The sequence below is a fragment of the Gymnoscopelus braueri genome (assembly GCF_963280865.1).
Source record: "Gymnoscopelus braueri genome assembly, chromosome: 16".
NCBI lineage: Eukaryota > Metazoa > Chordata > Actinopteri > Myctophiformes > Myctophidae > Gymnoscopelus > Gymnoscopelus braueri.
In genome coordinates, this window is record NC_137616.1 from 4733273 (window position 1) to 4790798 (window position 57526).

The following is a 57526-nucleotide window of genomic DNA, read 5'->3' on the forward strand; positions in this document are numbered from 1 at the left end:
AAAAGAACAGCACAATATGGTAACAGCGATGTGTTAAAGGGGAAATCCACCCATTTTCAATATTTAACTATGTCATTAATATAGCATAAAGGAGTTGTGTGGAAATAAGAAAAAAATTTAAAAAAAATTAACATTGCAAAAAAAATTAACATTGCAAAAAAATTAACATTGCAAATTACACCATGATGAGTCATCACAGTGTAATTTGCAATGTTAATTTTTTTGCAATGTTAAATTTTTTTGCAATGTTAATTTTTTTTTTAATTTTTTCTTATTTCCACACAACTCCTTTATGCTATATTAATGACATAGTTAAATATTGAAAATGGGTGGATTTCCCCTTTAAGATACTTGAAGGGAACTGCAGACCAGGAGTTGTGTTACAAGAGAAGTGATTCAAAACTAAAACTTGTTGCATATTGTGAGTAAAGCTGATTGGGCAGCAGATCAAAATGACAGACGAAGCACAACTGGGTACTGTTTTAGTCAGGCACCTGTCTATGTCAGACAGGACCTGTTATTTCCTGGAAGTCTAAGAAACAGCCTACAGTTGCTTTATCCACATGTGAAGCAGAATATATGGCATTGGCAGCTGCTACACAGGAAAGTTTTTATCTTGTGCAGTTTTTAAAAGGAATGGACAGTGGAAATGACTATGCACCAGTAACAATCTTTGAGGACAACCAAGGGGCAATTGAATCCTGTGTGTCGTCAAAGGTGTAAACATGTTGACATCAAATATTATTTTGTTCGATCTGCAGTTAGTGATGGAAACATTATTATTGAATACTGTCCAACAACAGAAATGGTGGCTGATATTTTAACCAAACCTGTAACAAAAGTCATAATTGAAAAGTTTGTGTATTTTATTTTTGATGTTGAAGGTTAAATTTAAATGAAATCCATAGGCTATCTAGACCTTTGTTGGTATGGCTGCTGCGCCAACAGTATACTTATTATTTTTCGTTGACAGATGTTTCCTCATAGAACAGGTTTTCAACCCTTTTCATGTCAAGGACCCCCAAAATGATGTGTATTTGGCTGCGGACCCCCCATATCAAAAATATTTTGTGCCAGGGATTTAAAAAAAATAAGAGATCTACAAGCTCATAGCGCGGCCCTCGGTGAACGCTGTATGAGCTTGTAGATCTGCTATTTTTGAACAGCCAAAGTATAAAATGATTGCACACTATATTAACTAATTTTGCTGGGGACCCCCTGGTACCCCTTCAAGGACCTGTCATATGATGCAGTGTGCATATCACGTCAGTTTATTTTGATTTAGGCTACTGTTCTCGACTGCCATTAGTGCAAACTGCCGTTATACTTTATACTTTTTTCTAATCACTTCTAAACAAAATAATTTGAATAGCCATTGATCAATAATATACAATATCTATTATTATCTATATATTATTGATCAATAACTATTCAAATTATTTTAGTCCAATAATTGGAGATCAGTTGTGCAACTTACAGTAGTTTTTGTAATCAATATTTATGGGGTTGGCGAAAGGGCCTACTCTGTATGGAGTTTGCATGTTCTCCCCGTGTCTCTCAGGGTAGTTAATACCCTCACAAAAACATGTAGTAATCCTGGTCGCTATACCGCCTCCCCCATGACAACCGGGGCGCCTGATGGAGGGGAAGGGAACTGGTTGGAATAACGTGTTCCTTCCACGCGCTACGTCCAACCAGGGAAACTCCTCCCTGTCAGGTGACAAGAAGGTCAGTTGGCTCTCATGCATTGAAGGAAGCATGAGCTCGGCCCTGGCCTCCCTAGGCTGGTGAGGGGAGTGTAGCGCCCAGGATCACAAAAATAAGGGTTACAAAATCGTGGGATAAAAATTATTAAAAAAAGAATAATAATTATGGAATAATGGATACGTTCAATCGGCTAGATTCGGTCTACAATATAGACAGATTCTAGCCCGGTGAAATTAGGTCCAAACAAAAACCAGCTGCTAATATCCGACTATGGCTCACTGGGTGTTTTGCGATGTGTGTTGTTTAATTGCATTGTGTTGATCTGTGTGTTGTGTTGCATTTGTCGTCATCTTGTGTTGTGTGGTGTACATGTGATACGTAACGTTAACATCGTGTTATTGTGTTTGGATATGTTGCTTTTGTTTACATTCTATTTTATTTTTATAGGTTCAAAATAATTCTGATGATGGTACAGTTACTTACGCCACTGTAAAGGTCCCCACTGCTCTTGCTGGACACTAGCAGTACTAGTATCGACAACCTCTTCAACATTGACCACAGCAGTTAATACCTGCTCTGTTGGGATTCACAAGCACAGACCACCATGCAGGGTGGATAGAAAAATAAATGTCAGGACAAAATTATTGTGTAAACCCCTTTTATATAATTTTTTTGTAACAAAAGAGTATCTTGGTTAACAGATGTTCCTTGTTTTCCAGAAGTTGTAAACAAGGATTTTTAATTTCCAAAATATACCAACCAACTTCACTTTTCTTTTTTTACTATTGTATTTTTTGTGACAAGTAAACTCCACCACCCTGGATCAATACTCATCCTCTTAGTAACCATAGGTTGTTTGGTGTGATATTGTGTAAAGGTTTTATCAGTGTAAAAAGCTTTTTGTCCACCAGGGTACGTAGTAAACCAACTAAGGGATTGAACGACTGATGTCCCATCAATCATAGATGATGTCATGGCATTACATAGCATAACATGATTGATTGTAAATATTTCTCCTTGTGTTTTAGTAGAATAGGCAAATGAATTGTCTCCACAAAGTTAAGCCCATTCCTTCACTAAACCTCCATGTTGCTGAAGCAAACATCTCAGTATCCTTCTAATGCAGCTGATTCAGTAGCATTCTAATGTAGCTTATATATTTATATTCAGTAGCATTCTAATGTAGCTTATATATTTAGCTCACGTCCATCATTTTCCTCAAAGGAAAGGGATTGTATTATCTACACAATAGATTTGACTTGAACCTATCATTGTCCCTTATTAATATTATGGTGATCGTCCTAATGTATTTACACAGTATGTGTTGCTGTTTCATACGTGTTGCTTTGAATGTCCTGTGAAACTATTTCTATTTCCTCATCCTCCAGTATGTGTTTCCATCAAGGTTCATGTGGTTCCTGTGGATGTGTCCTTGAGCAAGGCAGTTTTCACTCACATTGTTTATCTCTGAGATCTTATTGATGAAATCTATAGAATCTCTGATGTAAGATGGTACTACTGATTTGCACGTACGGCTTTATAAAATAATCTACACATTTGGAAAGTGCTTACTAAACAAATTCCAGCAATCATCTCAATCAATCTCTGACAACAAACTATCATTACACCTGGGTAAAACCGAATCCATTCTCTTTGGGTTTAGTGTTAACCTTAACAAGGCTGAGAGCTTCACAATCAAAGCGGGTGACGATGTTATCACAAGAAAGGAGGAAATGACCTACCTGGGTTCCATCTTGGAGGCAAACCTCTCTGGTGATAAGATGGCAGAAAGAGTCATCAAAAAGGTCAATCAAAGAATACGTTTTCTGTACAGGATCAACTTTCTAGTCAGTAAAGATACCCTGAAGATTCTCGCAGGGGCCCTCATCCAAGGTCATTTCGACTATGCATGCTTCTCATGGTATCACAACACCACTAAGGCCTTAAAAACAAGGCTCCAGACATCCCAAAACAAACTGGTAAGGCTACTTCTTGGCCTCAATCATACAACCCATCTAACCCCTGCTCTTTGCTAGGGTTGGATGGCTCAGGGTTGAGGACAGAGTACGGCAACTTGCTTTGGGCCTGGTCTACAAGATTCGACACAACATTGGGATCCCCCTGTATTTGTCAAAATACTTCCAAAACGTAAATGAAGTCCACGATCATAACACCAGAGGCAGCTCCACTGATCATGTTCAACCCAGATTTGGCACAAACAAGGGAATGAACTCTTTCTCATGCTATACAACAAAAATCTGGAATGCCCTACCCAAAGGAGTAAAGGAGTGTAAAACCCTACTAACTTTCAAAACTGCCCTAAAGAATCACCTTCAGGAGGCTGCAATTCCAAACTGGCCCCGGTCAAAGTCTCTTAACCTACCAAAAAGATCTCCTTCTGAAAAGATTATGATAGGATCTAAAACCAATCTTTAATTTGACCAATCTGGAAAATAAATGCTTACCAATAGCTTTCTTCACAAATGTGTTCAAAGGTGTCTACTAACACCTCTCTCAATTAATTAGTTCCAACCCAACTCCTCGAGGAAACTTTGTGGGAGGCAATCAAAGTTGGGGTATCCAGAGGGCCTGGGAAAATAAGAATATGAGCTTTTGGGATGTTTAATTATGAGTTTTGGGGGTTGCTGGCCAACCAATAGTTTTTGTAAAAATGACTCCCTGGCCATGAAATTGGCCACACCTACTTTTCAGGGGGCCCATATCAATCAAATTGTGATGGCCATAATTTTCACTTATTTTTTTTTGTTGAATGGTATATTTTGACTATTGGGGTTCCAAAAAAGTCAAATAAAGATGTCTCAATTTTTTTCCTGTTGGGGTTAGTTTACGTAATTTGCATGATTAGTTAATTATTGGCCAAAAACTGGAAATGGCTATAATTTTGCTTCTAGTTAACTTAGAAAGGTGATAGGGTCAAAGTCCATGTTTGTGGTGTCCAGAAATGCATCTAGGTGCAGTCATGCAACCTTTCCTCATGAGCATAATTTGCATACATTTTATAAAATTATAATAGAAATCAGGAAATAACTGCATTTTTTTCACCCTTTCAATTTAGAGATTATCTTAGACTCTCATAGACTATAAGTCTATGTTTACATGTCCAGACATTATTATCTTGCCAAGTTGCCATATGCAACCTTTGTCATTAGCATAATTAGTTTAAATGGTGTAATAAATACTTGAAACCAGGAAATAGCCAGATTTATGCTTTTAATTGAGAAAGGTTTAAATATGTTTGGATTTCCATAATGTATTCTCTTCCTATAACTAAGTCATGCAACCTGAGTGAACTGGCACTGTGTAACAGAAACTCAGTGTATAACTTGTGTATAACTCTGTGTAACTCAGATAACAATATCGTTTAGCGTAACAATACTGTTAGCTGAGTTGTTTTGAATGGAATGATAAACTTATAACTATTTTTTATTTACTAATGTTTTACACAGAATTAGGCTATATAAGGCCCATCAGTTTTCAGAACTGTTGCTCTAACTTTGTGTTTAAATATTATATTATGAATAAACAACGCTGTCTTTCTATTTTAGGTTATTTACACAATTATTCTATTTTTCATTTCATATCTATCTTTAATAGGCTACTATAACGGATGTGCAGCAACAATAGATAGCCTACATAATTCCAACAGGGGGCAAAAAAAAAGAAAAGAAGATGCTATTTGTTGCAGATCTTCACTTGTTGACGCCTCCGTCCATCCAAAGCGACCAATGGCACGGCAGCACCGCTTCCATATACGGCGTGAACGCTTCCGTGCCCGCCCTTCTTTGTTGCCTCGACCAATCATCGGCGGCCGCCCAACGTCGGTGGGTGGTGGCTGGCTGGCTGCCGGGGCGAGGAGGGGATCACATTCTCATCACACACACACTAACACACATACACACAGAATAACATTGTAGTGACTGAAGGGGGGGATCGATTTCATCCTGACCTGAGCAGCAACAACAATCAACATGGATTAATAATCACTTTGTTTTTTTTAATCAACATGATGAGACCGTCGATACGGAGGCACCATCATGTAGGCTGAAGAAGAGACACTGGAATGCTTTGTAGCTCGGCTGATCTTCAGGGCTGTGTTTGGTGGTCGCTGGTGGGAGGAGGAGGAGGAGGAGGGAGGCAGCGGCGGCCCCCGCAGTGTGAGGAGGACAGGAGGGTGAACTTAGTGTCTAGTGGTAGTGGCATTAAACCCTCGCTAACACTAACGGTAACAACGGGAACGAACGACACTCCCGTGGTATGAACGGGGACGGTCTGCGTGAACAACATCACTGTTTTTTTAAATCCTCGTCCAGTTGCCTTTGAGTCTTCTACTACAGCACAGTCTCCTCTCGCTTTCTATTCTCTTCTATTGTAACGTTTCGTGCACCGAGCCTGGCAGACCCGGCAGGTAACAAGCAACGCAAAGAGAGCTAGAAGATCCTTTCGAGGAGCAAGTTACGGTAGCTACACTATTCTAAACCCCCGGGGAGAGGACTGGAGGAGGAGGGCTGCTGCTGGATAGCTTCTGTTTCTCCTTCTTCCACGGCTGGAATCATTCTGCTGCTGCATTGGTGCCAGCTTTTTTTTTGTTTAAATATAACCTCCTTCCTATTAAAGCATGAAGCTTTTGATGATGCAAAACAGAATGTGTTCCCGTGCTATTTCCAAGTGTTGATTCATTCTCCCGTATCGAGGCAACGTCTGGTGGTCTGGTCTCCCCCCCTGAGCCCCTCTCTCTCTGTGAAGACCAGAGGACCGTTCCGTTTCAGACCAACATGTTCTGATCCACCGTGACAACACAAGGACTATCTGAAGCCGGGCTTCTTCTCCTAGCTCTGGTGGTCGTACCCCCCTCCCCGGGCCGGGCCGTTGTTGGACCGGTGGTCAGCTCAACAACAATGACCGGACCCAACTCCCCGAGTCGCACCACCACCACCACCGGCACCGGAGGGACTTCGTCGGCGAAGCTGAGCAGGCACGGCCGGTCCAAGAGCACCAGCTCCCACTGCCTGCTCCGCTGCAGCACGCCCGGGAGGACCGGGGAGCATCATCATCATCATCATCATCATGAGCTCCGGTCCCCGGTGTCTCCTCCTCCTCAGCAGCCCAACAACGGCCCCAGGTCGCCGGGGGACGAGGAGGAGAAGGACGGCGGGGTTCTGTTCTACGTCAACCGGACGGGGTTCCCCATCGAGGGGCCCACCTGGGAGAGGATGTGGACCCATGTGGAGGTGGTGCACCCCGAGGGACCCGAGATGGTGGACAGGATCAGGAACGCCGCCTACCTTCCAAAAGTAAGTTAGTTTGGGGTCATCATCCCTATGTTCCCCGGGTTCTATGTTCCCCCACTAAGGTTAGGGTTAGTTTTAGAGGACCAACAACAGACTAAATCAGGGGTCTTCAACGTTTTTCAGGCTAAGGACCCCCTAGCTGAGAGATAGAGAGATATGTAGCAAGGACTTATACTTATAATTGTATACAATTGCATTGCAGGTTAAACCTTTTCTTGTATTGGATTCATGTTAATGTGTATTTTCAGACATTTAGCCACTTCAATCCTCAATACTAGTAAACTTGACCTTTGGCTCTGGACTTCGTCTGTGCTTTCCCCCCCTACACCAAACCTCTTTGCCAAAAATAGCCGATCTACAAGCTGTGAGGTGTTGTGACTGTGCGCTTGTAGATCTGTGTGACTGTGAGCTTGTAGATCTGCTATTTTTGGCTAATGTTTCCCTCAGAATATGGGGATGCTAGGGTTCAAGAGGTTAATGTAAAAATAAAATAAAAAATCCTATCACACAAAGATTTGGTGGCCCCCCTGTAGTAACACTGAGGACCCCCTAGAGGTCCCGGACCCCCTGTTGAAGACCCCTGGACTAGATGAATGCATTAGTTAACAACACAAGCCTGGTTGGTTTTCATTGTTACTTACAACTGACCAGAACAACCAGTCGTTAAGGCCAAAATACTCAGAGACTCATAATCATCTCCCTTGCTGTAACTTAAATGCTGAATTGTCAGTGACACTGAGTTGATGACTCTGAGTTTGTTCATTATGCTTTTTGAGAAAAGATGAGCACAGATGGTTGTATTACTGTGTGTACAGGTACAACAGGACCAAACAGAGAAGGCTTGAAGAGAATAACATGTATGGTCAATGCCATTGCTATTATTGTTGTTAACTTTGACAGAACAGGGGCAGAATGGATGGGTGCAAGTCAAGGTGGTTTCCTCTTACTGAGAGGCTGCCTAAAGGGGACTTGTTTGGGAGAGTGTGTGTGTGTGTGTGCGCGCGCGTATGTGTGCGCACGCACGCGCGCGCGTGTGTGTCACTGGTATGCACTATGCAGACACACTGCTGCTCAACTTCTCTTCTCGCAAATTGCCATATACAGTGACACACACACACACACACACACACACACACACACACACACACACACACACACACACACACACACACACACACACACACACATACACATACACACACACAGAGAGGGGAAAATAACGGGATCCAAGCTGACTTCAGTTACAGTTTGTCTCTAATTTGGAGTTGAAAACACATATAATTCAGTTTGTTTGTGTTTACTGAACTCAGTGTCCAGCCAGTTGTAATGGTGTATGTTGGTGATTACCATTACAGTGCCGTTGACCAAGGCACTACAAGGAATGTCATTAGTAAATTGCGGTTTGGCATGTTTAGCCCAACTGACTAAAACTCAGTCACAGGGTACTTGACATTACTGCCAACAATTTTCCAAAACATACCATGGCTCGTTTGATTTTCAGGAAGCCATTGAGAGAGGTAATCCAATGCAATGAACTTTATGGTGCCTTTCAGAGTTACATCGTTGCATTTTAATGCATTTAGAAAGTGCTGATTTAATAAAGTACCACTGAGGTTTGGCCAACATTGACTTAATTATTCAGTCGTTAAGGCCAAACAAAGCCAAACTCGGGTGTGCAAATTAATAAAATGCAAGGGAAAGGATAGCAGGCTATAGAATAAACAGCAGAGAGTGAAAGAAGAGAATTTTAGAGAGACAGCAGCACAGAGCGTGTATTTAAGTTAGTTAGTGGCTAAAGGCTACTGTAAAACCAGTATAACAAAGATTTACCTTAGCATATCAGCAAAATAAGTTTGCACCACGAGTGAGAAAGCTGTCTGGCGTGAGGCACTTATATCAGCTCCACTATAACAAACATTTACCTTTAGCACAGCAGCAAAAGAAGTTTGCACCACCAACGTAATGCAAAGTAATGAATAGAAAATGGTTTATGTTTATGTATGATGTATATGGCCAAAGAAGCTGTGAATAGACAATGACAAGACTTGATGGTGGTATCGGTATTTCCCTTTAGCAGTAAGCACCCAGTTGCTGAAATGCAGTTGGTGGAAACAGTAGAAAGAACAGTAGAAAGGGTGTTGCACTGAACAAAGTGTGAATGTTTATGTTATTGTATGGATGAGTAGCAGACTGGTCCAGGTGTGAATGTTATTGTATGGATGAATAGAATACTGGTCCAGGTATGAATGTTATTGTATGGATGAATAGAATGAATACTGGTCCAAGTGTGAATGTTATTGTATGGATGAATAGAATACTGGTCCAGGTGTGAATGCTATTGTATGAATGATTAGAATACTGGTCCAGGTGTGAATGGTATTGTGTATGGATGATTACAGGTCCAGGTCACTGGTACATTGAAAATGAATCGAAATTGACGTTACAAGCCGTATCGCAATTCTCGTGCTACTATTATGTTATTACCGCACATGCGCACGTCCAATGGAAGCCACAAGGCGCTGTTGTTTCTTCCGACAGGGAATGGAGCCACAGACGAGTTGACAGAGAGAGAAACCGCTGGTAGTGTTGCGTTGTAGAGTCCAGTCTGCATTACCTTTCATTTCCCCATCTGTCCAGTAAAAAGTCCAAACTCCCGCATAATTCAACCCGCGGGTCGTGCTCAAGAAATAATGAACGCAGTCGGGGTGACATGCAAGCCTTTTCAGTGCTGGAATTCCCATTTGTTATTTATAATTGTTATTATTCAAATAAAAGTTATTCATTGAGAAACAAGTGTTTTTATTTACAAATCAAAAGTCGATTTAAATTAAATAAAAATCTTATCGAGTCGAATCGTGACTTTAAAATCGAAAATCGAATCGTGGATTAGGCGTATTGTGACACCCCTAATGGATGAGTAACAGGCGGTTCCTGAAAAAGAGCCTAGCATTGATGCTTTTGTATTAGAGATAAATGGCTGGATGTGCGCAGTGCAGTGTAGTGCGGTGCGGTGTCCATTAAAGTATTGTTGATATGTAACTTGACTCGGGGTTACAGTGGCCTAGATATTAGTTAGGCTAACTGTGCCATTTTCAGAGGGAGAGGGGGGGGGGGGGTGATCATGGACAGGTGCAAGCGCTGTTAGCAGGGTCTTTCCTGGGTTGAACTGTGTTTGTGGGGACTGGTTGGTTGGTGTACACATGTCTCAGCCAAGTGTCACAGTGCGATTGAGAAGGGAAGATTGAACACGTATGTGTGCGTTTGTGTAAACTGTATGTCAATATGTGTGTGTCGTATATGTGTGTGCAAGGCACAAAAAGAGCAAGAGATGTGTTGTTGAACAGAAGGCCTCAAAATGGGACTTTAATTATTCAACCTCTTCACAGTAATTCACTTGCCATATATCTAGAGAAAATCCCCGGCAATGTTAGGCGTGTGCCACAGCATCGTTATTGGACTGAAGTCGCTCAACCAAGCAGCCATGTTGCCAGCCCTCCAGGCCACTATTAATTCACAATAGAAGGGTTGGGTTCGGCACAGCACAGCAGTACCGAATAATCCGTCCTCTACAATCTGGGAATAGTGGATAATTTCTGGAGAAATAACTGGTGTTACTCTGGATATCTAACAGCCAAATAAAACAGGATAAAACAGTTTGACCAAAAGGCTAGTTTTTTTATACCCTCAAACTCAATACCCAAAACAGTGTCTCCATCTCCATTCCTGCAGATGATTCCTTGAGAAAGGCATCATCAACCTCCACCTGTCCCCCAAATTGATATGTATTTGGCCGCAGACCCCTACATCTGAATTTTTTTTGTGCCAGGGACCCCCAGGACATGGTCTCTTTGCCCCGCTCCCCTCAGGCAGGAGGTTGCGGTCACCAAAGACTGTGAAGGCACGACACTCACACAGCTTTTTCCCCACGGCCATACGGCTACTGAATGCTGCTGGTCCCCCCCCCCCTGACCTGACCTGACCTCAGAGAACTATATGGACTGTCCTAACTGAACACTTGATATTTTTGGCACTTTTTGGCACTTCTCATATTTATCTTTATGTATTACTTGTTGTTGCACTATGATGTGGTTTGCACTGTCTTGTCCTGTCTTGCACCAGTCCTGTTGTAAACTGCGCTCCACTGCATCAAACCAAATTCCTAACATGTCTACATGTCATGGCAATAAAGTCTTCTGATTCTGATTCTGATTCAGAAGAGAAGATTTGTGTAAACAAAATAATATATATATTCAAAAATTTCATTTAAAAAAAAAAAATATTAGATATACAAGCTCACAGCTCGGCACGAATTGACACACTGTGACCTTGTAGATCTGCTATTTTTGAATAGCCAACATATAAATGGATAAAGTGGTTAAAATGATTGTGATGCTGTATTAACAATTTGGGACCACTGTGGAACCTTTCAAAGGACCCCTCGGGGTCCCCGGACCCCACTTTGACAACCAATGCTGTACATCACCAGATGAGAGGTTCAGCTAAATGCTCGAATTGTGTAAATGCTACCTTTAGACAGCAGTCAGCAGAAAACAATAGCAGCCTTTCACTTCCCAAATCCTTCAAGTCCCTTTCTTGTTTAACACAAAATGGTGCACTTGCAAACTGTCTTATTATTATTTTGTCTTGCCAGGCAGGTATTAATACATACTAGATAGAATTCACTCTAAGTAATTGACAAACTTCTCCATTAGAGTTGCATTACAGTCAAGTCAAAGTTTATTTTTGTTTTTTAAAAAAAATGTATTTTTAAAGGATTTAAAGATGTTTCTTCATAGGTTACACCAGCGTGATCTATCATTATTCAAACGCAGTTAATATAAAACAAGAGACAACAGTATAATGACGGTGTCTCTGTCCATCTTGAATTATTAATATGAAGTCACTATGTGTGCAGTTTTTGATGTGTGGTGATGGTCTATGCCTCCATTTGGCTAAATTAAAATAGCAATCTTTATAAATACCTAGCTTGACCAATAACATACTGTAATAAGAGACATCATCTCTTCTAAAGTTTCACATCTACTTTTACTTACATCCACTTTTTACTTACTTTTAATTCAGGCTTTTTATGGCTGTAGGTAGGTGTTGCCTGCTTCTGTTTTGTGAGGTCATGCACATAGCAGCAGGAGCCGAGTGCCGCTATGAGCTTGTAGATCTGCTATTTTTTTTAAATAGTGAAACATTTGTGCAAATCTTTGAATATATATTTGTAACTCAAATCTTTGCTTCTGGGGGGTCCCTGGAACAAAATGATTTTGAGATGGGGGTCCGTGGCCAAATACATATCATTTTGGGGGTCCTTGATGTGAAAAAGTTTGAGCACCACTGACATTAGCAACAGGATTTTAGAAGACATGTGTAGAATCGGCCTCAGGTCTAAATGGGTTGGGGGGGGGGGGGGAACAGAGAGAGAGAGAGAGAGAGAGAGAGGAAGAGAGAGAGAGAGAGAGAGGAGAGAGAGAGAGAGAGAGGAGAGAGAGACGGGCAAGCCCTGGGATATCCTGCTCTAAAGATATCAGCAGGAAATATGACACCCAGCTCTCTCCTTCCGTTGGTCTCTCTCTCCTTCCCTCCCCCATTCCCTCTCTCTCATCTGTTTCTTTCTCCTGTCATGTAAAGAATATTTCCACTATATAAGACTTTTCTTCTCTACTCTGAAGTTATAAGTCCATGAGCCAGAGCCCCAAAATTGAGCAATGATTATCGAAAGAGTGGGCAAAACCAAACCTATATTAAATTGTTCATAGGGTCAATACGAGTAAATAATTATATGATAACCTTTCCACAGGAGCAGCTTTTTCATGGTTATCACACATTTTGTTATTTTCCCCATACGTACATGACAGGTGAAAAAATTACAACATTTAAAAAAGAGTTATCATAATGAAACTTCCTGAGTTGATTACTTACATGAAGACAATGATTTATCGTATTACAAGTTTTCTGAAATTGTATATTTAAATATGCAAATTAGGCATAGGAAAATATGCCCAAATTTGCATAACTTTCCAGAATCAACATTGGACAAAGCCAGAGTCAACATACTTATTTCATTTTGTTAAGATGTTGGATTCAAAGGTTTTTAACGAGGGAATATTCAATATCTGGCTCAATTTTGGGGCTCTGGCTCATGGACTAAATGCCTAATTTGCATATTTAAATATACAATTTCAGAAAACTTGTAATACGATAAATCATTGTCTTCATGTAAGTAATCAACTCAGGAAGTTTCATTATGATAACTCTTTTTTAAATGTTGTCATTTTTTCACCTGTCATGTACGTATGGGGAAAATAACAAAATGTGTGATAACCATGAAAAAGCTGCTCCTGTGGAGAGGTTATCATATATTTATTTACTCGTATTGACCCTATGAACAATTTAATATAGGTTTGGTTTTGCCCACTCTTTCGATAATGAAATCTTGTCTGGCTCATGGACTATTACTTGTTGATATTTTTTCCATTTTAAGTAAATGCTGACCCTTTCACAATGATGCAAAAGATTGCTTTCAGACAAAAGGCTTTAACCCATTGAAACCGGGAAAGAATCATTTTGTGTCATTTTTCATTTTAACGTTGGCTATTCAAAAATAGCAGATATACAGTGAGCTTTTACAGCTGCTACTTTAGATTTATTTTTTGAATCTTGAAAGTGTTGGAACATCTTTGAATAATTTAGATTTTTTTTTAAACACAAATCTTCTGTTCTGGGGGGTCCCTGGCACAAAACATTTTCAGATGGGGGTCCGCGGCCAAATACATATCAATTTGGTGGTCCTATTTCTCTTTTAAAAATTTGTATCAATAAATGTATTGAGTTGTTTATACAAACACAATACAACAAGACTATACGACAACACTAAACCAGAAAATACAGTCACTCAAATATGACAAAAACAACCAAAATAAGAGTCTTATACATACACAATATACATACATAAAATAAGGCCACTGGTGGTCCTATTTCAGTTACTTTCCTCAAATGCCCCCCCCCCCCTCCCTCTCTCCCTCTCCCTCCCTCCCTCTCCCTCTCGCCCTCTCCTTCCCTCCCTCCCTCCCTCTCTCCCTCTCTCTGTCTAATAAGTTTTCTAGTTAATGTACCCAGGGAGCTGCTGTCTTAAATGGAGTAGAATGGACCCAGAGCTCCAGCAGAGCAAAGTGAGGAGGGGATCACACACACAGACACACACGTCAGGCCTTTTTACCCCCAGCTGACCCCACTGTAGTGTATATGTCTTATTATTATGGTGTTCATTTCCTGCGGGCCCCTTGGGCCCCAACAGTGGTTGATGGGCTGATTGTTGACACATCTGTGCCTTCCATCAGCCTCTGTACCACTGGTTACCTCAAATAGGCATTGCTGTCTACTTATAGCCAGTGGTGTAAAGTAGCTAAGTACATTTACTCAAGTACTGTACTTAAGTGCAGATTAGCTGCACCTTTTATTGCGGATCATATTGCTTTTATATTTAATTTATCAATTTCATCTGGAATAGTGCCCAGTGTCTGGAAAACAGCTTACATGTAGTCTTACCTTTATGTCTTACTAAATAAAGTACATCAATCAATCAATCAGTCCCACTCCACAAAGGTGGTGACTGTAATGATCCCAATAACTATCGGCCAATCTCAAAACTGCCCTGTCTCTCATAAATTCTGGAATCCATAGTAAATAACCAGCTAAAACCATTCCTCTCACAACAGTCAATTTTAAGTCCACATCAATCTGGCTTTAGAGCTAATCTTAGCACTACATCAGCTGTTACCCTAGTTCTGGATCATTTAATTACTGGTTTAGACAAAAACAAACATGCTGCAGCTATTTTTATTGACCGTGCCAAAGCATTTGACACTGTACACCACTCCCTACTACTAGATAGACTACTCATCTCAGGCTTTGATGAGGACACCTGCAGTTGGTTTAAAAATCATCTGTGTGGCAGACGTCAATGTGTGAAGATGGGAGGTGGGCAGTCTGGTTTCCTGCCGGTTAAATCCGGCGTACCACAGGGATCCATTCTAGGCCCTGTCCTGTTCACTATCTATATTAATGAAATTGTTTCCTCACTATGTGGCTGTCAAATCCATCTTTATGCTGACGACACACAATTTTATACTGTACCGCTGACTCCCCTGTATTGGCCATCGAAAAATTACAACTCTCCTTTAACTCGCTACAACACTCCTTTACCAGTCTTAAATTAACACTTAACGACAATAAAACAAAATTCATGGTCTTCTCCAAATCCAAACACATAGGCAACTCCAATCTCTTTATCACCACCACCAATGGATCATCAATAGAAAAAGTCACAGAATATAAATATCTTGGTATATGGCTGGACGATAAACTTAATTTCAAAGAGAAATACATTTCAAAAGGAGATATAATCTACCGTCATGCAGCCGCCTCCACACTCAAGCCTCTGGACTCAATTTACCACTCAGCCCTGAGATGTATTACTGGTGATAGCTACAACACCCTTCACTGTGCCTTGTATGATAAGGTGGGCTGGTCTTCTCTGACTGAGAGACGCAATAGTCATTGGCATCTTTTTATTTATAAAGCCCTGGTTGGAAAATTACCACCTTATATCTCATCCATGCTACGTCCGAAACCTAATCACATTCTAACTCACTCCAGCGATTGGCTAATCCTTCTGGTTCCTTTTGCCAATTCGGAACAGGGAAAGGCTGCTTTCAGCTTTGGTGCACCTGAGTCTTGGAACCTCTTGCAACAAGAGCTTAAATTGAATACCTTAGTATCTATTGGCCATTTTAGGAATCTATAATAACCATGTATTACCTGTATGCAACTCGTGTATTACCTGTATGCAACTGTTTTAACTGATTGATGTTAACATGCAATTGTTTTAACTGTTTGTGTCAACTTTATTGTTTTTTCTTGTTGCTCTTATGTATTTATATGTGTGTAATCTCGGCATCATGACCATCATGATGAGCAATGACCGATATCACCCTCCCCGCCCGGCTTCCGTCCCCCGAACACGGGCCAATTATGTTCGTATAGACGCCCGGCAAAGCCGGATGCACCACGGTGGATTCGAACCCAACAACCTCTGTGGTTGGTGGTGGGCAGGGACTTTATCACTGCGCCACCCAAGCGCTCCAACAACTACTGTTATCACATCTCAGTGTTGGCCTGGACGCTGTCCGGAGACCAAGTGGAATACAGCGAAATCTTTATCAAGTGCCAGCCATATTGTTTTGTTAAAAATGATTTGTGGAGCGCTTCCAGACAGCAGAGTGGACGCTCATACTCCTCATTATACAGAGAAAACCACTCTCGCTGGATATTATTGATCACCACATTAAAGTCACGGATATAAGCTCCGCATAATCACAGGACCCGGGCCCAAAAAAGATTGTTGGTTCACAAAGTCCTGGGGGGGGGGGGGGGGGGGTTTCCAGGGGGTCCCCAGCAAAAGTAGTTAACAGAGCATCACAATCATTTTAACCACTTTATCCATTTATATCGTGTCGGCCAGGCACGCCGATTTATGTGCGCGGCCGTGGGGGCTCAACTCAACCCCCACAGGCCCCGCCCCCCCAGCCGCGACCGGAAATTGTTCTAGGTGTTAACGGTGCGTTGGCGGCTCTCTCGCGGGCACGCATTTGCACCTTCAGAGCTGCGCCCCGCGATATTAATATCCGCTGATCATTTCGGGTGGGGGGCTTAAGCCTTAAGCCCCGAGGCCCCCGCGGTATCGGCGTCTGTTGGCTATTCAAAGATTAGCAGATCTATACAAGCTCACGGTGTGTCACTTCGTGCCGTGCTGCGAGCTTGTACATCTGTTATGTAAATATTCGCTTCTGGGGGTCCCTGGCACAAAATATTATCAGATGGGGGGGGTCTGCGGCCAAATATTTGGGGGTCCTTGACATTCAAAAGTTTGAGAACCAGAACCGGTTTAGGAAACTTTAATCCATGTGAGTGAGGCGGGTCAGTGAGTGAGAGTCCAGGGAGGATACAGCACAGCAGGAGCAGTGAGACCGATCAGGAGTGAAGTAAGAGAAGTGGATGTGTGGGAGTCCAGGGAGGAAGCAGTGAGACGGTTTAATCATCAGTCTGTAGCCAGAGTGAAGAAGTGATACTGTGTTCAGCTCCTCTAATGGAGGAGGAGGAGGGCTCACACAGTCACAGCTCTCTCATTATCCTGATGTGTGTGTGTGTGTGTGTGTGTGTGTGTGTGTGTGTGTGTGTGTGTGTGTGTGTGTGTGTGTGTGTGTGTGTGTGTGTGTGTGTGTGTGTGTGTGTGTGTGTGTGTGTGTGTGTGTGTGTGTGTGTGTGTGTGTGTGTGTGTGTGTGTGTGTGTGTGTGTGTGTGTGTGTGGTTCTTATAGCTGAGAAAACCCATCAGCACACTGCCACTGCGGCTGCCTCATTGCCTTGTAGAACCGTTTGCTTTTGTTGTACATTTGCAAACAACCTGCGGGGTTTTTTTTGCATCAATGTTTTGCTGTTGTACAAGTTGAGAGAGTGATATCAGCTGATTGGTTGAAAGACATCTTTTCCAACCTATCCATAATCACTCAAATTGGGTCTCTGTTGGGTGGAAACCTCCAAAACTTTTCAGGATTCAAATTCAAAAGTAGCGGTTCAAAACGCATTGTTTCGCGCCGCGTTTCAAGCTTGCAGATCTGCTACTTTTGATGTTTTTGTGCGACGCTGTAGTATGATCAAGTAGGGCGATAATGTACGGAAAAAAAACACCAACGGTTAAATTATGGAGATGAGAGGTTTCTGCCCGACAGCGACGAAATAAAAGCTCTTTTGGGAATAATTCTTGTCATACAGCAGCATGGGCTAGTCATCAGAGCGAGAGAGGATGATGATGATGATGATGAAAGCGAGGGATCACCTCTCATCTCTTTGCCTGACCCAGCAGAAATCAGCTTTAGAAGGTGTGTGTGTGTGTGTGCGTGGTTACATAAGCGCATGTGTTTTGCTTGTGTGTGTGTGTGTGTGTGTGTGTGTGTGTGTGTGTTATGCCTTGTCAGGATTTGACTACAGGCTGGATTATTTTCGAATAACTAAGACCTACCGCTTACTGCCTGTTTGACTGACTGGTGAAAAGGCTTTTACTTTACCCTTTTTTTTTGGTTGAGACATGCCGGTTTTGATTCTCTCGGCTCTCGCAGGGAATTAAAATGCAACGCAACGTGACTCTGAAGCTTATACTGTATGAGTACATGGACATGTGTGGATATACATTTTAATATGCTGTGTGTGTGAGTGCTTGCACACGTGTTGCCTTAACCCATTAAGACCTGAGGCGATTCTTAAAAATGTTTTCTAAATTCTAACAGTTTTTTGAAAAAAAAAAAAAAAAAAAATCAAGATTTTTCAAAAATAGCAGATCTACAAGCTCATAGCGCAGAGTGCCGCGCTATGAGCTTGTAGATCTGCTATTTTTGAATAGCCAAAGAAATCTAAAGTGACACAGATGCGTTCCAGGTCTTAATGGGCTAAGTGCTGGCATAAGTGTTGTGTGTTGGCATAATAGCCTATTTTGCCTAGTAGGCGATAGTGAATGTTCATAATGTGAATGATTAATTACTTAAGTATTAACGTGTTTATAAGTGTGTGCAGGCAGATGTGTATGGAGGCAGATTTCTACCACTGAATACAATTAAACCGAAATTGTGTTTTTGTCTCGCAGTTCTGACTTTACATTTCAGAATAGCAGGTTGTTGTTTTTTTCTTGCAATTGGGACTTATATCTCAGTTTAGTTTTTTTTTGCAATTGCATATCTCACTTTTGTGAGAAGACATGACTAAGACCTGCTAGCAACTCATAGTTTATAATATATCTTGCGCGAACATATTTTTTATTTTGGGTCACCCAAATCGGTAGGGAGGGAGGGAGCAATCCTCCGGGGAGCATGTGCTGTATGTACTCAGAGAGTTTCATGGCAATGTGCCTGTTAGATTTTAAAATGACATTTTGGCTTCCATAGCGCGTTGTAAGCTTACACACTTAGTATTTCAATAAAAGGAAGGATCAAGTTGTTGCAACAAAAGTTTTATTGAACATTTAGGCTATTAGACTCTGTTAACAGTTAATGTATAATATTAGCTTTTAATAGGGAGAACCCCCCCCCCCCCTCGACGCTGGTGGTGGCAGTGCAGATGAACCTCCTTCCTTCTCAACTCGACTAGACTATTGAGACACGGTGGAGTTGGGGATGGAGGTGGCGTCCAATAGACTGATTGGCTGACTGCAGGTTGGCTAGAAGTGCTCACACTTCAAGCTGTGAATGACATCATCATCATAACCTTTATTTCAGCTCGGAGTACAGTTCATTTTCAATGTAGCCGAGATACAGAAGCAGAACACAGTAATCAACAGGAATAGACATTCACATACAGCAACATCAAAATACATGTATCTGAAGACAGAAAACACAAAAAAAACTAAAATACTCAAAGAACTAAAACAGATAAACCAAAATGATGAAATAAAGCAGTTACAATCCGGAACGAAAATGTTGGAAATGCTGTTGCCCTGAAATGACCTAAAGGACAGGATGTTTGTGAAGCGTCCTCAGCAATGAAGATGAAAGTGTGAGAGAGAGACCTTCCTTATTGAACTTACGCTTAGAGCTACATATACGGTAATTGATTTTGTCTTGTCTTGTTAAGTAAACTGTAGTGATGTTACAGTTAAGACTCTGTGGCTGAATCTCCTGTCTTGTCCTGCTTTTCTTTCTTAAAAAAAATATTTTTTATCCTACGATTTTGTAACGCCTTTTTTCACCCAGTGTCAATTGCCTATGTAATCCTGGGCGCTACTCTCCCTCTGCCAGCCTAGGGAGAGCCCAGAACTGAGCTCATGCCTCCTTCAATGCATGAGGGGCGAGCAAGCCGCTTCTTATCACCTGACAGGGGAGAGTTTCCCCGGTAGGCCGTAGCACGTGGAAGGAACACGTTATTCCAACCAGTTCCTTTCCCCTCCATTAGGCGCCCCGGCTGACCAGGGGGAGGCAGTATAGAGACCAGGATTACTGCATGTTTTTTGTGAGGCTACCTACCATAGGAGACACAGGGAGAACATGCAAACTCCACACAGAAAGGCCCTTTCACCAACCGGGTATGGGCACTGTTGTCCTGCTTTTCTACACTCTCCGGGCTAGCGTACATGTACACGCAGACCAGCACACAAGGCCTCAGGAAATGATAGGGAGGGCTGTTATTGTGGTGCACTTTCCTTCCTGTGTACACTGTACACACATTCTGCTCCTCACACACACAAACACGGACATGACATCCACCCACACTGTGTTAATAACACACACATATACTGTGTAAGCACACATCTCTCTCTCTTTCAGCCTTTCTGTCTAACACACATAAATATATGCCTTTTATAAATACACACACAGCTGCACATAGCCTGTGTGTGTGTCAGAGGAAGTGTTGGTCTGTGTCTCACTCTGACTCACTGGTCCTCCAAAGGTTTGTTCAAGGCTGAACGACAAAAACACACACATTTGAATCACATTCCTAGGTGGTTTAACTTTAAGTTACAATTTGAATCACATTCCTAGGTGGTTTAAGATACAATTTGAATCACATTTCTAAAGATGTGTCTCAGCCTGGATTCTATAGGACAGTGATGCCTGACTTATACTTCGTCGTATGATGGTGTTGCTCACCAGAAATAGCCGATCTACAACCGTATTATCCAAAGATTCTTTTATACATTTTGAACTTGTGAAATGGGACATTATGCACAATGAGTACTTTAAGTATATTTTGATGCAGATACTTTGGTACTCTTACTGAAGTACATTTTGAATACTATTTTGAATATTTCTACATTGCAGTATTGATGCTTCATTGCTTTTACTTAAGTAAAACATTCTTGCAATCACTGCAGATTTGTACGAGAGCTCAACCAGCTCGTGGTGGAGACGAGACAGGCTCATCAGCTGTTATGTCAGTGTGTCACATCACCTCATCATGTGTATTATATCTGCTTGCTTTGCTCGTAGCATTCCTGTTTTACTGTCCTGTCTAATAAAGTAGAAGTACATGACAAATGAAAGAGTGGCAGAAGTTCCTCCAGGCCAATGGTTCACCCAGTCAGAGCTGAAGCTGACTAATGTGGCCATGCAGGGAAAGGGAAGGGAAGAAGTTGAAATGCGCTCGGGTGGCGCAGTGGTAAAGTACCTGCCCGGTTCGAATCCGCCGTGGATTGCCCTGCCTCGCCCCCTACATTGGCGGCTTCTCAGCTTTCCCACTGTCTGTCTTAATAAAGAAGACGTACTAAAAGCACTGTCTGTGCCTTCATTTTTAAGAGAGAGAGAGGCAGGATGACCTAGTCCAGTCTATTCAGTTGTAGCACAAATAAATGACCTGGAAAACATTATTGTGCTGAAGTGGAGAGAGAGAGAAAGAGAGAGAGAGTCACGTGGGAAAAAAGTTAGAAACTCAAAAGAAATGTTCCAACCGACTCACACAATGCTGAATGTTACCACATGTTGTAGACTTATAATGGTGTCATGATGATGTGAAGGAAATGCTAACTCTCTCTCTCTTTCTCTCTCTCTTTCTCTCTGTCTGTCTCTCTCTCTCTCTCTCTCTCTCTCTCTCTCTCTGTCTGTCTATGTCTCTCTCTCTCTCTCCACCTGCAGCATCCTGTGCCGTCTGTGCCCAATTTCAAGCCATCCATGTCTGTACCAGATTGGCTGCTGGCCATCCAGAACTACATGAAGACTTTACAGTATCCTTTACACACACACACTCTCTCTCTCTCTCTCTCTCTCTCTCACGCACACACATGCACACGCACACACGGGCACCATGGCAACAGATGTGCTAAGCCGAGATGACACCTGTCAGGTGAATTCAATTGAGTTTTTTTTTCTCGCCACAGACGACAGTTCTTCAGACAGCGCGGTGTGACGGGTGTCAACATTCACAAAGTAGAAACAACACCATGCGTCACAGTCTCTGCTGCTCACACTCACTGTCTATATCTGTGGCCAGGCCGCACGTCTGTTCACTGTTGTCTGTACCTACAGACAGACAGACAGACAGACAGACAGACACTGCATCACAGATACATCACAGATAATAGATGCATAGACAGATATATAATTAGTTACATACATACATACTTTCCTTTTTGATGTTTTCTTTTGTTTGTCTTTTTTGTTTTAGTTTTGTTTGTTCTTTTCTTACTTGGATTAGTAAACGTATTTATCAATTGTTTTTCAGTTTTGCTGAATCAAATTACTAAACTCTGTTCATTGATCTGTTTTGATCTTTGATTTTCTATTTAAATGGGGTAGGCAAAATAATCTTTAGCTTCAACCTACACCTTCTCGAACCACTTTAATGTGCATTACTAATATGTACTGTACTATACTTGAATGTCTAAAAAGGACTGTAGCAACTCATAATGTAATAACCTAACCTAACATACAGTAGATCCTGTAGGTAGATGACATGATGACCTGGTTGATACCAGATCCCTGATTATCCTGCCACTGGGAATGCACAAGTCAGTGTGTGCTTAGTGGCGGTACCAAGTGCTCACCCAGATACATTGGGGAGGATTGCTTCAGGAAAGGCATCCGGTGTAAAACTTGTGCCAAATAAAACATGCATAAAACAGGATAAATAAATAGATAGATAGATACACACACAGACATACTGTACATACACATAGATGCTGTAGATAGATACAGTATGATATATAAATATGCAGATGGGGATAGATGATGGATCGATGGATACGCCGTCGATAGATTGATGGACAAACTGTGGTGTCTAGTTACAATAGACAATAATTATTGCAACAAAAAACAACAACAGCAGAAGACTTTATTTAAAGTAATACTAGGTAACGTTTTCAACAAAACTAAAGTTAAATTGTATATCTTTTGCGAGTGGCAAAAGTTTCACAACACCCACTCCGTGAATTTCACCCCCGGAAGCCTTTTATTTATATATTTTCTATTGAACGTGTACGGGGGGGACTTTCCCGGGAAAATGACGTTCCTGGCCAACGTCATGACGTCGTGGCCGACGTCCTCAGGAACTACCGCAACGGTTTCCTGTTTGGCCAGGAACTACCGCACTATTAACAAAAAGGAACCTCACGCTGATTTTAAGATAATGTAGGATTGGAAGATCGAAAAAGAACAGAAAAAGAAAGCACAGCTCATGGTAACTAATGCTCCACTGGCTAAGAGAAACGATCCGTAGATAGTATAAAACAATTAAAAGATCGCTTTTTGAAACGCTTCCGGCTTCCGGTGAAAACGAATGGAATTCTGGGTAATCGAGGACTAGGGAAATTGTATGCAGTGACGGTAGTGACCAGCAGAGGTTGCTAAAAATCGTTAGTTGTGATTTTGCATTGTACAACTTTAACAGAAGAAGAACGTGGGATTGTCCCTAACAATCTGTCACAGATACAACCACACAGGAACGCAGTTCTTCGAGATCAAGAAGAGTCGTCCTCTGTGTGGGTGAGTACAGTACAAACATAGCACAGTGCAAACGATTAAATAAGATAAATAAACCTAATTAGACGCAGCTGAGCTGATCTGTGTTTGATCACAATTGCTCAATTAACCCTTTAAGACCGGGAACGCATCTGTGTCATTTTAAGATCTCTTTGTGCTATAAAAAATTTGCAGATATACAAGCTCATAGCGCGGCACCGAGTGCCGCTCTATGAGCTTGTAGATCTGCTATTTTTTTTTAATCGTGAAAATGTGTGCAAATCTTTGAATATATATATTTTTTAAAGCGAAAAGAAAATGTTTTGCTTCTGGGGGGGTCCCTGGAACAAAATATTTTGAGATGGGGGTCCGCGGCCAAATATATATAATTTTGGGGGCCCTTGACACGTAAAAGTTTGAGAACCACTGATATATTAACATAGGAAAACTGTTTTGTAGAATCGGAACCTCAGGCCTTAATGGGTTAACAGCTCTGAATTAATGACAAGATTTACCCCTTCTTCTTCCACTTCTTCTTCTTCTTCCTCTTCTTCTTCTTCTTCCTCTTCTTCACTCCTGTCCTCCTGAAGGTTGATGGAGACAGCAAGAGAGATGATCAGGGAGTCTCTGCCAATCAAATGCCTCGAAGCCGTCATCCTGGGAATGTATCCTTCACGCACACACACACAAACGCACACACACGCACACACACACACACACACACACACACACACACACACACACACACACACACACACACACACACACACACACACACACACACACACACACACACACACACACACACACACACACACACACACACACACACACACACACAGCCGGGCTGGAAGGCACCCTGGTTTATCTGAGAGTAGAATCAGTTGAGACATGTTGCTGTAATCCCCCCGCCCCCAGAGAACCCAAAGACCCTTGTTGCTTGGCAGTCAAGGCCAGTTCAAAACATACCCCCCCTCCCCCACCCCCACCCCTACCCCCCTGTCAGCCTAACTTCTAAAGCCACCAGCAATGTATCAGCGGCCCAACATTTCTGGCCAAAGGTCAAAGGGCGTTTTCTGCCACTCTGAACCTAATATGGTAACACCATATTACGTGTCAGCCCAGTTCAGCTCACAGCACACACTTCTCTACACAGTGACATATAGAAAGACAGTAGCTAAAAGGATAGAATTATATAATGTAAAGTCTTGTTACTTAGCATCAATACTGCCGGTGTTTCTCTGTTAATAACGCCTGCCTCCGTTATTTGGAGATGAGAGAAAGAGATACAGTATAAGACAGATAAAGGCTAAGCAGGTGTGTGTGTGTGTGTGTGTGTGTGTGTGTGTGTGTGTGTGTGTGTGTGTGTGTGTGTGTGTGTGTGTGTGTGTCTGTCCCCATACGGTGTCAGCTTTCATCCACTCTGTGGTTAAAAAACCGATAGGCCCCAGCGAGAATTGAACTCGCGACCCCTGGTTTACAAGACCAGTGCTCTAACCACTGAGCTATGGGGCCCTGCGTGGCATATCAGGTGTGTATCTACCGTCATCAATGCTTACAGTACACTGTAGCCGGTTTCAGCAAATAGGAGGGAGGGACCACGCCCTAAAGTCACATACCAGTGAACCATTGTTCCACTACTGTCACTGTGTCACCCAGTTTACCCAGGAGATGATTCATTCATTTTCCTTCTCTGTTTGTAGTGGTATAAGGTGACACCATGGTGCGCTAATGGATAGCGACAGTTTAGAGAGGGGAGGGGGAGAGGGGGTTGATTGGCGTGCCATTCAACAAAGGTCGCACGCTCCAAACGACCAAACCTGCCTTCCCCCCCTAAAATAAATAAATAACACAAGATAAATCTAATATCTAATAACGGAGTGGATCTCTGACTTTGTATTCATGATCCACGTCATGGGTTTTAACTCTTTACCTGCCATTGACGAGATTTTTTGTTTTTCTCTGCATGGCTCATCCCGCCGTCGACGAGAAAAACGAGATTTAAAAAAACTTTTAATTTTTCGTTTATCACAAAGGAAGCAGGAGATAACGCGATGAAAATTCACATTTTACCTATTTTTGCGATGTATAACTCTGGCAGTTAAAGAGTTGTTAAGTAATAGCCGATCTACTGACGTCATTGTGAATAGGCTATTTTCGCTGCGCAACATGCTGACTATTTTCGGTTATTTTCGTCTGTTTTCGATTATTATTTTAAGATTAGAGCATATGTTCAGAAGCATCTTCCATAAAATCTTAATAGTCAGGGATAGTTCATATAAAAGCCTTTTTCACAAATCGCACATTAGGACTTGGTCTTATAAACATTTAACCCATTTAATCTGCTAGATTCTGCTATTTCTTTTTTTTGGGAAAAGTTGTCCCGATCTTTGAATATATACATATTTTTAAAGCAAACATTAATTTGTAACTCAAATCTTTGTTTCTGGGGGTGGGGTCCCTGGAACAAGATATTTTGAGATGGGGATCCGCGGCCAAATACATATAATGTTGGGTGGAGGTCCTTGACATGAAAAAGTTTGAGCACCACTGATATTATAGCAACATGCGTTTTTCAGAAACCAGTTAGGATTTCGAAGACATCTGGGCGGCAGTGGCTCAGGGGTAGAGCGGCCGGATGGCAGGTTCCCAGTTTCGATCCCGGGCTCCCCCGGAGTTAGTGACGAAGTGTCCTTGAGCAAGACGCTGAACCCCTAATTGCTCCCGATGAGCAGGTTGGTGCCTTGCATGGCTTCCTCCGCCATCTGTGTGTGAATGGGTGTATGTAAAGTGCTTTGGATAAAAGCGCTATATAAATGCACCATTTACATTTGTAGACGCGTCCCCGGGTTGAATGGGTTAAGTCGTGACATTTTATTGTCTGACGTCAGTTAGTCAGTTATGCAAGCCTTTTGTTTTCTCACTGCATTTTTATGTGAACGGTTTGGATTTGCAGGCAAAATGTCAATAAAGTCGCAAAAGTCACAAGGCTTTTATTATTATTATTATTCATTTCTTCTGGCATATCCACCACGTCACATTGATGACGTCGGCCATCTTCAGATCTGGGGCCAGGCTTCACAGAGCCCTTAGAACCAAGCACCTTGACTTGACATTATAAAAACATTAAAATGTCATTCAAAAAGAAAGAAGTAAAGAAATAGAAATATGTGGTGGTATCATTTTGCACAAAACGTTTGGCGCTGATCAGTCTGGCAGTTTGTGTGATTAGCTCCAGACAGACAGACAGACAGACAGACAGACAGACAGACAGACCCTCTTAAACCATTAAGAATATTCTGGGGGGGTCCCTGGAACAACATATTTTTTGATGGGGGGGGGGTCTGCGGCCAAATACATATCATTTTGGGGGGCCCAAAATTAAATGTTTTTGCCCGCCGACCAAAATATTTTGTTCCAGGGACCCCCAAGAAGCAAAGATTTGAGTTAAAAACTTTGTTTCAAAAAATATGTACAGTATAGTGAATCATATTAACTTACAACAAAGCAAACACTAGAAAACGATAAAACTATTGGAGGGTGAAACAGCTTCATGTTTTCATCACACAGATTGTTAAATCTGTTTTTATGCTTAGGTTTTAAAGCTGATGCTTTAAAACAGGACGGTACCCTCACTACTGTACTAGCCACCAGCAGTACATACTGTAGTGCCCTCATCATAATGCTGCTGTGATACTAGAATGATGAATAGAAATGAAAGGGGACAAGGTCGGAACAGAGGGGGGACTTTATAGAAGGGCTAGAGGCCGGGATTTCATATCCAGCAGCTTATTGATTTACCGAGCTCTACTCAGTATGAATAAAGCTCCTGCCCTCAAGTCAGAGTTAACTGAAAATGAAAACCACCAGACAGGAGGAATAAAAGCAGACAGAAATGCAAGCAGACAGCCAGGCAGTAAATGTAGGCAGAGAGAGAGAGAGACATACAGACAGACGAACAGACAAGAGAGGACAGACAGGCAGAGAGAGAGAGAGAGACATACAGACAATGTTCGCTATTCGCAGAGAATAGCCGATCTACAAGCTCACAATGCATCACTATGCTGGTCTATACTGCAGGTGAGGAGTGGAGAGAGTGAAACCTGTGAACAGAATAATCATTCTTATACATTCTCTTATTGGGCTAAGTTCTACCCAGTGAAATAATAGCCTATAGTGAAATTAAACTATTCCTCATTTGCTTGGGACCCCCTGGAAACCCCTCAAGGACCCCCTGGAGAACCACTGCACTACACTGCACACCGTTGGATCTAGTGCATGGTTCTCAAACTTTTTCGTGCCAAGGACCCCCAAATTGATATATATATTTTTGCCGTGGACCTCAATCTGAAAATATTTTGTGCCAGGGTCCCCCAGAAGAGAAGTTTGTGTTAAAAATATGGATATAGGGGTTAAAATGTATTAACGATTTAGCTGGGGATCCCACTTTGAGAACCACTGATCTAGTGGATGTCTCAAGCTATAGCTCAGCATTTGCTGTGCATTTTATGCTAGCATGTGGCGGTGCACCATATAGCACGCCGCAGGGCAGGCCTGCGAAATGTTGCACGTCTTTCCATTTGACGTTTATGTGAATAGCCTTGTGGGCTAGTGCAGCGGTAGATAGGACTATCATAGCCTTGTGTACGCTCAGATAAACCTGTCAGCGGGGGTATAAGGTTGCTGTAGATAGTGTTGTGAGTGCCGAGGTCTGAGATTCGTTTGTTCACCGAGGGGCTTTACAAAAATATCCATTTAGAGCTAGAGTTAGATTAGAAGGCATGTGACCCCATGGTCGCGAGTTCAAATCCCCCCAGGCACGGCTATCGGTACAGAGGTTTGAAGAAGACACGGTTTGAACAGATTTTGAGTGAGTTCCTTGAAGAGACGTTATCTGATTAGAGGTGGCCATAAGGTTAAAAGGTTGATAGTTTGAATCCTTGGAATGTTGCCGGTAAAGTGATTACAACTGCATGTGCTAGTCCCACGCAGTTCATTTAGCACTAATTATCAGGTCAGAGGGGCTAGGAAGAGGTTAACCACTTTCCAACCTGGCATCCCTATTTTGGGCATAAGTGAAAATAGCATTATAGATAGAAATAGCAAGCTATTTTCGTTATTTGTTGTAAGTGGTTAACTGTCTGAGACTGTACAGAGAGTATTTGTGTGATTTAGTGCAACACTGAGAGTCCAGAAATGGTGCATTGACATATCGCCTTATTTTAGCCGATCTACACCCTCAGGTTGTATCTGATATATTTGCCGAATGTACGCCTAGTAGGACATGCCTAGAATAGGGACACTGAGTTTCAAGTGGATAAAGGCAATTATCAGGGTAGGAAAGTGGCCATGGTCAGTCACTGCATGGTTCAAATTCCCACATCGCACGGCCCAACCTGGGTGAGAGGAAAGTTCATTTATAATGCTCTTCGCTCCCTCAACACTACATTGTTTTTTTTCTAATGCGTCTCCTTCCCTCCAAGTCTAAGATCATGTTGTTGTTGTTTTGGAGAACATGATATGAATGTAGCTGCTTTTGACCTGAGAGAAGAAGAGTACTGTAGCCCGCAGCTAGCTAGGCTCTTGACAGCGGAGGAGGCGGCAGCAGCGCATGACTAGCGGTGAAACAATGAACCCCATACAGTACATGAAAGTGATCCTCTGTGTTTGTCTCCTCTATCTTTAGTGGTGTCACTTTGGTTGGGGGTTGTGGGGGGAGGGGGGGGGGGTTCAGAAAGAGAGACAAAGCAGATGAGAAAGTTTTACAGAAGTGTACAGCCGAGAGAGAGAGATGGGAGAGAGAGGGAAAGCAATTTTGCTATGATCTACTTTTCGGTTACCAAGATGCGCACCAGACTATGAGTCATTACTCACCCTTCAAGACAGAAGAATGGAAAGATACTGCATAGGGAAGTTTTAGCCCCTTAATTGGCCTGGATTCTGGATTCCCCCTTTAGAAATCTGGCTGCCCCCCTCCTCCACCAGAGCCCAAATATCCATGAAAAAAACTATCAAACCATCCCATTCCAGTCTTTTAAATGTCAAATAGAATGTACTTTTTATTAAACTTACACAGTATTGTTTTTGGCTATTAGTGTGTACATTCCAGTACAGACCTTCAAGTTTATCCTCCGTTTCATCGTATTTAATGGATACTGTTAATATTAGAGTGTGGAGGGGAAAAAAACAACCAAAAATAATTAAACCTTAAAACGATCACTTGCAAAACAAAACATACAGTCTTATATAACAGCATGGCCTCCCTTTCCAATCTTTAGCTATGGATGGTAATTTACTATTATGTGCACATTGTGAAAGAAGACACTCAAGTCACACTGCACTGTTGAACAGTGTTGCCAGGTCTGCTTATTATAAGCGACTTTTGGCTTGTATATAATTGGTAGTTGCTCTTTGTTGGGCTCGTTTCTAAAGTGTAGTTGCTTATTTGGGCTTGCTTAAAAAAAAAAGAAGATTATTGTTTAAGTCAGTGGACCCCCAAATTAATGTGTATTTTGTCCACAGACCCCCATCTGAAATTAGAATCGTGTGCCAGGGACCCTCCCTTACCAGATTTATGTTGCTAAAATGTTTTCAAACATATTCCACATTTTGCACATTTTCTTTCCTCGAGATTTTTTTTGAAAATAGCAGATCTACAAGCTTGTAGGTCGGCTATTTTCAAACAGCTGACGTATATAGGTTTAAAGTGCTCATGTGTTAGTCTGGCAACACAACACTGCTGTTGAGTAATGCAGCCACACTATAGGCTATAGCCGCTTGTTTTCATGTCGACCAGTGTGGCGCTCTTTGTCTCCTTTGACCACATGTAACTTAGCGATGACTTTCACTTCCCCAGGCATTTCCTGGTGCGGACTGTTTATGCTGTGTTTGTTTATGGCCGCGGGTTTATTGTTTATACATAAGCGTCCCCATTAAGTAGGCACGTGAATGCCAGCTGGTCCTCCTGGGAACCGTACAACAACAGGAGCAAAATACAATTTGTGCTTTACAGTACAAACAGCTCTCACTAATGGGTGAGATGAAACGAGTCGAGTCTAATTCATTTAAATGGCACATTTCGGACGGGCGTAGACTCAATCAGTGTGCTTAAAAATAAACACCAGAATAGGCAAATATCCAACATGAGGAATATTGTCCAAATCTGTGACAAATTGTCTTCAGATGTGAGACTTGAAGTCTTTGAAGAATCTTTGAAAAGTCTTTAGAAAGTCAGCTTGGTCCTCAAGCCACAGCATAAAAATGTCTTTCATTAGCTCCTGAATACCATTATGAAACCGCAATGATGTTTTATCACTCCTGTCTTTCACACTCTATTTATTTAGCATAATGGGATGCTGCACCTCTCCAGTAAACCTGCTGAAGAGGAGAGGGAACATAATTAACACTTGTCACCAACTTTGACAAATTCTCTGCTATAACACGAGCTTCACTCAGCAGAACTACATACTCACAAGAGTTTTTTGTGTGATTGTTAACGCTTTGCAGATTCCACTTTAACCACTAAAATTTATTTTGTTCACCGGAGTAACTCGGTCCCCCTCCTATTTAACCTATACATCAAATTGTTCACCTATTATGATGACATGCCCAGAATAAGGACCTAGGGTTCAAGTGTTTAACCATAGAGACTTTATGCGATGCATGTACGTTATAGTTATAGTTATTTTTTCCTATCACCCCATGGAGACTTGAATTCATGGATATTTTATGTTTTTTGTCGCATTCCTAAGCCAATAATGTGATGACCCGCGGACAGGTAGGCAGCGGTTCCGGTAGGAGACACAAAGGAGACTCTTTGTGTCTCCTACCGAAACCGCTGCCGTTCATCAAATTATTGGCTTAGGAATGCGACAAAAACTAAAAAAATATCCATGAATCCAAGTCTCCATGGGGTGACTAATCGATAGGAAAAATAAGTAGTTTTTGGGTGAACTATCCCTTTAAGGCAGAAGTCACACCAGCTTTAGAGTTGAACATCATGGCTCTCTTGTTCTCCTGATGGTAGTGGATTCATGTTATGTCATTTAACGTCCTTATCAAAGTGGTATGATGTCGGCTGGAGCAAGCCGCCCATCAGACTAAAACTGACGTCATTATGCAAGCAGTCATGAATGGAATGGACTGCAGCTCTCAGATTAGAGTTCGGAGCTGGATTAGTTGACTGACAGATGACAGTTACAGCTAGTTGTAATGGGATCTGACAGAGGAGCAACAGATGCTACATTGTTGTTCTCATGCGCAGTGGTTCTCAAACTGTGAGGTCCGGGGACCCCCAGCTGTCCTTGGGGGGGTTCCAGGGGGTCCCCAGCATAATTAGTTAATATGGCATCACAATCATTTTAACCACTTTGACCATATGTTATACTTTGGTATAGCTCACAGCGTGTCACAAAGTGAGGCACTGTGAGCTTGTATATCTGCTATTTTTTTTTAAATCATGAAAATGTAATTGAAATTCCCACGTTGGGAACCAGTGGTATACACAGCACCTCAAGTCTTTTTTTTGCAGGGTTTCTATGGCAACCATTACCACACCCACCTGCTGAAAGAGAGAGCGAGGGGGGGAGAGAGAGAGACAGATTATGAGTTTTCTTGAGAATTTCAGAGAAATACTGACTTCTGCTCCAAATGTTCTGCATCAAAGTGTGTTCAGAGTTAATGTTCCATGGAAAGGTGTGTGTGTGTGTGTGTGTGTGTGTGTGTGTGTGTGTGTGTGTGTGTGAGAGAGTGTGAGTTGTTGTAGTGCACTGATATTGTTATTCATCTGAATGCCAGTGATTCCAGCACACACACAAACAGTGCATACTGTAGGTGCATATAAAACATGCACATGGACATACACACTAGGCTGACACAGCAGGGTGTCTTAACAGACCCGTTTCCAGAACCGTTTTTTATCACACTATCAGAGCTGCTATGTGGACTTCACGTCTTCTATACAGTTACAATAGCCAAAGAAATCTGAAATGACACAGATGCATTCCCGGATTGAATGGGTTCAAATTGTCTTATGGGTGGATAGTGGACGTCACAGACGTAACATCCAGATTGGATTGGCCAAGCTTCGTGTGATGTTGCTCTCTGATCAGCGCTACTTAATTTTATAGTACAAAATGTAGATGTTCAGCCTCTAGTTGTAATAGCATATAGCATATCTACAATTTCAGCGCATCGCGACACATTGTGAGCTTGCAGATCTATTTGAGCTATATTTTAACATTCAGAAACATTTATGATCATATCATCAATATATTACGATACCATTTTATCGCGGCAATATCTATATTGAGAAAACAAATCAGATCTTCCCCAGCCCTATGTGCACTTTTGTGAAAGACACACACAGAGAGAGAGAGAGAGAAGAGTGTGTGTGTGTGTGTGTGTGTGTGTTGTGTGTGTGTGTGTGTGTGTGTGTGTGTGTGTGTGTGTGTGTGTGTGTGTGTGTGTGTGTGTGTGTGTGTGTGTGTGTGTGTGTGTGTGTGTGTGTGTGTGTGTGTGTGTGTGTGTGTGTGTGTGTGTGTGTGTGTGAGAACAGCTTGTATTGGCTGCGGCGCTGCAGAGAACACAAGGTGAACAGATTGCTACAGTCGGAGCAGTCACAGTGTTGAAGCACTGAAGGATAATTTATGTTGTACTCCATCACCCCACCGCCTCGCTCTCTGAAACAACCCGTTTTCCAGTGAGTAGCACGACCCATCCATCACCATTAAGCTACGACACAACTACACAGTCAATTCTGAGCGTTCATTTAACTCTGAGAGTGTAAGAACTGACTCTTTCAGGTTTCTTCATTTAAATAAGCACAGCTAATAACTGTCCTTAGTCTCTACTCTGCCACTCACTTTCCCTATCTTGCTTTCTCCTCCGTCTCTCTGTCTCTCCTTCTCTGTCTCTCTGTGTTTCCTTCTGTCTCTCCTTCTCTGTCTCTCTGTGTCTCCTTCTGTCTCTGTGTCTCCTTCTCTGTCTGTCTGTCTGTCTCTGTGTGTGTGTCTCCTTCTGTCTCTCCTTCTCTGTCTCTCTGTGTCTTTTTCTGTCTCTCTGTCTGTCTGTCTGTCTGTCTGTCTGTCTGTCTGTCTGTCTGTCTGTCTGTCTGTCTGTCTGTCTGTGTGTGTGTGTGTGTCCTTCTGTCTCTCCTTCTCTGTCTCTCTGTGTCTCCTTCTGTCTCCCTCTGTCTCTCTGTGTCTCCTTCTGTGTCTCCTTCTCCGTCTCTCTGTGTCTCCTTCTGTCTGTGTCTCTTTCTGTCTCTTTCTGTCTCTGTCTTCTTTTCTGTCTGTCTCTGTCTCCTTGTCTCTGTGTGTCTCCTTCTGTCTCTCCCTCTCCTAGGTCCTATTAAGTAATAGTCGTAATAACGACGATGGATGTAACGATTATCACTAGTATGCTGTATATCATGTCCAGGGAGCTGTGTAATGGAAGGATCTACCAGCATCACCTTTTAAAAGCATCTGGGAAAATACACACAACACGCGATACACATTAACCACTTAAGCCCTGTGTTATATACCTTAACTGACCCTCCTGTGTGGGACCCAGCTACCTGACCAACGGTCTGACGTCTCTGGAGCGCTTCCCCATCAGCTTTAAGACCCAGTTCTCGGGCCACTGCTTCCACCACGTGGTGCTGGGCGTCTACTTCAACGGCCGCTACGGGGCGCTGGGCATGAGCCGCAGGACGGACCTCATGGACAAGCCCCTCGTCCACCGCACCCTGGGGAGCTGGTGGCCGAGTTCGAGAACTCCTACAAGAAGTACCAGCACACGCTGAAGAAGGTAGGGGTGTGTGTGTGTGTGTGTGTGTGTGTGTAAACAAACCTCAGTTTGTTTAGTGCTGCAATGGCTTAAGGCAGTGGTTCTCAACCAGTGGATCAACGTTTGCCTGTTATCTCTCCTATGATGGTACCAACATCAATACAGCATGGAATTGTGGACAAAATCTTAACAATAACAAAATATATAAGTCCTGGGTCTGAGAGGCCAAATCTCATCAAATGGTGGTCCGTGGCACAAATGCCCAATAAATAATTGACCTTGATATGAAAAGGGTTTAAAACCACTGGCTTAAGGGACAAGACGTCTACTAAAACACACTTTTAGCCATTTCAAAGTGCTGTATATCTTTGTCTAGATGGCATGAGTCTGAAGTGACGATGTAGGGGACGATCATCAGTGTCATTTGCTATTGTGTTGTGCTAAACGTGTGATGGCCTTATTGTTCACATCAGAAAGTGTGGGTGTGGAAGTAAGGCAATACGGGTAATACTGAAAGTTTGTTTTGTTAGACATGGACAATATAGTGAAGAAACATGGGGAACAATGCAACAGAACAGGTTGAATAATGCTTTTGTACAGTAATGACATATAATGAAATAACTCTCTCTCTCTCTCTCTCTCTCTCTCTCTCTCCTCTCTCTCTCTCTCTCTCTCTCTCTCTCTCTCTCTCTCTCTCTCTCTCTCTCTCTCTCTCTCTCTCTCTCTCTCTCTCTCTCTCTCTCTCTCTCCCCCCCCTCCAGGTGAAGATCGGTCTCTACGTGCCCCACGACCCTCACGTCTTCCAGCCAATCGAGTGAAAGCACCTGGTGTTGAACGCGGCGAGGCTGGAGCCCAGGAGATGAGGAAAGAGCTGGAGAAACATGGCCGAGACATGAGGATGAAGGCAAGCAACTTTTTCTGTTTTTGAACTTCAATCCTGAAAAGTAAAAGCTTTGGACATATGAGGTTTCCACCCGACAGAGACGATACCCATACGCACACATGTTGTGACTGACACACATACCAAAATACCCTTACAGCGTCATACCACAGTGGCTTAAGGTGTGTGTGTGTGTGTGTGTGTGTGTGTGTGTGTGTGTGTTGTGTGTGTGTGTGTGTGTGTGTGTGTGTGTGTGTGTGTGTGTGTGTGTGTGTGTGTGTGTGTGTGTGTGTGTGTGTGTGTGTGTGTGTGTGTGTGAGGAGTGTGGATGTGGGCTGGACTGCAATTCAGCAAGATATGTGGGTCACTCGGTGTACTCACTCACAGCTGTCACACGCACACAGTGTCAGGCTTTAGTCAGCTGTGCTGTGGGTTTGTCTGGGACTTAACTGTAATTGGTTATAAGCCATATAAAATGAATTGATTATAAATAGAAATGTGTGTGTTTGTGCGTGCGTCTGAGCTTCCATAGAATGTGAAGAACTCACGAGACCCACCCAGTTAATACATAAAAACAAGATATAAAGTTCTAAGAACTTTTCTCCACACACACACACACACACCAACATGTTGACCCATATTATTATGAGAAGCACGTGAGTGATGTGACCAGCTGTAGAATATGAGCTATTTCCTGTTTTCTGCCCTGCATCCTGTCCAGGAAACCACCGGCCTCTCTCTGTGTGTGTGTGTGTGTGTGTGTGTGTGTGTGTGTGTGTGTGTGTGTGTGTGTGTGTGTGTGTGTGTGTGTGTGTGTGTGTGTGTGTGTGTGTGTGTGTGTGTGTGTGTGTGTGTGTGTGTGTGTGTGTGTGTGTGTGTGTTTCGTATCCTTAAACTTCCTTAAAGTTTTCTGAGCCTCTGTCATATTTAATTATATATAGAGATCACATTTAGATTCATGGCAAGAAAAAACTGTAATGTGTGTGTGTGTGTGTGTGTGTGAGTGTGTGTGTGTGTGTGTGCGTGTGTGTGTTCACACTGAGTCACATGTTCCATCTCCATGCGAGTTTTGTTCTGCTGCTGAGCTTTTAATGATAGCTTCAACTGATGTATTCATCACACACACACACACACACACACACACACACACACACACACACACACACACACACACACACACACACCGATGAAAAAGAGAGTGGCATAGTGAGGTAATTGCACACAGACACACAACTTCACAAAAGCAAAACACAAGTACACAAACGCAACAGTATTGTTTTCCCACAATAATATTTTGTTGCTGTCAGGCAGAAACCTCTTATCTCTATATTATTTTTTCATAAATAAAGCCCTACGTGATCATACAGTGTCGCTTCGAAACGCCGCGTTTCGAGCTTGTAGATCTGCTACTTTTGATGCTTTTCAATTTGAATCCTGAAAAGTAACAGTTTTGGACATATGAGGAGATGATTTGTCACTTTAACTACTCTTAACATGGCATCTCTATGTATGGCATGTTATTACCAGCAAAATTCAAGGTTTTTGAAAGAACTGCGAAAAATGTACGGTCACAGGTCAAGGTCACAGCGTGTCGCATCACGATGCTTTGTGAGCTTGTACATCTGCTATCTTCACACATAATATAGGACTTACAGTAAGTGGTTTATACTCTTGAGTTCTAAGGGCACAGCAGAACAGTGATTATTAGAGCTACACTAGAGCTTAATTGATTTAATAGGAACTGGGGGGGAAAGTGTTAAGCTCTTTAATAACCGTGAGAATGTCTCAGGGCATTGGTGGGAAAAAGTATAAAAAACCTGAGCCTTTAGGTCTAATTTACATTTTGTCGCTTTCAGGCAAAAACCTTCATATATACATTTTTTATATTTTTTCGTAAATGTATGCCCTTCTACATCATACAAGAGAGTCGCACAAAAGTAGTGCAAATAGCTGATCTACAAGCTCACAATGGGTTGCGACGTGATCAGTTACTGTGAGAGGCGCTGTTTTTTTTATTTTATTGAATACTTTATCAGTCAGAAATGTAAACAGCATGTCAGACATTAAGGCTAAAAGGATAACACAAAAAAGTCCAGGGGACTTGTTTCCATTGTGGTCATATGTATTCAATTCATCAACATAGCATAAAATAATACACACAACACTGTGTGTGTGTATGTCTGTATTGTATGCATATTGTGTATGCATATTGTTAGCCTGGAAACCAGACGAATCTGCCATGTCAAAAAAAAATCTTGGCAGATTTGGTCTGGCACCGCTCAGTTGTGATTGGATTTCACTCCCTCCGAAGTAGGGTTTATCACCAGAGGATTTTTTTTTTATTCGCCCCTTGGAAATGCAGGTTCCACACAGAGATTCCAGACTAATATCTACGCAGTGATATTAGTCTGGCCATCTCAGGCTAGCATATTGTAAACACAATATGACATGTCATCAACAAATACAAAACACTATCTATATTACAATTGGCAAACTGGCTGAACCAGGGAACGAAAAAATAAAAAACTGCGCACTGCGCATGCGTATGCACCGCTGTTGCCAGATCGTGCGCGAGCAACAAGCAACCAGCTTCATGAAAAAACACAAAGCTGCGCACTGCGCATGCGTCGACGCACTTTCTCTAACCAATTTACACCCACTTCACGCTTACAACACCTGGACATGGCAACCCAACCTCACTCTCCGAGCCTATCAGCGTCGTCGCTCATCGTTCTGTGATTGACAGCAAAAGTTGGCCAATCAGGTGGCGAGTTCGAGTGAGCCCGAATGGCTCCGAGTGCAGCCGACCAAACACCAACGGCAGCCATTGTTGTTTGTGCGAGTCAGGGTGCGAGTGCCTTCACTTCTTACTTTCGGTTATAAAACGCTCTCAAACTTCTTCTTTGAGGCACGGAATTTACTTTTAACATATCGTTTGGATAGAATTTAGTTGTTTCACTTCATATGTGTGGTCAATTAATCATGACAGAGCCTATTTAAAAATAAAAATTCAGAGAACCGGCAGGGGCGGCCAGTCACACGCATGTATCCGAATAAGGCAACCTATTTTGGGCATGGCCATCTCAAAAGTCCCGTTGCGTCACATTAGTCGCGGAAACGCGCCAGAGACGGGGAGAGAGTGACACCACGCACGTCTCTGTGTGTGTGTGTGTGTGTGTGTGTGGTGGGGGTGGGGCGGGGGGGACAGCCATGCGCGCACACAGGGAGAGAGGGGGAGAGAGAGGGAGGTTGGGAGAGAGAGAATAGTGAGCCAAACACAACGACAGAATTTTCGCTGACGGACAGAGAGAGACAGAGAGACATAGAGGGAGAGAGAGAGAGAGGAAGAGAGGGAGGGAGGGAAAGAGAGAGAGAGGGAACGAGGGAGGGAGAGAGAGGAAGACAGGGAGAGAGAGAGGGCCAGAGGGGAGAGAGAGAGAGAGACAAGGAGATGGAGAGAGAGGGAGGACGGTCAGGACGCGATGCGTTGTTAAAAATGTAAAAACTTTTTTGGGGCAATTTTTTATCCACGATTTTTGAAACCCAAATAAGCGAGCCCTCGCTTATTTTGCGCGGATGTAATTTGTTTGTCATTGTGGTGAATGTTGTGTGTACTGCTGATGTTTGTTGTGTGAAGCTTAATGTCAGAGTGTTTGTGTTGGAGCGCCTCAGTGCGGCTGCAGAGTTCATGTGCAACATCTTGCATGCGTGGCTGTGGCTTTACAGTTTTCCTTCGCCGTGTCTGTAGGTCACGGCCTGGAGACCCCAGGGTCTCCAGGGACCCCTAAGGGGGGGGGGGGGCAACCCTCTGGGTTTTTTTTTTTCATGATTTTGTACCCCCAAACGATATTTTCTTTGGGGGGGGTTGGGGGGGGGGCTTCTAGTTATGTACAATGGAGAAAAGGAAAAAAAACATTTACATTTACCTTCCCCTTGTGGTCTAGCTCCTGATAGATGTTTCTTCTGGCCAATTTCGAAAGAAACTGTTGATTCACATCCTTTGAATGGATGGTGTCGGGGCATTCCACATTTTGATGGCAGTATAAAAACCATCCAAACCAAGCAAACAGAAACGTGACACTGTCTGTGTGGGTTCAGTTCAGTGGTGGCATGGAGTGTTGCCAGATTCTGTGAGAGAAACAAGCAACCAGGTCTAGGACAACAAGCCCAATAGAAGCGACTATGGGCCACATGAGCACTTTAAACATATGCATCTGCTATTTGAAAATAGCAGATCTACAAGCTCACAACGTCTGAGCTTGTAGATCTGCTATTTTCAAATGACATCTTGAGGGGAAATAATTATAATAAGCAGACCTGGCAACACTGGTGGCATGAGGCCCTGTGCAGCGCTCTACCACTCAGCAGGCCATGCATGCAGGCGTTTCACCTGCAGTGACATCATTCTGTCTGCAGGCACTACTGCAACTCAAGCATTTCCACAAGATGTATGAACCCTCTCTCTCTCTCTCTCTCTCTCTCTCTCTCTCTCTCTCTCTCTCTCTCTCTCTCTCTCTCTCTCGCCATCTCTTACCCCCCCCCTCTCTTTCTCCCTGTACATCTCTCTCTCTCTCTCTCTCTCTCTCTCTCTCTCTCTCTCTCTCTCTCTCTCTCTCTCTCTCTCTCTCTCTCTCTCTCTCTCTCTCTCTCTCTTCCCCCCCCCCCCCTACCTCCTCCTCTTTGCTTTTTACCTGGATTATCCAGGTCAAGGTCAGTCACTATAGTTACTATTGTCTCTAACACACACACACACACACACACACACACACACACACACACACACACACACACACACACACACACACACACACGGCCATATGAGCTGAATACCCTTGTGGTCGCTGCTACTGGAGAGGATATTGTCTCTTCCATTGTTTCATTGTCTCTGGTTTTGGTTTGGTTCTCTGTTAACGAACTCAGTCCATTATCAAAGTATAGCAAGAAATGTCAAATAGTAAACCCAGTTGAGCCACTTTCAACAAATCAGCATTGAGCCATAATTGATTGTTTTCGATGAATTGAGTACAAAGGACCCCAATGGAAACAGTGCTTTCTTGGGTTCAAAATCCTCTTACCAGACCTTGTATTGAACTGTACTTCCCTGTGCTTGTCTTTGCAAACTGCTAAAAAGTATTCAATCAATAACAGCGGGAGATCGGCTTGAGTTAATCAAAATGCACATAATTGTCGTGAATATTAAATATATCATATTTAAAACAGATTTCCATATGGACTCGGGTAGTGGTGGACCACCAGTGAATGGTCCCAGGGGGTCCCCAGCAAAATGTGTTAACACATTTTAAGTTAACCCCTTTATCCATAGTTTATACATTGGCTGTTCAAAAATAGCAGATGTACACGCTCACAGCACGGCACAGATCCACATTGGAGCCATGCCGTTCACATGTGGATCCCCAGATCCACTTTATTCTGGTCTATTTTTTCTTTTTCAGGAAATTACTTTTTATTTTCCAGGAAATTGCTTTTTTTATATATATATATATAGTATATGTATAGCTCCCCCATAAAGGGATCTCAGATTGGCTTAGAGAGAGTACAATACATCAATCCATGAAACTGATATTAGGTTGCCTTAACTACACAGGATATTGAAAATCACAAAAGAAAGAAACAGGTTAAATGTATCATTTCACCGGCTTTCTTTCCCACGTTGAAAAACATATCGTCGCTGTCGGGGTGCTCCTTCCATTCCGACATCTCACTACTCCGACTAGTGGCTTCCGCGTGCGGTTAGGGTTAGGGTTAGGGTTAGGTATAGGGTTAGTAACCGTCGGAAAGGCGACATGTCGGAAAGCCGACATGTAACCGTCGCTGTCGTGCAGAAACCTCCTATCTCCATATTTCAACTTTAATTCGTAAATTCATGCCCAACTTCATCATAAAAGAATGTTGCACAAAAGTAGTGAAAATAGTCGATCTATATACAGTCTCACTGTGAGCTTGTAGATTGATTTTGGACTGACAGAGACGAAACACATTATGCATATTATTCCCGTATTTTGCAGGCCCCTACATAATGACTCTGGATTCCCTTTTATGTCTTTGAATGCCTTTTTTAATGCTTTATTTAAAGCACCTTGAACTGACTTTGTGAATGAAATGCCCTATACACATAAAGCCTTGCCTCAGGCATTACTATCACACACAAAAACTCAGTGTATTATTAGCCTTGTTTCAGAATCACTAGATCGGCTATTTCGGTGCGCAACACTGTTACGCAGCAGTGGTGGACACTTTTTACCTAATTAAAAGTATCAATACTGCAATGTAGAAACACTGTTACAAGTAAAAGTCTGGTTATCAAAATTTACTTGAGTAAAAGTACAAAAGTGTTAGCATCAAAATATACTAAAAGTACTAAAAGTAAAAGTACTCATGCAGAATGTCCTGTTTCACAATGTGAAACGGGATTAAAGTTTATCAAAATCTTTTGAAAATAGCAGATCTACAAGCTCAACGTACAACGCGTCGCGATGTGACGCGTTGTGAGCTTGTAGATCGGCTATTTTCAAATAGCCTAAGTATGCATAGGGCTGAAGTGGTTAATGAAATTAAACATATTTTGTAATAATAATCAAAATCTACAAAGTAACTAAAGTTTTCAAATAATTGTAGTGGAGTAAAAGTACAAAATTTGAAATACTCCAGTAAAGTAAAAGTACCAACAGTTTTTTACTTAAGTACAGTACATGAGTACATGTACTTAGTTACTTTCCACCACTGACCCGCAAGTATCAGGTTTAACAAATATGAAAGCATGTTAAGTTGCATTGTGATTTTCAGCATCATGGTCACCATGGTTTTGTTTGTGTATCTGTTTACCGTTCAGATCCTCAAGTCCTCCAGCGCCCAATCACCAATCAAAGAACGCAGCAGGGGGAAGTCCTTATCGCCACGGAGACGACAGAGCAGCCCCACACGACGACACCGCAGAGACAAATCGTACGTGTTTTTTCGTGTGTGTGTGTGTGTGTGTGTGTGTGTGTGTGTGTGTGTGTGTGTGTGTGTGTGTGGTTTACTGGCGAGGTCTTTCTGCTTTCTTCCCCTCTCCTCATCCTCTTCCTGTGTCATTTTCCTCTGTTTAATTCGTTCTGTTTCCCTTTAACCCATTAAGACTTGAAGACGATTAAAAAAAATTCAAAGATTCAAAGTTTTCTGATAAACGTATGTTGCTCAATATGTGGTATGTAGTGCTCAAACTCTTTCATGTCAAGGACCCCCAAAATTATGTGTTTGGCCCCCATCTCTAAATTTTTTGTTCCAGGGACCCCTTAGAAGCAAAGATTTGAGTTACAAATGTTCGCTTTAAAAAAACATATATATTCAAAGATTTGCACAAAAGTTCACAATTTTTCAAAAATAGCAGATCTACAAGCTCGCGGCGTGGCACGAAGTGACGCGCTGTGAGCTTGTAGATCTGCTATTTTTGAATAGCCAAAGTATAAAATATGGCTAAAATCTAACATGACACAAATACCTGGTTTTAATGGCTTACGGCAGTGGGGTCCGGGGACCCCCAGGGGTCCTTGAGGTGCTTCCAGGGGGTCCCCCAGCAAAATCTGTTTCAACCACTTTAACACTACTTATACTTTGGGTATTCAACAATAGGCGATCTACAAGCTCACAACGCGAGCTTGTAGATCTGCAATTTTCAAAGAATCTTGGTTAGTTGCCCACGTTTTCTTTTGAAAGTCTGATTGGGAGGATGATCCATTTACTAGTTGGAATTCTGTTCCATAATATGACCCCTCTGTAATTGACACCGAACTGCCCCCTAGTGGTCTAACATCTGGGTGCATGTAGACGATTTTCCCGCCTGGTGTTTTCAAGACAGATTCTGCTAACAGCAACAAACCAAAAACCCACTGGTTTGGAGTATAGGGCATATAGCTGTGACAGCCATTTTGTTGTGCCACAGATAGTAACCCCATACATTTTTCCCATGGAGATTTCCGAAAGTATTTATATAAATAATTTTAAGCCTGGAGCCAATAAGCCATCCAGGCTCCTGGTGAATCCTTTGATTCTGTGTCAAAACATATTTGAAAACCGCAAATAAAAAGGGTATTTATTAAGTATAGTATATAATATAATTAAATATTCACTGGTTTGTAGTATGCTGTAGCCTTTCATGTATCTTTCTCCTCCTCCCGTGGTCACTGTCCGCATCGCCCTCCCTCCTTCTCTCATTTCTAGTTATATTTTCCAGGTCAAGGAGAGTTGAGAATGCTACTGATGCGACACATGCATATGTGTGTGTGTGTGTGTGTGTGTGTGTGTGTGTGTGTGTGTGTGTGTGTGTGTGTGTGTGTGTGTGTGTGTGTGTGTGTGTGTGTGTGTGTGTGTGTGTGTGTACTAAGCTTAAGGAAATGCTGCGGCAGACTAGTGTCATGGGTTAAATCGAAGTAAAGCTGACACTGAAGAAGAGCGTGCAGTATGTTCGCGCGCGTGCGTGTGTGTCACGCTCTGCTGTATCACAGGGCAGAAAAGACAGTTCTGTTAAGATGACACCAGCTGAAGGCAATGTTAGCGTGTGTGTGTGTGTGTGTGTGTGTGTTTGCGTGTGCGTGTGTGTGTGCGTGTGTGTGTGTGTGTGTGTGCATGTGCGTGTGCGTGTGTGTGTGTGTGTGTGAAGCTAGTCTGCAGCTGTTGATCTAATGCAGGTCATGTATCAGCCTAGCACACAGCTGACAACACTGGGTGGAAGTGTGTGTGTGTGTGTGTTAGAGAGAGAAAAAGCAAACTCAGTTGACACAAAACCTAAAAGACAATGCCTGTACATAGATAGATAGATTTAAAGGACAACTTAGTTTTTTTACAACCAAGATTTATGTTTTAGCTTGTAATTAAAGTAAATAAAAGATGAGTGTAATTTATTTTTTATTTACTGCTTTCTATAGTTTTAGCAATTTTTGCGATCTTTTTTTACAGTGGGCGGGGGCATTCGGGCAGGTGGCTAAATGTATTTTTTACACAATAAAAAAGGTCCCGTGGTCTTTGATGGCCAGATGTGAGTTCTTGTGGGCTAGAAGAGCTACTGTAAATAATAATAAAGAAATCGCAGAGTTGTGTAAAAAAATACATATTTAGCCACCTGCCCGAATGCCCCCGCCCACTGTAAAAAAAGATCGCGAAAATTGCTAAAACTATAGAAAGCAATGAATGAAAATGTTTTAACACCCATCTTTTATTTACTTTAATTACAAGCTAAAACATAAACCATGGTTGTAAAAAAACAAAGTTGTCCTTTAAGAAGAAATCTTAAAATTACACAGATGCCTTCCTGATCTTAATGGATTGAATGCATAGCAAGCTGCAGACCGTCCATGGCTAGGCTACATGTATAGCCTATATGTAGACTTATTGCATCAATATTAGCGAGGCTCAGCGCTACAAAACACACACACACACACACACACACACACACACACACACACACACACACACACACACACACACACACACACACACACACACACACACACACACACACACACACACACACAGGTGTGGTCAGTAAATTGTAGAAGCTTTAATTACAAAACATTCTCATCAATTGTGTTGGCAAGAACCCAGCAGCACTCTGTGCTGTGCTATACAGTGCCATAACTATCAATTAGCGCACAGGTAATGCACTCTAGTATGCAGTTGTAAGGCCATTCTTCCCATGCATTTTTCTCAATCAGATTGAAGCTGATTTTGAACATTTTCCAAATGTAAGGTGTTTATTAGCATTTTGCCACGTCTGTACTGCAGTTGTGGTCCCAAGTCTCGTGTTTGTGCATTGTTTGACTGTGCGCATCCCTGGGTGTGCACTGACTTTTAAGATTTCAAACAGTGACTGCTTGAACTATCACTATTCACTGCACATCAAGGGACTGGCGTTGCAAATGACCTTCGGCAGCATAAACGTGCACAGTACAGTACAGTACAGTACAATACAGTACAATACAGTACAGTACAGTACAGTACAGTACAGTACAGTACAGTGCAGTACAGTACAGTACAGTGCTTCTGCAACTGTCAGTGTGTTTCTCTTTACCGTTGCAGATAAACAAATAAACCAAACTAATGACTGTTATGTTTATCAACAAGATATCATTATGCACAGTGCAGAAGGAAAGCAGTATAGCACTTGCACAAATTATATACCCAGACAGACACTCGTTTTAACACATACATACACATACTTAGAATACACACAGGAAGAGATCTGGAAGTACCAAAAACACAGGTGCGCGGAAACATTCACGCCCACTCACACACACGCAGACACACACACACACACACACGCACACGCACACGCACACTAAACAGAAGGTGTGATTGTGTGTGTGCTTGCAGCAGTCTTGTGAGAGGCTGTAATCATGGTCTTCATTAGCTTCAGGCAGTCAGGCCTGTGAGAGCAGAAGCTGGCTGTGAGAACGAAGCTACATCAATGACATGCTAATGCTGTTGTTGAGTATGTCCAGCAGAGAGCACTCAGCGTTAAGCTAGATGTAAATGCAATCAATACAAACACGGCAAACATGCGTCTAAAGGGCCGTATTACTCACCAAGCACTATAATGGTATGTTAAAAAAAAAAGCTCAAAACGCGTTGCTTCACGCCGTGTTTCGACCTTGCAGATCTGCTACTTTTGATGCCTGTGTGTGACGCTGTTGTATAATCAAGTAGGGCGAAAAAACACAAAAAAGTTTGAATATGGAGATAGGAGGTTTTGCCCGACAGCTACGAACTACAGTACATGTACAAAGATGTAGTTTAAAAAATCGTTATCAAGTGGATGGCAGAGTTTACACCACAACATGCGCACACAACTATAAAACAAATACAACGGTGAATGATACAGTTAGTAAGTACTGTAATGTTACCACAAAATTGACTGAAATAAACTAAAACTAAATTATTTGAAAACAATAGTGAAAATAGCAGATCTACAAGCAAATATACTGAATATATAAGTCACAGGGAAATTGGCATTCCAGGGAAATTGAAAGAGGAGCGCTCGCTTTTAGGCGCGGGGCTTCGGCGCGAGGCGGGGCTTTTCGAGACAGGGTTTTTTACGCGAGGCTCGCGAGGAGGAGGAGGCACGAGGCGGGGCTTTGATACGAGGCGGCGCGAGGAGGAGGAGGAGGAGGCGCGAAGCGAGGCTTTGATACGAGGCGGCGCGAGGAGGAGGCGCGAGGCGGGGCTTTGATGCAAGGCCGACCTGGCTTTTGTTGTTCCCCCCCACATAGCAACCAGGAAGCTACGCTAGGGGAAAGCTGAACACACGTTCACACGCACACGTGATAATAGTTATTGTCCATGATGGAGGCGCGCCGACTCAGCAGAGCTTGAGGCCGACCGGCCGAAGGTCTGCTAGTTGAATCAGCGTCCGAGTTGTGAACCGATAGGGGGAGAATAGATCTTTTCATGGGTTGCAGTCTATGGTTACTATCCAGTGTCCACGACGACACACATGTGTGCGTGTGTGCCTGTGCATGTGTGCGCATGCACACACGCACACGCATGTGCACACATGCGCGTGCATGTGTGCATGCGCACACATGCACACGCACACACGCATGTGCATGCGTGTGGATTCAGTGTGGATTCAGTGTGCATTCATTGCCCTCTAGTGTTGGTTATACAGAATTGCCTGGGTGGGTGGAAAAAACAAGTAGCCTCGCGTGGCCAGACAATATCACACGACACACTGCGTGGATATTAGTCTGGTCCCTATCAACGATAGATTTTTTTCCAAGGGGCGGTGACAAAAAGATCCAAACGGACTCTATTGGTTAGACCTAAACCAATCAGAGCAGTGCTTCCTTGTTCACTAACCAATCAGCAGTGCTTCCTTGTACGTCATTGCTCCAAATAAGGTGATAAGTCCGCCCACATTTGGATACTGGGCCCTGGTTGGTTCCGCACAACTGCGGAGGGAGAGAAATGGAATCTCTATGGAGGGGGGCGGCGGGGCCAGACCTAATCTGCCGAGGGCTAAAGTGCGATGCAATTTTGCAAAGGCAGATTCGTCTGGAACCAGGCTAAAAAACAAGCGCTCCTTTTTCAATTTCCCTGGAATGCCAATTTCCCTGGAATGCCAATTTCCCTGTAACATATATATATATATATATATATATATATATATATATATATATATATATAAAAAGAAACTACCTTTCGATTATTCGATTAACCTGAGCTAGATTAAGCTATTAAGGTTATATTCTATTATATTCTCAGTTAATTGCCCAGCCCTCTCTCTACTTCGTCCTCTGACGAACCCTCCACCTGCGTCTCCAGTCATCCTTACATCTGGCCAGCTCGTTTGTGCTTTCCGCACCAACGTCTTTCTTTAGCACGTCCTAATAGGTATACTGTAGGTGTGGGATGTCCTACAGATCGACGCCCGTCCATCAGTAAGACGGCCCTACTTGAGACAATTCTGAATTATGCTTCTCTTAGGACATACAGTATATGCCCAGCTCTCATCTGTCCTAAACACATGTGTAGGCCCACACACATGCATAAAGAAATGTATGCATAAAGTAAACAAACGTGGAGGGGAATCACAAATTATGGAGGCTTTTTCTTTACTTTTTAAAGAAAAAGTGAACCAAAGATCACACAGTCACTCCATAGACCCCCCCCCCCCCCCCCAACCCCAATACAACCAGTGCTTTCACCCCAGGGTCTTAGCCTACGTCAGTCGGTCAGAAGAGTGATAAAAAGCACCTAGCCTTCCTGTCCCCCAAAGCCACAAAACCTTGAAAAGCTTTTAGTACGGCGGCCCTAGTGACACATGTTCCATGAAGGAGATGTACCAGCCAACCCCCCCCCCCCCCCCACAAAAAAAAACAGATGAAAAATGTGTTGCTACTTTCAGTTCTCACCAGCTCAGTGGCCTTCTGGCCTTCTAGAGCAAGTAGTTCTCAAACTTTTTTGAATGAATGTGTACTTGGCTGCTAACCCCCATCTGAAAAGGTTTTTGTGCCAGGGACCCCCAGAAGAGAATGTTTGTAATAATTTAAAAAAATGTGTCAAAAATAGCAGATGTACGAGCTTGTAGATCTGCTACTTTTGAATAGCCAACGAATAAATGGATAAAGTGGTTAAAATGATTGTGTATTAACTAATTTTGCTGGGGACCCCCTGGAAACTCCCAAAGGACTTTACTTTATGTTAAGTCCACGGACTCTCTAGAAAGACCACGGTTCTAGAGTGTCCGCCCTGAGACTGGGTAGTCGGGGTTCAATCCCCCGGTCGGGTCATACCAAAGACTATAAAAACGGGGACCAAACGCCTCCCTGTTTGGCACTCAAGGGTTGGATTGGGGGGTAAGTCCCTCCGACATACTAGCATCATGTCCAGGGGGTGTACTTGTACATGTAGCTGCCTCACGCTACAGAAACAGGAGATAGGCTCCTGCCCTATGGGCCTCCTGGCTCTGCAACTAGGCTTACTTACTTACTTTCAGTTATCACTGCGTGCGCGTGTGCGTGCGTGCGTGCGTGCGTGCGTGCGTGCGTGCGTGCGTGCGTGCGTGCGTGCGTGCGTGCGTGCGTGCGTGCGTGCGTGCGTGCGTGCGTGCGTGCGTGCGTGCGTGCGTGCGTGCAAACATGTCCCTTTCTGTTGCCAGCCAAGGCTGTATCCTCGACTGACTTGCATCAGACAACATGTTTCTATCCTGTTGACTTCATTGACTTTGAATTTGATATTGATGTGGCATGAAGTGGACACTGGAACAGGGGCTGAGGGGGGGGAGGGGTGGTGCTCTTTCATGTCCCCTCTAGAACCCCCCACCCACCCACACACACACACGTGTCCCTGCCTCCTTCCATCGTTGTGTCTGTGGGGTGCCTGTGATGACATTGTTTTGGCGTGCATGTATTAAAAGGCACAGGGCAATGACGGGAAAGGCGTTAGTGCTGTTAATTCATTCCTTATATCGTCTCTTGTCGGGTGGAAACCTCATATTTATAAAACTGTTACTTTTCAGGATTCCAATAAAAAATAGCAAAAGTTGCAGATCTGTAAGTTCAAAGTTGTCGATCTGCTACTTTTGATGCTTTTGTGTGACGCTGTAGTATGATCAAGTAGGGCGTTAATTTATGTAAAAACAGATAAGATGTTTCTGCCCGACAGCAACGATATCCAGGTTCAGCTATGCAAGGTTTCAAGGTGTTGAGCTCCCTATAGTAGTAATAATAATAATAATAATAAGTCCTATATACTCTGTCCTACGACAGATAACTAAAATAGTGTGTTTACATGAGTTGGTTGGGACTTGGTTGCCACTGCTGTGGTAACCATGCAACCATTAAACAAACAAACTTTCATTTCACTGCTGCTCACCATCCATGTCACGATGAGAGTTTGAGTCTAACCAATCGAAAGTATACAAGAAACAGCATAGCTGCACTGTAGCAATACACATACATTCGTCGTGTCATTGGCCGCAACAACGTTGTGCGCTTGTAGATCGTCTATTTTCGTGGTTCAGTGCATGTTGAAAGCCAGTTAGTTGGCACCATCTGTGTTCATATTTGCCCTGTCAGAGTTAAATGGATACTCAGGATTTTACCATGCAGTGCCAGTGAGGGAGAAGAGAGGAAGAGAAAGATCACCCTGGGAGGAACTAGGGAAGATGATAGAACGAGGGGAAGAAAGAAGAGGAGGGGAAATAATGGAGAGAGTGGAAGTAGGATAACAGAAAAAGAGGAGGGGGGGTGGAACCTGTCAGCTGTCCTCTCCTCCTTTCTCCTATATTCCCCTTCTCTTTCTCTCTCCTCTCCTCTCCTCTCCTCTCCTCTCCTCTCCTCTCCTCTCCTCTCAGCAGATCAGCTTAAAGAAATAACACTTTCTTTGATGTGCGAGCTCAACTCTCTTCTTGTTGCTTTCAAAGAGAAAGGTGTGTGTGTGTGTGTGTGTGTGTGTGTGTGTGTGTGTGTGTGTGTGTGTGTGTGTGTGTGTGTGTGTGTGTGTGTGTGTGTGTGTGTGTGTGTGTGTGTGTGTGTGTGTGTGTGTGTGTGTGTGTGTGTGTGTGTGTGTGTGTGGGCTGACTGTGAGATTAAAAAGTGATGACTTTCTGATTTGCAGAGCCGCCCCTCTCTCTCTCTCTCTCTCTCTCTCTCTGACTTTATTTTCTCTGTATCACTACGTTGTACAGTAGCTATATCCCTCGTTCTCTCCTCCTACATCTCTCTCTGAACTGCTTTCTCCTTCACTGGCCACCTCCCCACTCTCTTCAGTTCTCCATTCAACTCTGTCTCTCTCTCTGTCTCTTTCTCTGCTGTGTGATTCCATGTAAAGTGCAGGAAGGGGCCTGAACGAAACAGTGTATTCATTGGTTCTCAAACAGGGGTCCTTGGCGGGGTACCAGGGGGTCCCCAGCTAAATTATTTAATATAGCGTCGCAATCATTTTAACCACTTTAGCTATTATTTTATACTTTAGCTATTCAAAAATATCAGATCTACAAGCTTGTAGATCTGCTATTTTTGAAAAATCGTGAAAATGTGTGCAAATATTTGAATATGTATATTTTAAAGCGAATTTGTTTTACTCAAATCTTTGCATCTGAGGGTCCCTGGAACAATATTTTTGAGATGGGGGTCCGCGGCCAAATACTTATAATTGTGGGGGTCCTTGACATGAAAAGTTTGAGAACCACTGGTGTATTTCACCCTCACAACATGAGATGTTTACTGTGCTATCTAACACTGTCTGTTTCCCTCTCTGTTCGTGTCTGTCTGTCTGTCTGTCCATCGCCAGGCCCGCCTCGGTGGAGAGGAAACCTCCGGAGCTCAGCATGCTCAGCGACGGCTACCAGATCCGGATCTGAACCTCCGGAGCTCTCAACTCTGCGTTCGTATCCAGCCTCTATGACTCCTCTTCCTCATTTCTGCCTTCGTAACCAGCCTCCCTGTCCAGCCACTGGGTCGCTCTCCCGAGCCTCTCCTCTCCACTCCGCCTACAGGAAATGGAACACAGGAGTCGGCTGCATCTTCCAATGAGAAGATCCCACTGCGGCAGAAACCAGCTTAACGTTTATGTGTGTCAGTGTGTCTGTGACTTAAGCCTAAAGGTCTTTTCACATGGGGAGCGACACACTTGGATCTGCGGGGGTCACGCTGGGCTCCTCGTGTGAACAGAAGCGTTTCCACGCGTGGCGTGAGACGAAACAGGCACGCGACAGTTTCACGCGATAGATTGCACCCCAACGCCTCCCTATACCTGAACGCTGGCCTCTCGATGGAAATGAATTTGTAGGCGCAGCATCAGTCGCTTCCCGGGTGAAAAGGCCGTAAGCCATGCAGGTATGTGAAGGGGCCTATGTGTGCTTTCTTATTCAGAGTGACCTCCGGTGGAAGATCGCTGTCGTTACAACCAACCGTCTTCTTACTGTATGTGTCCCCATAAGGCCGCATCTCACGTTGTGAGCTTGTGGGCCGTATATTTTCGTGTAGAGGGAAAAAAAGAGGGCAACAATTATAGTTTGATTTCCCCCACGGGGGTATATAGGGTTTACGTGGTTATGGCACAGGTACATTTGAAGTATTAAAGTAGTATTAAACTTACCGGTACTTAAAATAAAAACTAGTTCACACTTCATTGGCAAAAGTCTTTAGATGGTTCCCTTGTTTTCAATTGACATCTCTGTCTACTCTGTGCCAAAGCACTGAAAACAGCAGCTCAACCTTGTGCCACAAAATAACAGAGGGGCTGTTCGGCCTGTTGCGGACCTCGGTGGAATGGCAAGGATAAAAAAAATATTTAACTTTTTTCGCCACTATTATAATTAATGTATGACTCCATTATTGCCCGTATTTCCAATCACCACACATACTCCTGAGGCCTGTGTTTTTCCTCGCACCCAACCTTGCAGGTTTTTATAGTGCGAAAGGGGGCTTAAAGTCTAAAAGCCACATTAGCCTAGAGGCTATGTTGCTCCTTGAGCGTCACCAAAGTGGTTTAAACGGATCGACTGACCAACACGGCCATGCTGAGGTCGACAGCGCCGTCGCTTGGCGAGGATACCAAATGAGGTACAAACAGAGCTTCTATGCTAATGTACAAAGACCATTTCGATTCCATTTTCCTGAAGCGGCTTTGGGAACGGAGAGAGCGAGAGAGGGGTTTTTAAAAAGAGTGACACAAGTGCTGGCGTTTGCATAATGAGATTGTAACAGATCACAGCAGGCCTATTTAGAATGTGGAGGGCATGATCGTTGCAGCATGCTGAGAAATCAAATGTGGAGGACATGATCGCTGCGGCGTGCTGAGAAATCAAAGACAGAGGAGGGGAGAGGATAGGATAGGAGGGGAGAGGGAATTACGAGAGAGCAAAGACGGGAGAAGGGATAAAAGGCAGAGAGAAGGGGAATGGAGAAAGAGAGAGAGAGAGTAGGAGAGTTCAGCAGAGATCATTAGGACTGATACTGCGACAAAACACCTGCTTTTTCTCTCTCTCTCGCTCTCTCCTTTGCTCTTCGATCTGAAATCAAGGGGAAGCTTCGTATGACAATGATGCTGTAAGTGTCTTGGCTAGTTTGATCTTTTCAATGGCATTGATTATTATCAGCGATATCCTTTTGTGAGAGAGAGGTCAGTGATAATAAATGTCATTGAAGACATATACAAGCAAAACGGCACTCACTCACAGAGGAAGGTTGTAGTCGTGTCTGTTTAGCTCTGTGAGGCTTTGATGAAGTACCCAGAGTGGCCTATACCATTGTGTCCTACGCTGTACACAGTGCATTGAGCGAGTTACGATATGGATTGTTCCTAAAGATAAGATATATTAATATTATGATGATTTTAGATTCTCCTATTGAGGCCTTTTTATGATTCACACACGCTTGAAATGTCAGACACGTCTGTTGTACCGTTTAGTTTCTGGACTTTCAAGGCAAAATAACTGACAAATCGTTGCTGTCGGGACAGAAACCTCTTATCTCCATACACTTTTTGTGTTGTTTCGTCAATTAACGCCCTACTTGATCGTACTGCAGCGTCACACAAAAACATCAAAAGTAGCAGATCTGCAAGCTCGAAACGGGGCGCGAAGCGACCCGTTTCCAGCTTGTGAACTGCTTGTGAACTTGTGAATGTGAACTGTTACGTTTTTGAATCCTGAAAAGTAACAGTTTTGGACATATGAGGTTTCCGCCCGACAGAGACCAAATGCAAGGCATTCAAAGGCGCGTAGATGCATTACATTATATGTTACTGTAGTATGTGATTATGTTTAACAATCCAGAGAATGTATGGGGATTATTAGTTCAAACGTTTAAATGAAGACTGTCTCACACACAGACGTCTCATCCGTTGTCAACAGAACATGAATGAGCATCGCTGTTTAGTTGACTGTTCTGTTGTGTCTTTCACCTCGAGGATGGTTGTGTGTCTGTCGATCGATCTGAAACTGAAAATGATGCCGTCAGGTGTTTTGTTGTTGTTGTTGTTGTAGCTTTTTGGTTTGACAACAAGCTATGCACGTGGAGAGGTAATCAACCGATTATGGAGGGGGAGGAAAAAAACTAATCTAAATGTCTTCCACAAACCAAATAAAATGAATGATATGGGTGCAGGGGTCCATAGATTGACTTACACTGGGGGCGGGGGGTAATCATTATCTAATTCACTGTATATTATATACTCTTGTAAAACAGTATATTTAACCACTTGGCTTCCCTATTTAACCCATTAAGACCTGAGGCCGCTCCTTCAAAAACGTCTTCTGAATCCTGAAAAAACGTATGATGCTAAATCAGTGGTTCTCAAACTTTTTCATGTCAAGGACCCCCAAAAAATGTATTTGGCTGCGGACCCCCATCTCAAAATATTTTGTTCCAGGGACCCCCAGAAGCAAAGATTTGAGTTACAAATGTTTTAAAAATGTATATCATGATTTTTCAAAACTAGCAGATATACAAGCTCTTAGCGCGGCACTCGTGCCGTGCTATGAGCTTGTATATCTGCTATTTTTGAATAGCCAAAGAAATCTAAAATGATGCGTTCAGGTCTTAATGGGTTAAAAAAGAAGTGGTTAGTAACATACACTATAATAATTGCATATTTGATAATCGCAATAATATACGTACCCCCCTCTCTCACCCCCCTCCATGATTCAATGTGGGTTCTCATCCTAAATACAGTACAGTACAATTGGGGAAGGTACATCGGATTCTGTGTCGTGATAAATATAGGTTACGTTGTCAGCTAAATACAAAAGAACAACCATAAGCATAATCACCATTATTCACAGAGTTCAGTACTGTATATGCAGACATTTAAGACATATCAACTATCTTAGACAATAAAAGTTACTTTTTAAAACTTACAGAACAAAGCTTACACTTACAGAATGAAGGTCAAACGTTTTATGGGTTGACGCAGTAACACTGCAGTAGGAATAGCAGACCATGCATGATGCATGTTTCTGGCACTTGGACTCTAGCCAGCCGTAGCACAATGCAGAGACACACACACACAGGTCAAGTAGGACAGTTTCTTAACTCTGGCACAAAATAACCAGTTGAACGAGAAACTAGGGCAGTATTTTTTATCATCCACGGTTACCTGGTCATTACTGTACCTTATAAAGTTCTGCCGTTGACTAGCTGACTTAATAGTAAAGTGAAGCGTTACTTTCAGAGTAACCAACGATCAAATGAATACTGGGATTATCGGTTATTATGTGGTTTTACTTTTTACTTTGTGTTGTTGGGTGAACTCCGCCTACTGTATATCTATATCTGCTAGATATTTTCCACCAACAAAGACAAATAATTATGATTTTTTATTGCTGCCCATGTGCTTTTAGAAATGATAAAACTCATTTTAAGGGCACAAGAAGGATACCGACATTTTTAATACAAATGTGAAAATAAGATTTGAAATGGATTTATTTTGTATCTGACAGCAACTTCTAAAGTACTTACTCCCAGGCTACAGCCCTCTGAAACCCTTTTTGGACTGCAATGCCACACCCAGATGACATGTAATACCCAGAAACATGTTTTTTTTTTTTTTTACAGTACTGTAACTAACTGGTATCCAATATATTAATATCAATTTTAACACACAAATCTGTAATGACACTGCAATCACAGGCTACCACACTGTGTTTTAATGATGCTACAATGCCAGGGCGAACTTCTTTTTTTATGGTAAAAGTCTACAGCAAACACTCAAGCAATGTAGCTATTTTACTTGACTTTCATGCTTTAATGCAACTTTGTTTGGAATTTCTTTTGAGTGAAAACCTTTGTTTATTTTGTTTACCTATTCCTTTATCCTTGGGGTGATGTGTTCAACTCTCCTTCAGTCTGATGTTTTTATTTTTGATAAAAGTCACATTTCTAATGTTTGATTCATTGATTGTACTATGTATGACGCAAAAGCACATTCACTCCTTGTAGCAGCTTGTCTCGTTGAAGGCCTTTGATTTGTTTACAGAGTGCTGTTGACATCAGTTGGTTTCCCAGCTTCCTCTTAATGTTAGATATTAACTTTAGTGTTCTAATTCTAAAGTTGGTGCTACACAGCAGATTTCTGGGCAAAAACAACCCAGACTATCTGTTAAACCATATTGATACACACATCCAAGCTGACGTCCTATGCCAACAAATGCAAGTACATTGGCTTGGGTTTGAAGGTGGACATGTTAACCACCCGATTATGGGCAAGTGACAAGTGCCAAACATCGCTGTCGAGACAAAACTGTTAGGTTGTTTGGGAGCTGCATTAAAAGTGTGTCATCCTAACCACTTGATGATGAGCACAGGAATGTCACCACCAGTATACATAAGAATACTTTTTTGATCCTGTGGTTCACTTTGTTGATCGTTGTTGGGAGCATTGCCCAGAAAACGACCATCATCCTAAAAGACAGTGATTCTCAACGCTGGTCTTGGTGGCCCAGATCACTGTTAGGTTTCTGTTCAGCATGGTGTCCCTACTTTGGGCATGTTCAAATATTTTCAAAAAATAGCAGATCAACAACCTCACAATGCGTCTCATTGTGAGCTTGTAGATTGGCTATTTTCTATATTTGATGTACAACGAAGTATAGGTCTTATGCTGTTAATTCATTCACAAATCCAGTCCTGTTGACCTAGTCTGCTTCTCTAATATGGGGTTCATGTTGTGTCCCAACGTGAATCCAAACTACTGTGGTCCCTAACAGAAACCCACCGTACTATGGATCTCCCAAGAGCACGTTTGAGAACCACTGTCCAAACAATGTTAGCGCTGGTGCTATAGCTTGTTGTTCACGTTAAGCAAGACTATAGTTTCCTCTGGGGTAAAACGGGAATGTTATTTTGTCCAAAAAACGTTTTGAAAATTTCCAAAATGTTTTTTGAATTTTATCGCGCTGTCTCTGTTGGCGCCTTGTTTTGTTTTCTTGTTTCTGAAAATGTCTATTTTCTATGGATGCTCCTACATAATGTAGAAACTGTCAGTGAAAAGACCCCGGCTCTTCATCAAAGTCCTTCGTCTGACGTGGGCTGAGGTGAACGAAAAACGCAGTGTATAATGTACTGTATTTGTGGTGGCCAGTGGGAATCAAACCCACAACCACTGCAAACAAATCTTCCCATCATGGCACTTTGAGCAAATCAAACAATCCTGGACTAGTTTGGAACTAACTGAATGGGACTGAGCAAAACGTTGGTTTGTTAATTCAATTGTAGCACTGGAAAAACGTGGAAGCACCTCATTATATAGGGCTTTGGAGAACTGGCTTCCTTACCCACACTATAAAACCACTATTGACTTTTTTGGGGATTTACTACGTGAAGAATCCAGTCCAGTCCACTTTCTTTTCTGAATTGAGCCTTGTGGAATCCGTCCCAGGTTTTCTTGTGCGAGGAATGGATAACGGTGTGATTTTTGTATTCTTATGGGAACCTAAAGAAGGAGGGTCTTGACGGGCATAGTTCTATCTCTCCTACTGTTGCAGTATCTGTGGCCCTCTGTCCCACTGTTACAGTATGTTTTTATCAAGCATGTGTTGTTGTAATAAAAACAAATGATCTATGTTTTTAACCCCGCTGTTTTGTGATCATTCATGTGTCCTGCTGAGCTTCTTGGAGCGATGTGGTGAGAGTTAGTTCGATTGGTTCATTGGCAGTGGTGGAATTGGCAGTGGTGGAAAGTAACTAAGTAGATTTACTCAAGTACTGTTTTGAGTTACTTTTACTTTACTGGAGTATTTCCAATTTCCATTTACTTCTACTCCACTACATCTCAGGCAATATTGTACTTTTACTCGACTACAATTATTTGAAAACTTTAGTTACTAGTTACTTGTAGATTTTGATTATCATTACAAAA

At 42.6% G+C, this 57526-nt stretch overlaps 1 protein-coding gene across 1 annotated transcript; it reads left to right on the forward strand.

Annotated features, from left to right (window-relative positions):
• Positions 1–5870: 5870 nt before the first annotated feature.
• Positions 5871–57220, forward strand: vash2 (vasohibin 2). Its single transcript, XM_080452357.1, is given in 11 exon segments — positions 5871–7019; positions 21700–21788; positions 23488–23544; positions 24111–24185; positions 34075–34250; positions 34253–34311; positions 35052–35105; positions 35109–35136; positions 35139–35194; positions 42021–42133; positions 50957–57220. Coding segments are annotated over 11 exon segments (1173 nt in total). The 5' UTR covers positions 5871–6623; the 3' UTR covers positions 51027–57220.
• The last annotated feature ends 306 nt before the right edge of the window (positions 57221–57526 follow it).